The sequence below is a fragment of the Carassius auratus genome, unplaced genomic scaffold, assembly GCF_003368295.1.
Source record: "Carassius auratus strain Wakin unplaced genomic scaffold, ASM336829v1 scaf_tig00026425, whole genome shotgun sequence".
NCBI lineage: Eukaryota > Metazoa > Chordata > Actinopteri > Cypriniformes > Cyprinidae > Carassius > Carassius auratus.
In genome coordinates this window covers 1-59,620 of record NW_020525514.1, presented here as the reverse complement: position 1 = coordinate 59,620, position 59,620 = coordinate 1, and the positions used below count along the sequence as shown (strand labels likewise).

The 59,620-nt window shown below is 34.5% G+C and overlaps 8 protein-coding genes across 8 annotated transcripts; 3 read left to right on the top strand and 5 right to left on the bottom strand.

The window, feature by feature from the left end:
• The first annotated feature begins 62 nt into the window (after positions 1-62).
• Positions 63-2,281, top strand: LOC113078689 (ras-related protein Rab-8A-like). Its single transcript, XM_026251023.1, has 5 exons — positions 63-161; positions 728-817; positions 931-996; positions 1,107-1,158; positions 2,228-2,281. The coding sequence occupies exons 1-5, from the start codon at positions 90-92 to the stop codon at positions 2,275-2,277; spliced, it is 330 nt and encodes a 109-aa protein (XP_026106808.1). The 5' UTR covers positions 63-89; the 3' UTR covers positions 2,278-2,281.
• Positions 2,282-6,076: 3,795 nt separating this feature from the next.
• On the bottom strand, positions 6,077-9,980 carry LOC113078692 (bone morphogenetic protein 2-like). The gene is made up of 4 exons (XM_026251026.1): positions 9,367-9,980; positions 8,145-8,281; positions 7,643-8,057; positions 6,077-6,630 (listed from the first exon to the last, which is right to left on the bottom strand). Exons 1-4 carry the CDS (start codon positions 9,644-9,646, stop codon positions 6,203-6,205), a joined length of 1,260 nt encoding a protein of 419 aa, XP_026106811.1. The 5' UTR covers positions 9,647-9,980; the 3' UTR covers positions 6,077-6,202.
• A 1,782-nt stretch (positions 9,981-11,762) lies between these two features.
• On the bottom strand, positions 11,763-18,104 carry LOC113078696 (uncharacterized). The gene is made up of 8 exons (XM_026251031.1): positions 18,086-18,104; positions 17,864-18,000; positions 16,640-16,735; positions 16,328-16,473; positions 15,040-15,301; positions 14,733-14,914; positions 13,494-13,552; positions 11,763-12,116 (listed from the first exon to the last, which is right to left on the bottom strand). The coding sequence occupies exons 2-8, from the start codon at positions 17,916-17,918 to the stop codon at positions 11,966-11,968; spliced, it is 951 nt and encodes a 316-aa protein (XP_026106816.1). The 5' UTR covers positions 17,919-18,000; positions 18,086-18,104; the 3' UTR covers positions 11,763-11,965.
• A 3,928-nt stretch (positions 18,105-22,032) lies between these two features.
• LOC113078695 (serine/threonine-protein kinase NIM1-like) lies at positions 22,033-26,839 on the top strand. Its single transcript, XM_026251030.1, has 4 exons — positions 22,033-22,211; positions 23,329-23,640; positions 24,731-24,999; positions 25,657-26,839. Exons 1-4 carry the CDS (start codon positions 22,142-22,144, stop codon positions 26,398-26,400), a joined length of 1,395 nt encoding a protein of 464 aa, XP_026106815.1. The 5' UTR covers positions 22,033-22,141; the 3' UTR covers positions 26,401-26,839.
• Positions 26,840-27,572: 733 nt separating this feature from the next.
• LOC113078694 (C-C motif chemokine 21-like) lies at positions 27,573-29,851 on the bottom strand. The gene is made up of 4 exons (XM_026251029.1): positions 29,669-29,851; positions 29,523-29,596; positions 29,300-29,411; positions 27,573-28,143 (listed from the first exon to the last, which is right to left on the bottom strand). Exons 1-4 carry the CDS (start codon positions 29,716-29,718, stop codon positions 27,777-27,779), a joined length of 603 nt encoding a protein of 200 aa, XP_026106814.1. The 5' UTR covers positions 29,719-29,851; the 3' UTR covers positions 27,573-27,776.
• A 3,297-nt stretch (positions 29,852-33,148) lies between these two features.
• LOC113078690 (uncharacterized) lies at positions 33,149-40,408 on the top strand. The gene is made up of 15 exons (XM_026251024.1): positions 33,149-33,199; positions 33,615-33,808; positions 33,899-34,109; positions 34,619-34,694; positions 35,029-35,303; positions 35,969-36,121; positions 36,418-36,497; positions 36,615-36,692; positions 36,769-36,974; positions 37,811-37,913; positions 38,017-38,179; positions 38,317-38,414; positions 38,842-38,995; positions 39,168-39,294; positions 39,506-40,408. The coding sequence occupies exons 1-15, from the start codon at positions 33,167-33,169 to the stop codon at positions 39,796-39,798; spliced, it is 2,244 nt and encodes a 747-aa protein (XP_026106809.1). The 5' UTR covers positions 33,149-33,166; the 3' UTR covers positions 39,799-40,408.
• LOC113078691 (uncharacterized) lies at positions 40,097-44,141 on the bottom strand. The gene is made up of 7 exons (XM_026251025.1): positions 43,715-44,141; positions 42,056-42,756; positions 41,833-41,878; positions 41,451-41,542; positions 40,906-41,016; positions 40,485-40,761; positions 40,097-40,377 (listed from the first exon to the last, which is right to left on the bottom strand). Exons 1-7 carry the CDS (start codon positions 43,745-43,747, stop codon positions 40,171-40,173), a joined length of 1,467 nt encoding a protein of 488 aa, XP_026106810.1. The 5' UTR covers positions 43,748-44,141; the 3' UTR covers positions 40,097-40,170.
• A 3,327-nt stretch (positions 44,142-47,468) lies between these two features.
• On the bottom strand, positions 47,469-51,228 carry LOC113078693 (C-C motif chemokine 25-like). Its single transcript, XM_026251027.1, has 5 exons — positions 51,125-51,228; positions 50,494-50,575; positions 49,649-49,766; positions 49,223-49,334; positions 47,469-48,667 (listed from the first exon to the last, which is right to left on the bottom strand). The coding sequence occupies exons 2-5, from the start codon at positions 50,555-50,557 to the stop codon at positions 48,653-48,655; spliced, it is 309 nt and encodes a 102-aa protein (XP_026106812.1). The 5' UTR covers positions 50,558-50,575; positions 51,125-51,228; the 3' UTR covers positions 47,469-48,652.
• Positions 51,229-59,620: the final 8,392 nt, after the last annotated feature.

Genomic DNA, 59,620 nt, shown 5'->3' with positions numbered 1-59,620 from the left:
TACGCAGTCATAACACTTCTGCTGTTGTCTTCATTACTGCCGTGTTGTGCACAGTTGTGATTTGTCTTGTGTTCTGATCTCAGGGTATCATGCTGGTTTATGATATTACCAATGAGAAATCATTTGACAACATCAAAAACTGGATTCGAAACATAGAGGAGGTGAGTGTTTCAGTGCCCAATTTATCTAACTTAACGGTAACACTTTAGATTTCAAGGCTTCTGCTGTGTTCAGTGCTTGCATAATTTCATAAAGGTTTGCATAAATGGCTATAAATAAATAATTACACTTCACATAACAGAGAAGCATGGGCTTGTTTCTCATTAATGCATGAACTGGTTAAATGTATAGTTCAAATGCATTGCATTTTGCTTTGCAAAAGTGTCTGAAAAATACATTAATGTAAATGTAAATATTTGCCTATTTCTTTTTTAATTCTAAAATAAACATTGAAATGGACGTCTTTGGCCATTGCATCTCACTGCTTTTTGTCTTCTAGCATTTTTCTGGCATAAGTGTTGTGCTTTTATAACGACATATCCAGTAAATAATAGTTTGAATATGAAAGCATGTAATGTGAACTCTTATTAGCAACTACCAGTAACCTAATTACAATTCATTCAGACCATTCAGTTTTGAAAATATGAAGCATTACCAGTGTAAAAATAATGTTTGCATATTTAACAGCAAATTATTACTGTTCATGTTCTTTTGTTTTTCAACCCAGCATGCATCAGCGGACGTAGAAAAAATGATTTTGGGCAACAAATGTGACATTAATGAGAAGAGGCAGGTGTCAAAAGACAGAGGCGAGAATGTGAGCAACCTTGTTCCTTGAGCTTGATGCTAGTGTAATATTATTTAACTTTCAGTGTATAAGACTCTGCAGTACTTGTATTTTTATACTAAAACCTGCCTGTTCTCATTTAGCTGGCGTTAGAGTACAGCATCAAGTTCATGGAGACGAGTGCGAAGGCAAATATCAACGTTGAGAACGTAAGTCTAAATGGCTTTGATAATGAATCTTCATTTCCTTATCATATTTGCGGCTGACTGTTTTAAGGTCTGATTGAAGCATAAATGACGTTTTCTGCTCCTACCCACAGGCGTTCTTAACACTCGCCAGAGACATAAAAGCAAAGATGGACACGAAAATTGGTAAGACTTTCCCTTTCTGTGCTTTAGGTTTGTGTAAAAATGAAATTTAGATTGATAATTGGGTGAACTTTACAGGAAGGTTTCATTTGTTAACATTAGTTGTCTACAGAAGTCAACATGAACAATGAGCAATACTTCTACAGCATTTATTAATCTTCTATCTGTTAACATAGTTTGTTGCTCTGTGTATAAAACAAACATATTAACTGACACTAACAAAGGTTAAGAAATGCTGTTTGTTCATTATAGTTAATGCATCAGTGTTAACCAGTGAGACAGCTAGCATGTGAAACAGTATGAAGCAAACATTACGTTTAATCTATTGCTATGCAGTTATCTTGGAAATAAGTTGATTTTGCATTAAGTCAACTTTTGGATGTCTTATTAAATAAATAGTAAATAATGACAATTTTGGTAATACTTTGCTTAAAATCTTTGGAAAGCTTTTTTTTTTATAGCCTTTAATGCAGTATAACAGTTTTCTTAATGTACAATGTAATGCATTATAAATTTACATTTATGCATTTAGCAGGCGCATTTATCCAAAGCAACTTACAATTGCATTGAGGTTAACAATTTCTCCTAACATGTTCCCAGGGATTCGAACCCCCAACTTTGCACTTGCTAACACAATGCTCTACCACTTGAGCTACAGGAACACAATTAAAATGCATTATAATATTTGCAGATTCCTTGTTGCATCCAAAATTGGTTGTTTTATCATAGTTTAATGCAGTATGTATTTTCATAAATTATAAATGCCTAACATTTGATAAGATACATATTTAAATCTGAAATTTGTTGTTTTTCTTGTTTTTTTTATATGCATTATAATTTTTTACGGTGCAACAATGACTAGATAAGTCTAATCAGAGGCCTAGATTATAAATGTTGTTAATGAGATCATTATAAGGTGCATTGTGAGGCATAACAAATGCATTAGAAATACTTTTAGAATTAATTATATATAAAGGTTTCAAGAAATTGTTACCACAATTTTCCTTTTAGAAGAACAAATCTGATATCTCTTGCTCAGTCTGATGAGGTTTGTTTCTCTTTGCTAACGCAGGAGGGGAACAATCCTCAGGGCAGCAACCATGGAGTGAAAATAACCACTGAACAGCAGAAAAGAGCAGCTTCTTCCGCTGTGTGCTACTGTGAAGACCAAGGCCTTACTGTCAGCCACGACTGGACTATGTTCTCCTTGTTAGCACTTCGTCCTCCTTCCTCTTTATCCCATCTCTTCTCTTCTTCCAGCCCAAGGGCAGTCGGAGTTCCATGCTCCTCTTAGCTTCTTCCATTGACAGATTAGCGATGCTGCTTCCTCTCGCTACGACACTTCTTCCTCTCGCTACGACACTTCTCTGATGAAACCGTGTAGGGAATGCATTGGTTCTGCAAGTCAAGGTGAAGAGCTGGGTGCTGCAACATCATCACAGTAGCTCCATGCACCTAAAGGAGATCCCGTATCTTTGTTTCAGTCGCTCGTTTTGAGCACACAACTGCCAAATCGATCCATTCCTTCACCACAGAGCGTGCTCTGATATTGAGCCAGCTTGAGAGATACATGGGACTTTATTTCTCTATCATTCCATTTCATGCATTCTTCGACAATCACATGACCTTATTAGTAGAGGAATATTATAACTCGCCTCTTAGATGCTTTCTTTCATTTTTTAAAAAGTAAACATTTAGCTTTTTTGTCCCCAGTTTTATTTTCCACAAAAGTGTTGCATTCACAAACTTAGTGCAGTCAAGGTTTCATATTAAACGAATTAAGATCCTGCTTTTTATACATTGAGACATGTTTACTACCACCTTGTTAAAACTAACCTCCCTTTTTTTTTTACATGCACATGAAGCTATTTCCAAATGCAGTGACGCGAGCTTTCCATTTTACATTCCTTCGAATAAATGCAAACCTCCGGTCTTGCTTTATTACGACCTGAAAATGCCACAACATGAAAGCGTTCTTTAATTAAAATGAAATGTAGTCCTAGATAGGATGTGTAAATGCTGAGTTTGTAGTGTTTTGACAAGTATGCGTAACCAAAAGCAATGAGTAAGGGTGACTATGTAACCAGAAAAGCAGAGCTATACTTAAGAAAGCACCTCGCGTATACAGAAGCCCATGCACTTTATCAGTATCTTTTGTGTTGTGTGTAGTTTGCGCCAAGTGATAGTTGTGCATCATAAAGACATGGATTATGACCTGCCGAGTTTTGAGGTTAAGGCGTTTTCATTCCCCCAAGGAACATTTCTACAAGTCTTGAATGATCAGTTCTCCTGATAGAGGCTAAAGCTAGTTCTGTGCATTGGCTGCTGTTGGAACTGTTTGAATAAATTAGTTTGTGTATCATCTGAATCACAGTCCTACAGCATGTCAGTCTTATTAGTTTGGGTTGCACAGATTTGGTTCATATAACTAGGCTTAACTACCAAGAACACAGTAATCAACCATTCTTGAGTTCTGAATAAAATCATAAGCACATGCTTCTAATTAACACAAAAAATGCAATGCTTGGGAGTTGTTGGAGTTGGATATGTTTTCTCTCCAGCTGATCAGAGGAGTCAAAGCCGCTTGTCACAAAAGACTCTTATTTTGAAAAGTTGTGTAGCATTGCAGTAATACACAAATGTACGTTTTGTATTCATATTGTAAAATGAAACGTGTCAGTTGGTGCATTTGTGTTCTCCAGCAAACTGAATCACAATCTTTTCCAACCCGTTCGCTTTGAGTAAAAACAAATTCTCCATTTATAAGAATACAAAAAACCGGTCAAGGACATCTCCAGGTCAAATTTCACCCTCAGACCTTAGTTATCTTCACGACAAGCATGGCATACTTTTTATATACATGTATAAACACAATATAACAACTATTTGCATATCAGGGCAGTATGTATTGTAGTAGCCTTTTTTTTTTACACAATTTGGGAAGTTATTTGTCATATTCCATATGTTTTTGGAGTGAAACGTGACTTGGATGCGTGTTTAAGAGAAGCACAGTGTTTGACTATTTTGTTCCTGGGAAGCGAGAAGAGAATTTCATGCACTTCTGCCGCAGTATGGCGCATCCTAAAAATGTCCACTTTCCTTTTCTTTTTCCAAGCTTAAATGTTGAGCTGCTTGAAACGACTTCCTGTTTGCACCTTGTTCTCTTTCCACCTCCAGGAGACGCTGTTTTGGGTTCATATTTTCATTAGAAGTCGGCCCGTCTTCATCTGTACCCATGACATCTCTCTTCTCTCGCTCTCCAATAATGCCGTTTGTCTTAATAACTAATACTTGAGCTTTCGTTTTGAATCTATGCATCATGAAGGTGATACTGTTGACCTCTTGTGTGTTTATTATTTTCTGTTCATTGAAGCGTCGGTCTAGATGTCTGTTCTGAGCTGTAGAGGAGATGTTAAACACAATTTAATCAACAGACCGCTGGCAAACCATTTTTATTTGATTTGCAAACATACCAAGTGGAAAAGAACATTAGCAAACAGGTACCGCTTTCTGTCTGTCATGTGGTGTTTGAGCAGTGATGCGTACGTCTGTTTAGTTTAGTTTGTCGTCTTGTATTTCTAGATTTGACTGTCATCCATATCATTTACAGATTCTTTTATATGACCGTGTTTTCATTCGTCCATTCTGAGGTAACTGGGGAGATCTGTAAATTACATTTTGGTATAAAAACAAAAAAAGAAGAAGAAACGATTGTAAATAACTCTAAAAAGAGATCTACTTAAATTGTACTGTACTTTCTAAAAACGTTGAAAAACTGATCTACAGTTTTTGTAGATATCTGTACTTTTGATTTATTAAAATAAGATTCTTTTAAGAGATGGATTTGTATGCGTGTTTAATATTGACGGATTATTGATTTTCAGGTTATTAAAATAATAAAGCTTTGTATTCCATGCACAGTATTTGCTTACGTTTAAGAAAAGAATCCTTCTGTTTTATAAAACATTGCATTCTTCTTATATTAAACTAAATGTGAACCTTTCAAGCAGATTTAGTTTTTCAGCTTCTAGTAAAAATATGAATAAATTGAAACAAAATTAGTTTTATTTGTAACTCTGATATAATTCTACTGATGAAACCATGCACCCATCAATAGTCTATAAGTATTTGACATAAAATAATGACAGTGATGTTATAATTATTTGGGGACAAGTCAATATATTAAAGAGATAGTTCATCCAAAAATGGTAATTCTGTCATTAATTAGTTGTTAGTTATGCATTGATAAAAAAAATAAAAACAAATCTGTGACATCAGTGGTTCAACCCTAATGTTATGAAGCTACGAGAATACTGTTTGTGTGCAAAGAAAACAAAAATAACAATTTTATATATTTCTTATCTCAACCACCAATCACGAGAGGACCACTGATGACAAAATAATCGTTTTTGGATGAACCATCCCTTTAATGTCATAGATGCCTTAACTTGAGCTTAAGGGGTTTTAAACCATGTTTTTTATGTATTTTGTGTGGTTTCGCCAGTATATACAGTATTAACATATATGTATTAATACTGTATATACTGGCAAAACCACTTAACATACAAAAATTAAACTAAACTTTAAATGAAAGTTTAAAATATGACTATACAAACTAATTCATAACAACTACAGTAGTATATAAATAATAGAATATATTATTATTTAATTAAATCCAATGCATAATTGTATTACATTCTTTAAAAAAAAAATCACTTAATAATTAAATTAAATGTTCTGAACTTGAGGTTTGGGTTTTAATACACATTTTGAATGGTTAAATATCCGTGTTAATAGATTCAGAGTTCAATTGAATTGAATATATAAATTATAGCAACAACAACAGAAATAAAAATCAACCCTTTCTATTATTTTTTGTGTAAGAATTTATTTAGACTTTTTAATAGTACACAACAAGCAATATACAAATCTACATCTTTCACAAGCGACCAACCCAAGCTCCTCCATATATTAAAATCTGATCTCTATGTACATTATTTACAGCGTGATCCAGTCCAGATTTCAGGTCAGAGATGAATGAGGTTGGTCAGTGACAGCCGCAGCTGCCGGCCACCATGTCATCATACTGCTTCAGAACCACGTTCTCATCGTCGTCAAAGTACAGCAGGTTAATGCTGAAGAGCTTGTCCGGCACGCAGCAGGGCGTCTGGATGCCTTTGGTCAGTTTGAGGGCGTTGATGATGGACTGGACCGTGGCGTGGTTGGTGGGCCTCATGTTCTGACCCAGAGGAAACGGACAGGAGCCTTTGCAGTGGTAAGCGTTGTATCCGCGAGGAGACACGATCCAGCCGGACCAGCCGATCTCCTCGAAGTCCACATAGAGCGGCAGACGCTGACACGGCATCTTCTCCCCGCTCTCATCATAGTCTAAGGAGCGAGCGCTGCGACGAGCCGTAGCTGAGAGAGGGAGGCTGGGAAATGGGAGACTGGGGCCAACCGGAGAATCATCTGAACCTGAAAACAAAGAGGAATCGGGGTTTTTCTTTTTGCCTCTAAATATGAACATCCTCGTGCAAGGCATCCTCAATTTAAAATCTGAAAGTCACTTTTTAGCAAAGGCCCATTTTATACTGTGAAAAATGATTATTTAATGGAAAAATATAATAGAATTATATATTTATAATTTTGAAAATATTATATCAGATTAATAGTATTTTTTATATTTTGGATTAGTTCGAATTTTAGTTTTGTTTCAACTACATTTGAATTTTATTTAAAGTTTTAGCAAATTTGTCAGTTTATTTGATTTTATTATTTTTTATTACAAAATATAATACAAATATTTTCATATAGTTTTTATAGTCATTCTTTGTTATATTGTTAATAATTTTAAATACTTTTTTGTGGTTTAAGTAAACTATTCTATAAATTTTTTCCCTTTTGTATATTGTTAAATGCTTTATATAATTTTTTTTTATTTAAGCACTTTTTATTAACTAATTTATCTTATTATTTAATACATCACTTTAGTTTTTTTTTATTTACTTATTTTTATTTCTTTATTTGTAAATACTTTTTACACATAACATTTTTTACTTTAAGTTTTTTAATATTTTATTTGCTAAATCATTTCAACTAACAAATTTATTTATGTTTAAGTTAAATATATTAACCCTGTTTCTATTACGATAGTAAAAAAAATTCTACTTCTTGTAGATGCATTATATGAAGTATTATTTTTAAACAGTTTTTAAAATAGTTTTTATTATAAATTATATTTTATTTATTTATACTATAGTTTTTTTTACCATTTACAATAATGCTTTATTTTTACGTACATTTTAGATTTTTTTTATTGCTACATTTTTTGCACTGTTTTTTTCAAACTTTTCCAAAGATCTCCAAACCTCCTGGTTTAGGACAAGATGTATTTATATGAATCCCTACACCTAAACTATCGCTCGTGAAGCTCTCATTTGAGATTATTGTTTAGAAACGTCTGAGAACATCTCTTAATATGTCAAACCTTTAGGCGTGATCTCCAGAGAAGCGGCCCGTCTGCCGTCGTCGGTGAAGAGGACCAGCATGGGCTGTTTACTCTGATGGTGGTTTCGACCCGATGCGAAACGCACGGTTTTCAGGTCCATCTGAAGACCTGCTAAAGTCCTGACTGAGACCAGGAGCCCCAGATGACTGCCCTCATCTGACATCCAGGAGTGCGCCTTTGAGATATAAAACACATTTTTTATTATTGAGGAGAATTTGCACAAGGAAGGCACAGAAAAGCTTTCAGAAAGTGTGATTTTAGTGATGCTCACAGCTTGAGTGATGGTGAACACCTCCCATCCGCTGGAGTGGATGGGTACCAATCTGGACGAGAGCAGCTTATTCCCTCGTGAGACGTTCTTCTTGCTGCTATCGAGAACCTGATAGACACTGACCTGCACAGAAACACCTCTGCAATGATTAACCTGAACATCCTTCTTTTAGAAGCGCATCGTTTTCTTTCCAGACTGTGAATACTGTACCTGACAGAAGTGATGTCTGTTGAAGGTGAGCGACGCTTGTGGTCTGAGCTTGAACAGATGAAGCTCGGCCGTGAGGATCTTCTCACTCTTGGCCACCGTGGACAGGTTGAAGAGGAACTCGATTTGGTCACTATGCACTACAGAGAGAAGTCGTGATGAGAAATAGCACACAATCACATATACTTTATCGCCATCTCCCACCTCGATATATTCAGATCAGCGGCTGGTTAATATTAATGAGCCATTCTCAAAACCTTAGTCTTGCAATCTTGAATATTTGAGTATATGCTTGACTCAAGTTAAACTTAAAACTAAAACATACACTTGAATTTTTACTTATACATTCTTAGGGTCAAGCTAATTCATATTTCATACAATAAAATAAAAAATAAACATATTATCAAATCATTGAGAATTTAATTACTTGATTTTTAGTTGACTGACTGTCTATCATATATATGAATATACTTAAATATATAAAATTAGGATTATTAATAATAGTAATTACATTTTATTTTATCTATCTATCTATCTATCTATCTATCTATTTATCTATATATATATATATATAAAGAGAGAGAGAGAGAGAGAAAATACAATGTAATTACTATTATTAATAATCCTAATCTTATATATTTAAGTAAATGCTTGCCTAAAGTTAAACACTAAACTTTTAGGCACATACTCTTATTCAATTCCATATTTGAAAGATAAAATAAATTATCAAAACATTGAGTAGTTACTTGATTTTTTTGTGGATCGGTCGTTTTTATGTCATGATTTAAAAAATAAAATAACCAAAAGACTTCTGGTTAAATTACTATTTAATTAAATGGTTTAATCTTTATAAAACTGCAAAAAACTAAAAAAAAATTTCAACAGATGAGATGGAGTTAAGATTAATAAGAAACAATTATTATAGCTAAATTAAAATTAAAAGCCATTAAAAAGTTAGGCCTACTTGAATTAAAATAAAAATATTTGTGTAGTTGTCATTCCCCATTTTCATTAAGTTATACTTAAATACGAAGAAAAATATATATACTACAGGCATTTTTTTTTTTTTTTAAAAGGAAAGGAAAAAGAAAAACCTTAAAAAACACAAGCCTCCAAAATTACTAAAACTTAATATATATATATATATTGCCAACATTTTGCATGCTAAATATGCGCTTTATGATCTCTGCCCCGCTTCAAATCAATAGAGAAATCAGAAGCTTACGTTTATTGAAGAAACTCCGGACGGTGTTTCCCTCCAGGAGCGTCGGGTCTTTGGTGACTCCGTCCACATCCGCGATGGTGTTGTACAGGTCCAGCATGTACTGAGGAGGCTGTTTGTGTCCCCGAGCCAGAGCAGCAGGAGGATCCTCCATCCCAAACACCTCCAGGAGCCTCCTGATGGCCTCCGAGCGCACTTGTGCACCCTCAGTGTCCAGCTGATTCACAGACGGTCTACAGATGCAGAGCCCCATCACACAGATCCAGATCACTGCGCGCAACATAGTACCTGCTCCTCGAGAGATGATGCTCTGTCTGTGGCTGCTGGAGCTAGACTGAATGAAGTTTGGCAGGGCTTTATATGATGTTGGCAGAGTCTTCGGTCAACAGTCGTGAAGAGTTCCTATTTAGTCGCAAATGTAAATCCGCAATCAGCGAATGTAAAGCAAATCTAATGGCGGTGTTAACAAGGTGCGAACTGGACTGGTGGTCTGATTGAGAGACCCTGAGAGGAAATTAGTGTTTATCCACAATGCTATGCTGTAAACAATACTTATATGTGTCGATTAAAGAAATAAAATTGTTAAATTGTAGCTTAGATGTTTAATTATGCCTATATCACGTTTAGTGGATTTGGCGCGTGCACCGCAGGCGGTCGACTTCCTTCGAAATGGATCCATTAATTGAGACAAAGGAGGATAATGTGATACAGGAACAATAATTACTTCTGCAAACACCGTGAGAAGGTTTCAGCATGTGCCCTGTGTTTTCATGGTAATGGCAAACACACCTGCTCAAACTGTTGGGTTTACAGTCTCGCGCGGCTCGTATGTTAATGAGAACATTAATTTGCATAAATGGGCTCGAGTGTGAATCAATATAGTTAATGCAAGTGTGAGTTACTTTCCTGGATGTTTTAGATTGGTTTAATTTCTCATCTGTAATTGTTTGTTTTCATTGGGGGCTCAATAGTGTGTTGATCCGGAGATTTCTTAATATAATGAGCTCCTGTTATATTAATGCAGAAGGAGACTGGTGTTGCAATGGCATCTTTGACTGATTTGCTTGATATCTTTCAAGATATCTGATATCTATCTTGATATCTATCTATCTATCTATCTATAAAAACATATAAATAAAAAAATGCAACGTTCACCACAAGTTTATAAATGTATAATCTTAGAATTATTTATTTTGGTTTACAAGTTTTGTGCACGTTTTATAATTTGTAAACAAAATGCATTGTATTTACAATGTAAATTGTATGCAATATTTTCCAAAAATGTAAGAAATTAGCTCTTATTATCTTATATTATATCTTTAAATATGCAAATATTATTTTACAAGTTTAGATATTTCTAATGTTATAATTTTTTATTTGAGATTACAAGTTTTTGTATATGGGTCAAAGGCGTTAAGATGTCCGCATCAAAATAAATGTAAAAAAAGTGATTTTGTGTCCATAGAAAGCACATTAAATGTAAGTAAAATGTCTACTTTTAAGGTTTCAAATAAGTTGTTGGAGAATTAAATGTCAAAATTTGGTTGAAATAATGTTACAATGTCATTCAGTGTAACACAACATTTATGCAAAAATTCAAACAACATGCTTATTCCGACATGTACATATTAAAATATCTAAATGAATAATGGAGCATACTGAATTTTATTGTTTTAAATTAGTAAAAATTTCTTACCGACAACTGGGCAAAACCTAGGATAGCGGCAAATGTTAAAAATGTAAAATTACAACTCATTAGTGTTTGGGGTGAAAGTAATTAGTCTTTGAATATGTCATAAATTGATTTTTGTTGTAAATATGCCTCACAAGATTGTTACACTGAATGACATTTTACTGGGTGTCTTCTGTAAATCAGGGGAAAATGTGTGATATTTATTTTTTGCTCAGAAAAACAAAAATAAAATTGCAATTAAATAAAACAGAAAACTTTTTGCATTTTTTTTGGGGGGGGGGGGGGTGTGCTACAACAGTTTAAAGCAGTATTACACTTTTTTCTGCTTAAACACTTTTTCGTCTTTGACCCATATAGGCTGTTTCTTTTATACTTGTTTGAAATTTTGTGTATAAATTGTGAATTTTATGTTTCATAGTCCATGTTGATGTTTCAGTTGTCGTACCCACAATTGCAAAATTGGATTGCTTTTTTTTTTAATAGTTTGCAATATATTTTAATTGTCTCTCTGTAATGATCTATTTGGGATTACAGCAGGCTATTTTGCAACACTTCTTTCACATTTGCATTTTCTGCCAAAGCTTTAATTATTGATTGATTTGTAACGTGATTTAAACCAGAGACATGATTTGTATGTGTAGCTTTCTTTAGTTGCTCTGTGCAGATTGTCATGTAATCAAAGATGGTGGACTCCGACTAAAAAACGTTCTGACATAGATTTTATTTACAAAATACTTTTTACATCATTTACATATATTACAGAATTATCTGAATGGCATCATGCCTTTAAATTGCCATCCATTAATGCACATCCCCAAACCTGACATTACAGCTGTGCAAATGATCTGTAGGGAAACTTCTTCAAGTGTCACTGTAGTGGCTGCAGTCGTCCAGTAGAGGACGCTGTGTTTAAGACTGGCATAGACAGGAAGTGATGGCCAGAACAGTGCGGATCTGGCCTTGTTGAGTGAGGAAAGTGTGGCTCTCGTAGTCTTGAGGAACACAAGCGTTGCCCTGTCCTTCAGCCCACAGCAGACATTCACCAGGATCAGACGCGCTCCTGCAGAAAACACACGAGTGTGTTAGCCAACATGCAATCAAATGCACACAGATCGTCAATGGCAAAGGTTTAAAGGTGCACTAAAATAACTTGTCAACTGTAAAAAAAAAAAAAATGGTGTAGGTACCCTAAAAATGAGCAATACTTTTAGAAAATCTGTTTAAAATGATGTTAAATGATATATAGTTACAACATCAATTACTAGCCAAATATAAATATTTTAGCAGATTTGGATTTCTCACTATGAAACTCATTGTCTACATCTGTTACTGTTAAAATTTACCAGCATGTTTATCGTCCAAGTATCGCACATAATAATGAGCAATAGCATTATTTCTTACTAAGCCTGTAGAACATATTGTGTGTATATTTTTACATTTGTTCATCAACATTTACAAAAGCTGTTTAAAATAGTTAATGTTAATATAAAGCTTATTTAGTGAGTTTGAGTAAAACTTTTATTAAGGACAGAAACAACATGATTGTACAAATTACATATCTATAGGTCCTTTTATAAACTCCACAGATCAAACGTTTGGAATAATCTGGAATAAAAAGTTTGGATATTTTATTCTTTTTGAAAGAACGGTCTTCAAAAGTTTGGAAAAACAACTTTTTTTCAGGTTTTTGTCTCTTCTGTTCACCAAGGCTGCATGTATTTAATCAAAAACAGTAATACTGTGAAATATTATTACTGTAGTTTAAAATGAGTGTTTTTTATTTGAATATATTTAAAAATTTAATTTATTGTATATATTAGAATGACTTCTGAAGATCATGTGATGCTGAAAATTCAGCTGCACATCACAGAAACAAATTACATTTAACAATTTATTAAAATAGAAAACAATTCAATTGTAATAATATTTCACAAAATTACTGCTTTTACTATATTTTTTTACCTAAAATAAATTTTGACCAAAAATAAAGCTTTTGTCAACATAAGAGACAAAAACGTTTTCCAATAAAAATTAGTTCAACATTTTTTATTTTTTTTTACTTAATATATACTTTCTAATTTTCATTTTGTATTCATTGAGTGGTCGTATTTACAGTATAAAATATTTCTATAACTACTGTCTAACTAAATGTTGAAATATATATATATATATATATATATATATATATATTTTTTTTTTTTTTAACTGTATTTCATTGTTATAAGTCTGAAAATCTACAAAGTATACTGTGTGTGTGTGTGTGTGTGTGTGTGTGTGTGTATTTCTGCTTTGGACTAAAGACTGACAGAGGTCACAGCAAACAGAGTTGTGTTTTAGTGCACACTATAAAGGGTGTGTGTGTGTGTGTGTGTGTGTGTGTGTGTGTGTGATCATGTGTTTGCTCAGCTGTGTGTAAAGTCAGAAGTGTGGCGTGTACCTGAGAAGACAGCGGCTCCCTGAGGTGCAGCTTCCCAAACATCTGCCAACATCTATTTCCTGTAAGAACATTAGCAACACAAGAGAGAGAAGCCATCAGGTCACCACCAGCTGTGAAAGCAGGACGGTCTTTTAACATGATAAGTGCTTTGATTTGGCACCTGCGGGGACCATTTGTGGCCTCCTCGCACCTTTTAGGAGTGCGGCGTCAGACGGAGAACATCTGGCACAGATGTGTTCAATAAGCATTCAACTCTGCATTAAACTTCATAAGTGTGAGGATTTTACAAGATTAAATGGATTAGTATCTGTTTTAGAAAGTAAGTAACACTTCATATGAATTTAAAATTGATTTTCAGGTGTCATTTTTACCTTTTTTTGGGAAATTTAACCCTATAAGAACATGCATGTCAAATACTTTAAAGCCTCACTCAACTTCATAAGTTTAGAAAATAATATAATAAAACACATTAGATTAGATAAACTATAAATAATTGATTTTTGATTTTAATATGTTGGACATTTTGTCACTTATGCATGGCATTTTTCCTCAGAAATAATATAAAAATTATGTTTTTGCATTAAACCAATGCATCTATGGTTTATTGAAAGCGTCACTTCTTCTGAAATATTAGGAAATGCACACTTGTTTTGTGTAGAATCTGCTAATGGATTTCAAGCACTAGTCATTAAGTGTTTAACATTTCCATGCATATTCACACTTGAGTTCAACGCTGTCCAATCACAGAACTGGAAATGCTTGGAGGGGGAAATGGATCATTAGATCAAACAAATGAAGAAAGCAAACATGGATCACTTGAAAATGACTCGTTTCCTTTCTGATTATATCAGCATTTACTGATGTGAGATCCTTTAGCACTAGATTATTGACTTTTGTTTTAGTAAAGACTTGGTTTGTCTTGTCAGAGGCTCTTATTAGCCCTTTTTAACTCCCAGTCAAGAATGTTTACTTGCCCTGTGAGACCACTGTAATATAAAATGATATCTTAAATTAAATTTATACCTAATATCTAAAATGCTACTTTCATTAATAACATCAACAAATATTGCTAGTTTTTTTAGATTCAACTACTGAGATAGATTTACATTTGATGGCTAAAGCAACCAAGTCAGACATGGATTAAATATATAATTTAGCATAAACTATGAAACAAATTAACCACAATTAGAAACTGGTTGAAAACTCTGGGAATTGTGCTGAAAAAAAAAAAAAACTCACCCTCAGACTGTGTACTTTGACTCCGTCATCATTGTACGTGATCTCGTAGTGATGCTCTACATACGGGACTCGGTAACATCCCTCCCTTAGTTTGCATTGAGCCACAGTTTGGATCAGCTCCACTTTGTTTGGAGTTTCAATGAAGGTGGAATCAAACTTAGTTGGTACGCATGAAAATCCCTCTGTAGGTAAAACAGATTATTAAAGGATTATGCATTTAAGCTCCTAGTTTATTTCCTGTAACCAACAGGGTTGATATTCTAGCGCGCACTGATGATAAAGGGACTTTTATTTTGTTTTCTCTCACCTGGTGCCCCTTTTGATCCGGTACATTTGCCTGCGTCTATGACGGCCTCGTATGGAGTCTCAGAGTAGTATGTTTTGAGAGATGGGGCTCGGACACACCGGCTCATTTTGGCTTCACAGTGACAGTCCTCGATGATCTCGACCTCCTGCAGACCTTCACGCAGCATCACGCGGTCCACACGCACCCCGGCCGGCTCACAGGTGGAGCTCGGTCCACAGGACGGGACAGAACCAGGCCACGAGGACGGATCCAGATGCTTCATCTACAGGGGTTATGGAAACAATATTCAGTTTGGCTTCTAATGTGTATGAATAGCCATTTATTGTAGATAATCACATTAAAATTTAAAGTCTAACTTTTTTTGTATGAATATATAATTTATTTAAAATAGAAATCTTTTTTAACATTTTACACTACTGCTCAAAAGTTTGGGGTCGATACATTTATATTTTTTATCTTTTTTTTAAAGAAATTAAATCTTTTATTCAGCAATGATATTTACATTTTTTTAGAAGTGATAGCAAATATTTATATTGTTACAAAATATTTCTATTTTGAATAAATGCAGCTTTTTTAACTTTTTATTCATTAAAAATGATTTCTGAAAGATCATGTGATACTTCACACTCGAGTAATGGCTGATGGAAATTCAGCTTTGTATCATAGAAATATATTATATTTTAAAGGATATTAAAATAGAAACCTTTATTTTATACTGTAATAACAATGAGCAATATTACTGTTTTTTCCCTGTATTTATGATCTAATAAATGTAGCTTTGATGAGCATAAGAGTCTTCTTTAAAAACATTACATTATATGATATATATTTGATATTTGATATGTATACATATATAAGAACTAATAATAAGCTACTAAAATTGTGTGTATATATATATATGTATATATATATATATATATATATATATATATATATATATATATATATATATATATAATGCATATTGTATGTATTGACAATTACTTAATAAAATAATTTTTATATTATTTAATTTAATTATATATTATTAATATTAATGTAAAATCATTTCATACTTAAATACATAAATTCATACTTTCTTGCTCTCTACAATCAAAAAAAGCATTAACTAAATGAATTAATGTGAATGTGAATATTTATATATACCGGAGGAAAGTAAAAAAATAAATTAATTGTTGAATCTAATAAGCAATTTTATTTTATTATTATTATTATTATTTTGCATACTTATTTTTATTTCAAGAAATGTCGCCATCTTGTGGTAAGCAGTAGGCTAGAATTGTTTTACCTTTTTGTATCGCAGGAAATCAAGCGTTGAGGATTCGGAATATTTAGAGGACATTAACCCCGCCTCCAATGACGCAGAGCGTGCTGATTGGCCACAATGTGTTCTGCACACACCCACATCAACATTCACAGGACTGCCAGAAATATCTGTTACACGAAAGAAATTACGTGACTGATAGTCATAAAACAAATATTTGCTCCAAACTACTCGAAACAGCAAGAGTTGACAACATAGCCATAAAACTGCATATTTCTATTGTATTTTCATCCAGCATTTTTTCATTGGTATTTATATAAAAGAACTAAACCAAACCTTTGCCGATGTAGATCACGTGACTCTGGCGTCTGCAGCAGGCTCTCTCTGTGAACAAGTTCCTGGACTCTGTGTTTTTACCTAAAACAGCTGTGACTAAATGACACAAATACACAAATCAATTGATATTATTAATTTTTTTTACCAAGATTGGGGAAAAGCATAATTTACATCAATGAAATGCAATGAAATATCATAAATTATAATGTGTGTGTATATATATATATATATATATATATATATATATATATATATATATATAAACATTTCAGTTACTTGAAATCCAATAAATAATAAATTAAATATAAGGAAAACTAATTGTTTTATTTTATTTCAGCTGGTCAAGGTAAGATTTCTAGTTTTCTAGTCTTGTCTAGTTTAAGTACTAAAATAACTAAAATTAAAACTGAAACAAAAATGAAAACACGTAGGCTAATAATGAAAAAAAACTAATAAAAATGGCAAATACAATTTTTATTTAAAAAAATATTAAAATTAATTAAAAAAAATGTTTTAATAAAGTTTAAATACTAAAACTTAAAAGGTAATAATAAAAATAACAGAAAAGTTTTTTTAAAGTAATAAAAACAAACACACACAACAAAACTATTAAAACTTTAAGTCGAATTAAAATGAAAATGGAAAATATAAAATAAAAACTAATGCAAGATATAATTTTTGTTTAGTTTCATCTGAAATGATCAAAACAGAAATAAAATGACTGGAAACTATATAGACACAGTATATATATATATATATATATATATATATATATATATATATATATATATATATATATATATATACACACAAATGACAAAAACACAACAAAACATTGGTCAGGAAATATAAAAATAAATACAAATTCAAAAAAATATTAAAGCTATAATAGTATACAATTTTTTTAAATAAAACATGGTAACTTATCTGTCATAGATTACTGTGGCAGTACCATGATACATGAAACAGCATGATGGTGAATTATTACCATATTCATATCCCATATTTTATCAAAAAGGTACTACAAAAATGTCCAAAAACCTGGTCTTTCCATACCATGCATACAGTATCATATTAACATTTTAACTGTTTTAAAAGCATCATATTCTATCAATCACATAACAGATTACATTCACATACATTACATTCAAAAACAGATCATACTGTAGTCACACGCTTCATTAAACCTTGAATTATAACGAGATAAACATGACCAACACTCACAGGTCTGATGGACGGTGCACAGCAGAAGAAACACACGCAGAGGCAGTAAATCCATAGTAATGTTCCTCACACACACCGTCAGGTCTGTGCCTTCAGTCCTGCTCCTCGGGGATATTTATACCTGCATGGGTTCACTGCTGCGGAGAGAAATAATCAAATTTCCTCATGAGTCTAATGCCTGCTGTTAGGAGGCCAGCAGATCAAAGAGCATCTCCTCCACACCTCTTCAGCTTCGTCATGTGTGCTGTCAGACCCCTTCCTTTCACTAATGAAGTGCTTAAGGGACTTTGAGCCACTAAGCGGCCCTCCTTTAAAGGTATTAATCAACTTTTATCTCAGGGGGACGGTGTTTAGCACCTTCACTTAAAACAAAACGGGCCCCTGCCCCCCGTCGAGAGCAGCCTTTGTGTTTATTCTACACCGGGACAAATGGTGCGTCTGTTTCAAAGTATAAGGCTGACTTTTCTCTTGAATATTTTTATGTTTATTAAAGATTAAACGTTTATTAAAGCCACAAGTATTATTGTAAGTTATGGAGAACAATAGAACATGGTCTTTTTGGTGTCCATCGATCTAAAATTAAAATATTTGTTTTAATACATAATGTATAATTTATTAATAAATATATTATCGCAAAAACATAAACTTATACACATATATAATTCATTTCCAAATGTAATTATATAATTAAAACATATAATATCTATCTATTTTTTTCTATTTATTTTATATAAATATTTTATGTATAATTTATACATAAATATATAATTTATTTCTATAATATTAAATCATTTATTATTTTACAATTTTATAATTGTAAATATAAAAAATAAAAAATAATAAATAAATAAATATTTTGCATTTCCTGCATTGTATCAGCTCCGCTCTGATGTTTCCTCCTCTTGAGCCGTTTTCACCTCAGTCATTATAATCACTAAATAGGTTACACCTCGCACTACAAAGACCAATGCCAACTGATTACTGCAATACCGCCGCTGATTAACCCCCTAATCTAGTCAAAGAATCTCCTAAATCACAACCAATCAGTCCTGATTAGCTTTCCGCTAGCATACTGTTTGCTGTGCTGTTTTCATACGTAAGAGACGCTTTAACAGTATATGTTAATAAGGAATGAGCTGATGTTGGGTCTCAGAAGCAGCTGTTTTCCATGATAATGCATTCAAAGAGATCCAGGACCCTCCTCCACATGAAGCATATGAATTGAGTGAAAGTTTCAAAGAGAAAAGCAGAGATGAATGAAGCTCAGATGCTGGGCCCTAAACTAAAGTTTCAAAATGTTCTACACTTTTCAAACGGGTTTTTGTATTTTGAAATGTTACATGACATTATGTCACAAAACATGAAGGTAATGTTTTCACTATGACCCAGGTCTACAGTAATTTATTTCATTATTTCATTGACAAAATATTATATAAATTAAGGAGCTAATTCTTTATATATATCTAATACGTAATACTGTGCTTTTGCCTCTAAGGACTTGTAATTGGCACACACACACACACGCACACATATATATATTGAGACACTGTTTTCCAAATGAATGTTGTTCAGTGCTTTGACGCAATGTATTTTTTATAAAGCACTATATAAATAAAGGTGATTGATTGATTGATTGATATATATACACACACACACACACACATATACAGACAGACACACACACACTCACTGAGACAGACAGACACACACACAGAAAGACATACAGAAAGACACACACTCAGACAGACAGACAGACAAACACACACACACACACACACATACACACACTCACTGAGACAGACAGACACACACACACACACACACACACACACTGAGACAGACACACACACACACACGCACACACACACACACACACACACAGAAAGACATACAGAAAGACACACACTCAGACAGAGTACAGACACACACACACACACACACACACACACACGTATATATACATATATATATACACACATATACATATACAGACACACACACACACACACACACACTCACTCACTCAGACAGACATACACACACACACACACACACACACACACTCACTCATTCAATCAGACAGACAGACAGACATACATACACACACTCATTCACTGAGACAGACAGACACACACACACACACACACACACACACACACACACACACTCACTCACTGAGACAGACAGACACACACACACACACACAGAGAAAGACATACAGAAAGACACACACTCAGACAGACACACACACACACACTCAGACAGACACACACACACACACACACACACACACACACACACAAACACACACACACACACATATATATATATATATATATATATATATATATATATATATATATATATATATATATATACATATATATACACACACATATACATATACAGACAGACAGACAGACAGACATACACACACACACTCTCACTCACTCAGACAGACATACACACACACACACACACACACACACACTCACTCACTGAGACAGACAGACAGACAGACTCGTCCAGTTCCCTCTGATGCCAGACGTCTGTTCCTGGCAGGGATTGTGGCTCTCTGTTTATCCTTTGGTCTTGAGGCGCTCAAGGAGATGTCCTTTTACAACCACCTGACGAAATAGTCTTGTATAATTAGGTCACATGATGCCATCATATGCAAGTAACTTCTAGACTGCTCATTCATGTGCAAGAAGAGCACTGGACAAACCTATTACAGTATTTTTGGATTGCTAAACGACAGTGAGCACAACTGGAGTCACACGTGCAAAACTCTAACTACAGCAGCAGATCATGTGGACCAAACTCTAGTTCGTTTTTCATTGCTTGAACAGTTTTCAAAACTCCACACACTTATCCCACGACTTTAACCACAACCTGCACAACACTGTGGATTTACTTACAGCACTTTGTTCAAATGCTAACATACTACTGCTGTCAAAACTGTGAAGCACACATTCAAAAACAGAAGAGATTTCACACACTGCTGATTGCAATTTCAGGATTAGCCCTGAAAATTATTTGTTCGAATTACAGTATGTTCTTTTAAGTTTCTACCTTTTTTTTTCTCATTACTGTAATTCTGTAAACTACTACAGACTATTGAAGCAAACTGCTCATTTTCATTTACCTTAAAGAATTGTTATGTTCTAAAAATGTAAATAAATCACGTGAAGGAATGTCCATCTTTTCTTTGAAGAAAATATGACTTTGTATGAAGTCACTGAAATTGTTCAAACTGTAAAGATGAAAAGTGAGTATCTTGTGTACTGGTGTTTGTTGCGAGTGTTTTTCCTCTCAGTGTGTTCTGAGTGTGTGTGTGTGTTATGCACATCCTGATTTTGCCAAGTCCGATGTGTTCCTAGGTCAACATATTTTGTTGACCCTGGAACAACATTTTACTCCAAAAATATATTCTTAACCATATCCCTACACCTAAACCTAACCTTAACCATGAGTAATCCCTAAAATCAGAGGAAATGATAGATGAATGACACTGATGTACAAGCACCAAACACTGATTTTAAGCATAAACTTCACAAAATCTATAAACTGGTTCTTCAAATCTGATTGGTTAATCACAATGTTGTTCCAGGGTCAACAACAATGTTGTCCCAGGAACATGTCTCACTTGGTAAAATCAGGTTAGGCGTGTGTTATCTCACTGAGGGTTGTGTGTAGTGTTTGGCTGCACTGAGCCTGTTTTGAGCCGTGTGTTACTGTAAGAGTTGTGTTGCTTGGAATGAGTTTTGCAGATGATGTGAACTGTTTTGCTAGTGCACACTGTAGTTACAGTTTTAAAGTTGTGCCCACTGTCGTTAACCATGCAGAAATTCAAAGAAAACATCTACAGGTAACTTTGAACACACTATCAACTGAATAGAAACAGCCGAGCAATCATATAGCAATGCAAAACTGAAGCCAGACACACAAACCTAAAATCCTCTTGCACGTGGAGCGAGTGACAGACCGCTGGACGGTGTAATCCCGTGGCAGGAGGGGTCAGTGATGAGTCACCTGTCTGTAGGTGAGTGTGTGAGACAGGATTACACACACATGAACCAGCGGCACACAGAGAGACAGCGGAGCAAGCAGACCGCGTGTGGCTCGATGGAGGACTGAGATGCACCTTAATAAATGATACTCGCCTGATTCAATAAGACTGGATCTTAAGGACTTTAGGCATCCTGGATCTGTAAATGGACAGATCTGGGTACATTGGACATATCTGAGACTGTGAGGAGACACCAGAAGACCTAGAGGATGTTTTCATGTATGACGAGCGCCGCTTTACCACTAAAGACTGAGAAAAAGGCGAAAGGACAGGTTCTGTGTGAGTTTGAAAACACAGTTTAATATCCTGGAATGCAATATCCTTTTAGATGATTGCTCATATGATGCTCCTTCATCGCTCAGGAAACTTTAAGAAGATCTCAGGTGTCCTCTTTCGTAAGAATAACATTGCATGAAGACATGTATATAATATCTCATGTCCTTTGGACTAGAAAACATTTTTGAGTTCATGAGATTGAGTCCATCTCTGGACAAAGAGGACAATGAATGCTCAGAAGTTGCTTTTTCATAACTCAAGAAACTTCTAAGATGTTCTCCTGAGATTTCTTAGTAGAAATAACTTAAGACTTGTAAAAGACTTTTAAATGTATTGTGTATAGCATCATAGGGATATTTGGACTAGGAAGCGTCTGATGAGAAATGTTTGAGTTCATACTGAAATAGGCTTCACATAGATTATGAGCAATTATGAGATTAAATGGACACTTTTTCTGAAGTGCCTCTAGTTCTCTTGAGAAATAAACCCCTGTAATCTACTTACAAGACTCAGAAGATATCTAAAAAATATCTCAATATGAACTCAAACTCAAAAGACATGAAAGAGACAATTTAGATGCTTTGTAAATGTGAAATAGCATAACTCTGATTATTATTGGGACAAGGAAGCATTAAATGAGAAATATTCTATTTCACATTAGATCTCTTTAATATCTGGATTTTTTTCCACCTAGACGATGATTATGAGATCAAATGGGGACTTTTGCTTCATCTCAGGTGTTTCTTGTGAGGAAAAAGACCAGAGTAATCTCAGGAGAGATCTCAAATATATCATAAACTGTGCTCAGATCTTAATATGAACTCAAACGTTTCTTATATAGCTCTCCTAAGATCTGTATGACAGCTGTTGACTCACTTCTGTCTGTTTTTATTCCACACAAGGAATTTAATGAGAAGCATTAGAAGCAAAGTTTAGGTAAATGGAGCATAATTCAGAACTGGGAAATCGATGAAAAAAATGAAACACAAAGGGTCTGTGCACAGTGTGAGACACTGAGATCTTTTCCGAAACTCTAAAGAGAAGAAACCTTCATTTAACCTCTTTCATTTCTATGAGAAAAAAAAACTGAGATTTGAATGAGATCTGTTTTTTTCTACAGGGCAGGTGGCCCAACAAACAATGCCGTCTCACCACAAAGAGCTCGTGCCTCAGCCGGCCTGGATGGAGGTCGATAAAACCACGGAGGAGAAGACGAGGAGTCAAGCACTGGACAGAAAACCTGCAGCTGTGAGTCCAGAGGTCAGCGTGAAGCAGACGCCCTTCGCAAGAGCCGTCTATGACCTCGGCCACAAGGAGAAGCTGGTCAATGATCTCACCTTCGGCAAACGGATCGGCTTTTACGAGCTTCGAGGGGAAATCGGCAGCGGAAACTTCTCTCAGGTCAAACTAGGCATTCACGACCTGACCAATGGTGAGAGACACAGAGTGTTGCTGTATTCAATGCAGAACACCTCAACCTCCCTTCAGAGTTTCTGTTGTTGTGAATGGTAATTGAACATGTGTTCATCACGTCATAGACAAATCTGGGTTAATCCAGAAGATTATAGTTAATCTTCATCAGGATGTGTTCATTTCTATAACCCCCCTTGGAGACCCACCTTAATGTCCTGAGAACCCGCCCTGTCACCATGTGAATGTTACTTTTTCAGAAACAAAACAGAGTAGAAGGTAAAAGGGTGGTCAAATCATTTCATTTTTTATTATATATATTTTTATGCATTTATGCATGCATTTAGCAGACACTTTTTTTTTCCCAAAGCGACTTACATTGCATTCAGGCTAATCATTTTCTCCTAAACTTGTGTTTTCTGGGATTCAAACCCCCAACCTTGCACTTGCTAATGCAATGCTCTACCACTTGAGCTACAGGAACACTATTTAACAATAACAAAAAAATAAATAAACCTTCAGAAGTGCATTTTCAATTTATTCATTAAAAGAGAAATGAGTTAAAATTTTCCTAATTATATTATATATTTTAGTGGAGCTATTTTTAAATGATATCAAAATATTTTTTGATGAACATCACATGATAAATAAATACAATATTTTTTTATTATAATTAAATTTGGTATCGTTTCATTTTTATAAAAAATTAATTATTTTTTAACAATGATTGCAAGTTCTTATATTTTGTTTTCATTTTCCATTTGAGTTCAAATTTTATTGTGTGTCTTTGTCATTGTTTATATATAATTTTTGCTCATTTTAATTAAAAATATTAGTACACCACATTAAACTAAAATGAAATAAGAAATGCCTAAAACAAAAATAATTGTTACATTTTATTTCAAGTAACAATTTTATGTATTATTATTATTATTTTTTTTTAAATTAGTTATTGATAATAACCTTGGTTTGCTCACGATAGTCATAAAATCAAGAATGTATGAACCAGGCTTGACCACACACATGCAAACCAATCTGCCTCACCATAACTGACCCACGTGGCATTGGCAGTGCATTTACTCCCCCTGTTCTCTTTCACTCATCTCTCTCAGAAAGAGTAGCTGTAAAGATCCTGGATAAGCTGCGTCTGGACAAGCGCTCGCAGAAGCTGTTCTCTTCTGAGATACGCTGCATGGAGAGACTGTCCCACCCCAACATCGTGCGTCTGTATGAGGTGGTGGAGACGTTTCGCAGGCTTCACCTGGTGATGGAGTACGCGCCTGGAGGAGAGCTGTTCTCCAGGATCGCCACCAGAGGGCGCCTGTCTGATCTGGAGAGTAAACTGGTCTTCTCTCAGATACTGTCTGCTGTCAAACACATGGTGAGCACAGTGTAACACAATCTGTCTCGGAGTTTAACCTTCACTTTTTGTTTTCAAAAATAATTAAACATAATTTTCTTAACTACAGTAAATACAGACGCAGTGTGTTCTGGGGCTGCATGATTAATTGCAGTCAAACATAAATCACGATATGTCTAAGTGCAATTATTTATAACAAAATGTGACTATAGTTAAAATGTAAAAAACTAATATATTTAAGATTTTTTTACTCTAAAATATATAATCTGGTTTAATATTTTATATAATAAACATGTTCATACTTGTATATATATTTCTCTTTTTTTATATTTAATATTATATTTTTACAAATAATAATAATCATACTGCTAAAATACTAAAAGCAATAATATTTTGTTTCATTAATAGTTTTTAACATTTTAAATCAGATTTTACACCACTTAACATTTTTATGATCATTTAATTGCTACTAATTAATCTTCACCTTTAGCAGTCTGATAAAATAATGAGTCAAACGTGTTAAATATAACAGCTGATATGATTTGCTGTTCCTTCTACTGGAAATGGAAACTCAAATGTAGTGCATCATTCAAGTAATGCATGCATAGAAAATCCACATACTGCATGCATGCCAAAATGTTATGCAAATATCTATAAAGGTGTATGTTTTACCTTTAGCATGACAACAACATTATCCACCGGGACCTGAAGGCTGAAAATGTCTTCTACACCACCACATACTGCATCAAAGTGGGTGACTTTGGCTTCAGTGCTGAATGCAAACCCACCGACATCCTCACCACCTTCTGCGGCTCTCCGCCTTACGCCGCCCCTGAACTCTTTCGGGACGAGGGTTACATCGGACCTCTGGTGGACATCTGGGCTCTGGGCGTCCTGCTGTACTTCATGGTGACAGCGACGTTCCCCTTTAACGGCTCGAGCCTGAGACGACTGCGCTTCTGCATCCTCAGAGGTTCTTACGCGTTCCCTGCGTTCGTGCCGGACGCGTGTCAGCACGTGATTAAGGGCGCGCTGAGGCTGGTCCCTGCTGACCGTATATCCCTGGCACAGATCATGTCCAGCGCGTGGTTGAGGGGGATCGAGTATCCGCAGCCGTACACACCTGCTCCTCCATCACCTGCGCACCTGACCGACGCCTCACAGACGCTCTCCGCCGACGAGCGCGCGGTCAAACTCGCGCTCGAGGAGCTGGGGATCACCGAGATTCACCTCAGGAACAACAAGGTGTTGGATTGCCGGAGCCCTCTGACAGGGATCTACCGGATTCTTCTGCACCGGATCCAGAGGAGCAGATCCGTGGAGTCTGCGGGACACACGGCGCTCTGTCCCGGGAGGAGATGGTCTCACCCTACGACCGTCCACAGAAAACAAGCACAGTCCGCCGTCTGTGCCATCCTATAGACAACATACAGACATACAGAAAGACTGATGCATCTCTGTGCAATTCTTGGAAGGGTTTTTGAGCTATTGTTAAATTGCATGGCAAGCTTAATTAATTACATTTTAATAAGAGCAGACACACGGTTGATTTCGAATTTGACAAGCCTTATGCTTCAAATGTTAACTTTTTCAAGTGCTGTAAACCTTTTTTACTTGATAAAAAAATATATTGATAAATATTCCATAAATCGTATTACCTAGCATTTACGGAATATTTCAGCTGAAATTTTATTAACGATATGTAATCACTTGAAAAAGGGAACACAATATTTTTTTATTAATACAGTGCATATTACTATGTCAGCTAATGAGATTTTTTTATATATACATTTCTATTCATAAAAATAGTTGTTAAAATGTATAAAAATAGTTATTCAGGTTATGCATTAATTCTCCAGTTTGTTTTTATTAAAAGGTGCACATTAGAGCTCAGAAAATCGAAACAGCTTGATAATCGTTTAGGTTTTTTTTGGGATAAAAAAAAACAACAACATTCATTGGTTGCGTCAACACACTGCTAAAACACATTTATATATTTATATGCAAAACATTTATGCATCCGATGTCCAATCAATGTTGTTATTAACTAAAACGAGTACAAATATTTCCAGTAAAAAAAAGGAATAAATCTCATATATATATATATATATATATATATATATATATATATATATATATATATATATATATATATATATATATATATATATATATATATATATATACACACACACACACACACACACACACACTTTGGTAACTGACTGAAATAAAATTACATAAATAGAATTAATAAAACTAATTATTAAACGAAAATGATAATATAAAAATAAAACCTCATTCAAAACAAAACAATGACGTTTTTAGCCAAATGTCTCCCATTTCGTGTGACTCATGTCCATCTTTTAAAAGCTATTTTAATATGAGATATTACGCTGAAAATTATAATAACAATTCATTATGCATAATTGTGTAAATCCCTATAGTAAGTAGGCTACATGGTTAATTAATATTTCTCTGTAACAAGGACACCTTAAAATAAAGTGTAACTGGGAAATGTTTTGTGTTATTGTGTTATCCTTGACCAATGAGATCCTGAAACTCAATGCATGTGTAAAATACGCTATAATTTATACAAACCGAAAATTGTTTGTTGCAGCATCAGTTTAAAATTAAAATGAATGAAAATGGAACAGAAGTTTTATTTATTTATTTCCTTCGTTTATGACTTATTTTTGAGTAACATTTAGAATTTAACTGACAGAAGTAAAAAAACAAAAGGACTCACACAATTAACAATGTTTATCTTTTTTTCTAGCTAAATTTGAACATACAAATTAAGTGCAAGCAATAGATAATAAAAATAGAAATACAATTAAAAATACATTCAGTTGTATATCTATTTGTTTATTAGGAGCAAACTTAGGGATTTGCTGACTCTTGTAAGGCTGCTGCTGATTGAAAAAATATCGATTGTCTATTTTATTCTTCTGAGACTTCTTTGGCTGCTGGGCCCTCGGACGCTGAACACTTTTTTGTGATGCACCAGACCCATGCAAAGATGGCCTACGTCTGGATCTGTCACTGCGCACTTTCCTTATCAAAGACGACCCTCCTGACAGTCGGTCCACCCTCCACAGAAGGACTTGGACCCATTTTTCTCTGGGATCAGTGCAAAAATCACTTCCGTCTTCCAATGTGAAGCTGCAGAGATAGAACTGCATTAAAAACGTTCTACATGAAATGTGTAGGAAATGAGTTAGCTGATGAATGCATATACACAGGGGTGCACATAATACATTAAATATAACTATAAAAAAATAATTAATAATATTTATAATATTATTGCACTTTATTTATTTAGTTTAAAAAAAAAATGAAATAATAGTAAATAACCTAAATAATAGTGTGTGATAATATTATTAAAAATAAAAGGCAGTCCTAGTATTAAATACAAATACATTTGTTTTATATTAAACTTAAAAATAAAATGCTCATATTTACCAATACTTTCTCTCTTTTTTGCCTCTTTAAGAAGGATCGCTTTATGTATTCCCCAATTTTAAGTCGATTTGGATAAAAGTGTCTAAAAATAAATAAATAGAAGCGTTTTCATCATATTCAAACTTAAAATCAGCAGACTTTTATTTTGGCGGATTGCCGGCCAGTAAGTTTACGCACTTCCGGATTTAGCGCTGCCGGATGATTAAAGAGCGTAAGTGGATGAATGTCAGTTTTGCATTGTGCTTAAAAAACGACATGGCATAGCCCAGAATTATGCTTTCAGGTTGAAAATAAAACTTATATAGTACAGTTTGTGATCTAAAATGGCAATTGTGCATTAACAGTTGTCAAACAGTTGTACGCAAATGCGCTGTAAGAACATATTTATATTACGCATTTTTTTATTTTGGTCGCGCATGCGGACCTGCGGACCACTTATGTGCACCCCTGCATACACAAAATTATATATACAAAGGAAGTTTTAAACAAAACAAAGATTATTGGCGTACGTTTTAAATGAAAATATTTGTAGTATTTCAAAATGTTACATTGTTTCAGTGTGTTACTCTTTTATTACTTTGGAATTATTTAACTTTAATAGCACTTTTAGTGCAAACTGTTTCTTGAACCTGTGTAGCAGATACTTTAAAGTCTTTATATACACATAACAAAAAAAAAAACAATTAATCAGATTATTTAGCGTGGACTTTTTGACCCCACTGTAACGAGTAACCATCCACATGTTTCTGTAAACATTTAAGCAATAAATAATGACATAATTTATGATAGAGATATAGTTAGATACAGTTATATGCATGAAAACCTACACCTCTACACACAGACAGATGTTGCTTACACAACAGCGGGGATGTTGCAGCGTCCATCCAGCTCTTGTTTCCTGTAGCTGGTCACTCTGTTCTTCATGGACATTTGAACTTTCTTAATGTATTGCAGACAGCAGGTCTCATCTAAGAGACACACGACAAAAACAACAAAGATATTAGTGTTGACATGCGACAGAACTGCTTGTATGGTTCATATGGATTACATTTCTGCAAACTGTCACATGTGGGTTTTACCTTGTGCCAGTGTGAGGTACAGGACGCTCAGGAGGAGGATGGAGAAGATGCTGAACCGCATGATTTCCCAGTGTCTGCACAGCAAAATAAGAGAACATCAAAAACGGTTTTACCATATACGCTTATAATGTAGTGCTTCTATAAACCTTATCATATGACAGTCTTGTCTCTTAAGGAATAAAGCACAACTTTGCATGTATTTATAATGAGCCCAAGCAACATCCTTCTAGGAAGTGATGTGACTTTATGACAAACATGTGTCATTGTTTGTTTATTGTTCATTGTTTAAGCATTTATTGCTTTGGCTTACCATCATAAGACTAACTATCTGATTTTACCCCTCGTGATCCAAGAGAGTTTTCTAGCCATTTATCTATGCAAAACAATATATTTAAAATAAAATGTCTAAAAAGCAATTATAAAGTTGTTGTTTAAAATAATAATAAAAAACAGCTCATTAACAGCATTTTCATTCTGCTTTATGTGAAGACAAGGCAAGTAACAGTGCAACTGTCAATGTTTTCATTTTTTGTCAGTCCCCAAAAAGACAGATATATAGAATATAGAATATAAATATACTTCAGTTAATAAATTCTGTAAAGTTAAAAGTTACTAAAGACAATATTTGAATCTTTGATCTTATAAGCAACTACTGACCCAGTTTTAAAACAATGAAACTGGATCAGATTGGAAGTATATTGAACTTTCAAAACCCCAAATGACTGGAAACGATGCCATAAATATAAAAAAGTAAGTTTGAGTGTATAATGATTACCAGGAAGTTTTTAAAGTTCATTGCAGAGACTTGTAAACAGTCAACATATAAGGTTGTACTTCCTTCTGTAATTAATTTCTAAATTTCTGGCAATGTCTTTCAAATATTATGTATATATATATATATATATATATATATATATATATATATATATATATATATATATATATATATATATATATATATATATATATATGCATATTTTATTTATATACTATAAATAATGCACAAATCCATATATAAATCTTGTGTTCCATATTTTACCAAATTATTATTATTATTTTTAATATTATCTTCTTTAGTCTTATTTTAAGTGTTTTTTTTTCTTGTTTTGTGTTCAGTGTACAGAATGATTCGAACACCGAATCATTATTCGAAGCCGGTACAATAGAATCGGATCTTCTAAAAGCATCGTTTCTCTCATCGCTTAACCGAAGCCCAGGTAAACACTCACAAAAGCCGAGCATTTTCGTGCAAACAGCAATACTTTAATAATTTCTGACTGATGTTTTTCCACTGATGAGCAGCAGAGGGCGCCACAGACTGTTATATGTCAATGCAGTGAAGTAGAGCTAATATAACGTGTATTGCATCTGCAACAATTTCTGTATGTTTTAAACATTGGGCAGGGCATTTTAATGATAACTTTTTAATCTCATGGTCTGATTTGATCCATTAAAGTACTTTTTCTAAAAAAATATTAACACATAACATTTATTGTATAGTTTAATGACATCAAAGGCCTTGTATTCAATACCAAGACACTTGAGGTGTTTATTAAAATTGAATGCGGATATATTCAGTGATCAGTTTGGTACTATTTATATAAAACTATGAAAGGGTGATGTTTTAAGATATGTATAAACATAAATCATAAGACAAAGAGCAGAGACAAAATGTTCATTTAATGTTAATTCAGTTAGTTCTCATCAAAATGTATACATAGGTCAAAAAGCATCCTTTTGTTGAAAGAATGCAAAACGCAACCTAGAAAGTGATTTCTATAGTAGCATAGTTAGCAAAAACTGACATCAGTTACTCATTCTTTAACTCATTTTACAAGAATTGCACCTGAATGACCCGTCAGACACAATTTATGGGTTTTAATAGTTCATTTGTTGACAAAACAGCTGCAGTGTGATTGCTGTCATCAACACGAAACACCGTGGTAAAGCAGTTCATGTCATCCTATCAAGACTTTCACACCCGCATTTGATTAAACATAATACAGCTGAACTCTGTGCCAAAATCTTTTCATTTTGATTCACTGTGATTTGATGAAAAATACAAGGCACTGAGAAGTATGCAAACATGTGAGTCACGCTCGTCCCTGTACTGTTTGATCAGCGGAGCCCTGCAGTGATACCGTACCCAAACACATTCAGATCTGATCTGCAGCTTGATATTTATACAACTTATTGAGCAACTAAAGATCCAGACGTGCAGATCTTTCACAGAACCAGCATATGCTTTGTCTTGTGTTTAAACATGACAAAAGCTCTGTGTAATGTCAGTATCAGCAAGTTTGAAAAATAAAATATTTGTATTCAGCAAGGATGCATCAAATTTATTGAAAGGGATAATAAAGGCTTTTATAATGTTACAAAAGATTTAAACACTGTTCAATATGTGACACCGAAGACTTTGAAAATTCAGCTTTGATCACAGCAATAAATTATTATACAGTATATTCACATCGAAATGAGAACAAAGTAAGGTGATTGCATGCTATATGGTGCATGCTGCAACCTGCTTCATGAACCTGGTGATGCTGTCAAATGTGTTAAAAAATGTAATATTGTGCATGGAGTCAATTATAATATATCTGCTTCAAAATTGGTTATTAAATTATGACATGCAAACCGGCATAAAATTAAAAGATTTTCCTATCAGAGGATTATACATCTTGTCTTAATCTTAACCAACAATTCCCCCCCAAAAACTGCTTTTATCATGTTTTAGCACAGCACATTTTTGGCAGTGAGATTGTAACCATGTCTTGGAGTTTCCCGGGTACTTTGTTTTCTAACAGCAAATATTTTTAACGTGTTAAAATGCTACATTTATATGTGTTAAAATGTCTAGATGATTCATTTCGATTAATCAAAAGTCTGTGCATCTTACTTTTTTATTAATTTTTTTGTAATAATTTTATTCTTTCTGTTTGCTGATGGAATTCTCATTTCATGTAAAACGAAAGTCCAGTGCTACTTCCCGATAACAAAGCACAATCATATCAGAAAATACATCAACTGAAGCAATATATTTCAAAAATGTATTAATGACTCTACAGTAAGTGGCCAAGTTCATGCATCATAAGCAACGGTATCATCAACTATCAATGGCAAGGTCAGAGGTATGGAGTCAAATTAATATCACATATATGTGCACAATTATAAAGTTTTGCAAAAGAAAAAAAAGTTTTGCAAAAGAAAAAAAGTCTTGAGCAAAAAAAAAAAAAAAAGTCTCGCAAACAAAAATAAAGATCGCAAGATAAAAATAAAGTCTTGAGCAAAAAAAAAAAATTTTGCAAACAGAAATAAAGAATTGCAAAAAATAAATGACAGTTGTAAAAGAAGCTAATGAACTGTGATTCTATTTTATCTCTGCAACACATATTTTTCATGCTCACTCCTACTAATTCATTTGCAAAGCTCCATTTATTTTGCGTTTCAGTCAAGCGTGAGCTCGCGATACCGTTTTCCCTTTGCGCTTCACTTTTCTGTGCGTTTCACTTCATGGCACTGTTTTGACGTGGGGGTGGAGTCAAGAAACTGGGGCGTGTTCAGCGGGCCTGGACACGCCCCCACCCCCGCGAAGCTACGTCATTATCTGGAGACGTAGATTCGCAACAGGTTCGAAAGTCAACATGGCAGAGCGCAGGCCCGCGGGTGGATTCCAGGTATGTAAAGTTGATTGTTTCCTTTTATTTCACTGTCATTAAAATGTGTGCTGTTTTGTAAACTACATGTGATTATTATTAACATCGTTTGCCAAAGTTTAAGAAGTTAGAGATCATTTACTCGCGCACGTGAATGTGTTGTAAAAAGTTAGCATCTGCTAGTTAGTACGGTTTTATACTGTTAATGGATTGTCATTTACTTTAATTGATTACGATATTCTTATACTACAATGTACGTAAAATGTTATATTGTATCTCTTCAAGCAGACTGTAAATGGATAAAAAAAAGTAAACTGATTTCAAATGCATACCTTTTTTCATAATTAGCGTTTAGACAGCTGTCAAGTTTATGCCCACTGTTAATGTACGATGATTTTGGTAATCTAATATAATTATTTTGCCATTAAACGTTTAGCAGAGAGAGAACCAAGATGTTACTGCAGCAGCACAAAATTTAATTAACATTCTGACCCAAAGCCTGGGTCAGATACAGCCAGGTCAGGGTCAGCAGCAGCCTTCTCCTGCTTTTAATCAACCAGCTCAGGGTCAGCAGCAGCAACAGCCTTCACCTGCTGTTTGTTCATCAAGAATAGATCAAGATATGACCAGGTTATCAGCACCCTCACCTAATGATTAAACTGTTCTATCTGTCTTTCTTTTGCACTCTTAACATTAATTAACACTCTTATTGTATTATAGAGCATTTCCTGGAATGTTTAAGAAGAAGAAGAAAACTGCAAACACACCAATACAATCTAAAGCAACAGCATGGAAGCCATTTACAATTAATATTTGTCTTTTAAACAAAATCACTGAAACCTCACCCTCTCCTTCCGATGAACTGGAGTTACTCCAGGCAGGACTGGGAAAACGTACCATCACAGTTTCGTCGAACATGAACCATTCTGAAGTAAGTACAGTCTTTAGTACTATTGCAAATCATTTGTACAACTTTGTGGCCATGTCGATGTAAGGTCACCCAACCCCAACAAGTTGTTAAACAGTCGAGTAAAGCTCAGTGCCTGCTTTCTTAATTGCTTACGGAAAGTCGAGCATATCTGGGGAAAAGTGAAAAGAAAAGTAAAATGCAGCATTTCCATAGATGAGCTGTTCCATTGATATGCAGTTACTAACCTCTTTTTGTGATCACAACAAGCTGTATTTTTTTAATTACAGTCATTGACAAGCTAGCAGTAGTATTAATAGATGTTCTGTGAATATACAGTGCAAACCCTGATTTCCATTGTTTATGAGTGGCCCAGGGTTAAGAATTTGGGGTATGGAATGACTAATTGTCTGAAATAATCACAATTAATATTTCATAATCATATTTCATATGTATTTACATTACCATTACTGTGTGCTTTAAAATTTGTGCTCTTGTTTGCAAACCCTTGTTCTGTTTCATGTTTTCTGTAGTTATGCAAGCTACTTGAAGCTGAATTTCCCAAAATGAGATCACTCGCTGGAGGGTGGCTGCTATATAAGGCACCAGGTGGACTATATTAAATACCAGAGCAGACACAAGCATGTGAAGAGCTAAAACACAACTGTTTTAGTGCAAATTGTACAAGTCATATTTGAGTGGTCTTACACAGGGTTACAACTGCACATTCTCTTGGCATCCCAAAGCCTTCACATGTATACATACCCTCTTAGAAGTTATTCTTTTATAGTATTGCACAAGGAAGTGATAATACAATATGGGTTAAACTCGGGCACTGGTCATTACTGATAATTTTTTTTTTAGCTTCAACAGAAAAAAGCCTAATTATACTGTAGAGGCCCAATATGGTTTGATGTGTTGTAATCTATATTTGAATTGGCAGGTGGCAGTGGAAGGAGAAGACTTACTGTTGTCCCTCCAGACTCAGAGGGCTACACTGGCAGCCTTATCAAAATGGCAACAACCAGTGGAAAAACAGCACTCTACATGGTCCCTCTTCAAGATGAGTTGTGTCTTGATCCACTTCCATTCTCAGCAGAGGAGTTTGTCAAGATGCCAAAGGTGGAGTGTCGGACATGTCAAACAACCATGCCATTACCAGTTTTATACATGCATGTCAAGTCCTGTGGTGGCACACAATCAGCTGATGATAATGAGGTATGTTGTTTATTCCAGTGCTTCCCAAACCTGTCCTGGAGGCCCCCCTGCCCTGCACATTTTGTATGTCTCCCTAATCAAACACCCAATTTAGTTCTTGCAGTCTCTACTAAAAAGCTGATGAGTTGAATCAGGTGTGTTAGATAAGGGAGACATACAGAAGGTGCAGGGCAGCAGGGGGCCTCCAGGACAGGTTTGGGAACCACAGATTTAAACCAGGGGTCACCTAACTTGATCCTGGAGGGCCGTTGTCCTGCAGCGTTTAGCTCCAACTTGCCTCAACACACCTGCCTAGAAGTTTCAAGTATACCTTGTATGAGCTTGATTAGCTTGTTCAGGTTTGTTTATTCAAGGTTGGAGTTAAACTCTGCAGGACACCAACCCTCCTGGGGGCTGTTTCATAAAACAGGTTTATCAAATAGTCCAGTTTATTTGAGTTAGTCTGACTTATTTTGAACCAAATCAAGTGACAATGAGTCAGACTAACTGAAATAAACTGTCACAAATGATTAAATGTAAATGTAAACATGTCTTATTTGATAAACTTGTTTTATGAAACAGATTCCAAGTCCATGTCTGGTAAACAATAGCACACAAGTGTAACTGTCTACATTTCAATGAATTTTGATATTAGGCTGCACATATACCCAGTTTTGGTATTTCAGATTACTGGTGCTGATAATGATGATGATGATGAAGTAAAAATTGTTGCTGTGACAGCCAGTACTGAGACCACTGCCACCCCAAACCCTACTTTTAGCCCTACGCCCACCACTCCTCTGCAAACCTGTTCTCCTGCACCCACCACAAGTTATGAGGTGATATGAATATGAATTGTGAAATGTTGTGCTGTAAATTGAGATGTGCTTAAGTACCAGTGTAGTTGGTGTAATTATTTTTAAAATGGTTTGCTGATTTTCTGTGAAGGTGTAATATCCAGATGAAAATTAAGCTAAATTTTGCTTATACAATTGTAGAGTCCAAGTAACTTGCATTGATCTTGGGATGTGGATTACAGACATACTCATGCTCATATAAACATGTTTTTTCCCTTATGAATCTGTTCACTTGCCATGTCATATTTTATATAATTTGTCTTTTCTTGATGTTGTAGGAAGAAGGACAGTGTCCCATATGTTTAGAAATATTTACTCAAAGACAGTTGCTCATCCATGCAAGTATATGTGGCGATAGGTAATATTTTATGATTTTTAAAAATATTTCTTTGCCAACCATTTGATCTGAGGTTACTGAGTAAAAACAAGTTTAGTGTAGTGAGAACTAGAATATAACCTTTGGTGAAATTCTTAGTGTATTACAGTCATTTGATGGGAGTAGTCCAACATCTGGCTCACCTGAACACCACAACCAAAGCCCAGACATCCAGTGGTAGAGTATTTTTAATCAGTACAGGTAAACACACTTAAGAATTTACTATTTGACTAATCTGTTTTTCTTTTCACAGTCCAGATGATGTACTGAAGTTGTTGGCAAGTAGGGTGGATAACAGCAAAGATTTCAAGATCTGTGTGTCTCGCACAGACTTCTTTCAAAGAGCAATGGTACAGTGGCAGCGGCAAAAGAAGGGGACCCCTGGCAACACTTTGCGTGTAACATTTTTGGGGGAAGCAGGTGTTGATTCAGGTGCCATTAGAAAGGAATTTCTTACAGGCAAGTCAGTTTCTCTATTATTAATTTAGTATTCATGAAATGGTTTTAAAAATTAGAAATTGCATAATTTTTTTGGGACTAGATATGGACTTGTAAGGATTTTCACTGTTCTTGCTGTAACCCTAATCCGTTTATTTTACATTATTCTTGTCATATAACTTAACTAAAAAACACAAGCTGTTAATAGCTTGTATTTATTTTTACTTCATTTATAGGTTCCCAAAAAATGATTGTGCGTATTAAAGCTATACAATACACAATCATCAAAAACATTAAACCCACCTGCCTGTGTTGGTCCATCTGTTTTACCAAAACATCAGCAACCCACATCCCAGAATTGCTTTCTTCTCACCATTGGCTACACTCAATTGTAAGGGTAAGATGTGGGCATGGAGGTGGCCTTTAGGGATAGAGTATAAGAAAACTGGGAATCTATAAAAATTGTGTGATGAGGAAGATAGTGTGACTGGGCTGTGAGGTTGCACCACTGTAACACTTCACATTATGGAAGTGAGAACTGGAGGAGGAGAACAAGGAAACCACCTGAAAATAAACAAACTTTAACAAATGTCAAAATTAAACAACAACAACAAAGTGTTTTTCCTCAGTGGTTGTACAAATTCAAGATTGTAACAAACTAAGCAATGACCATTCAAGAATCAGCATCGCACTGTTTTCCGTTTGTGGTTACTTAGTGTCTGTTTGTGCTCCATTATAAATCCATTATGGGAACATTGCTCACTTAGAAATTAGATTGGATCTAAATTGTATTGAAATGAATAAAATGCTTTTTTCTTAACATGTAGTTCCTACAAAATGTGTACATGCATTTATAGATTTGATTGGTGAGATTGAGAAACGCCTCTTTGAGCATCAAGGACACCAGAGTGGAAAGAGCCCCATCTACTCCTTAAGTGATCTGGAAAAGGGATATTTCAGGTTAGCAATTTATTTTATTTTAGTTATACTACCTGTTGTGTTTACATGTTATTTATGTTTTAACAGGCTTGATCTTTCTGTATGTTTGTGCTTTCTCTTTCAGGACTGCAGGAGAAGTTTTTACAGTTAGCCTTGCTCAGGGTGGACCAGCCCCCCGTTTCTTGAGACAGTGGTGCTTTGATTATCTCTCAGCAGGAGATCTGGATGAAGCGAATCTCACTAAAGATGATGTGGATGATGCTGAACTTTTTGAATTGATTCAAAAGGTAGTAAAAAAAAATACTTATAAATTTATTACTTAGCCTGCACAACACCCATTTGTATTTAAATATATTTGTATGTATATGTATAAATATAAAAATATAAATATAAATGAATGAATGAATGAATTTCATCATATCAGGTGGAAGAAGAGACTGATCTTTCTGCTTGGACCAATGATATCATTAGTTGTGGTTATACTGGTCTGATTAAACCAGACAACAAAGAGGCTATAATAAGGTAAGAAAAAAAAATGTATCAGACCACACATGGGCTTATGTCAGCAAACAGGGCACAACAACCTTACATTAACACTTGCAGGCTCTTTTAATTGTGGGTACATATATTGCAACACACTTAAAATACATTGTTTCTACAGATATAACAACAAATGTGATTGAATAGTTACATTTTTTCCTTAGGTTTTAATTCAGTAATATAATCTGCAATGCTTGATGGGTTTGTAGTTTACTCTAAAACTGTTAAGTACACAGTACTGTGTAATGTCATGATTGTTGGTGCCTGATGTGGTGTTTTCAGTATTTCTAGAATGCTGATCTCAATGGATTTATGATGATAGATAACAGTGGAGCCGAAAAAAACTACATTTTGTGGGTGATGAGTGTATATCATAACAGGCTTTCTTAAAAATGTATGTGTATTTCAGATCTATTGTACTGCATGCAACCCTGCGTTTGATCCCTTTGCTGAAGCAACTCAGAAAAGGTCTTCAAGTGTACAATTTTGTGGACATCCTGCAAGACCATTGTGGATTGTGTCAACATTTCTTCGTCCCCACTGCAGTTGACGATGACAATGAGGTATCATTCATAGTAATTTTATCCATTTTTCGAGATTTATTCTTATTGAATATGGACACTTTTTTTTTTCTTTTTTTGAACATAAAAATTGAGATATAAAATACAAGTCATAAGAATTTTTAGCAATTGTTTTCTCAGTGCCTGAAAATGCATATTTGTTGTTATCCTGCAGGCTGATGCTGATTTTATAATGCAGAAGATTCTGCCTAAGCTATCAGAGAAGGGAACAATGCGAGAAGCACGTGAAATGGCTATTGTCAATTTCCTTCAGGATTTCCTTCAGGAAATTGAAAGTGCTGGTATGACATTAACTTCAAGTTTCTAATGTAGTGTAGATGCTTTAAGAAAAGACAAATGTTGTCTAAAAATTAATATTGCATTACAGTGAGCATCTGTCATACAAACTTTTTACGCTGCCGCTTGGTTTTTTGTGATTTAACGGAAAATGTTTATGGTGAGCTATATTGTAGAATCACTTTTGGTTAAGATGACATTCTCTTTTGCTTGCAGATGATATCCCTGACGGAGACACCCTGCCCTTAACTGTCCCCCGTGTAATGCAATGGCTTACTGGCCAGGGACACAAGCCACTTCTCATGTCAGAGCGTCAAGAATTCAAAATTGCTTTGCATTTTGATCATGATTGTCATCAGAGGATGCCTGCACACCGAATCTGCTACCCAGTTGTAAGTGCCTGTGCCAGAAAAATTACTTTTCCTGTAGCACACATGGACAACTACAGTTCATTCAAGGAAGTCATGCTTCAGGCTATCAACTCTGATTTTGGATTTAACAGAGTGTAAATTTGAGAGTAGCATAAAATGCTGTATTAAATGTAGTTGCATTGCTCCATGTTCAGGGCATAGAATACTGCTATATGGTATTACATGTTCTTATTGTAATTCTAACACCAGAAAATAACAGGCAAAGTGTTTTTTGTTAATCAAATTTCATTTGTTTACTTTTTATTCTGATTCCATAGAAAATACATGCTCTGTATATACAGTGATTTTAGAATCTTGCAATTAATAGTTAAATATTACTGTTAATACTTTTGTTTACTGTAGGAAGAAAACCTTCAAAACAATATTTTTAGTTTATCAAAAGTTTCATTTTGTACTATATCTAGTTTTGTTCTGAATATGTTGGGAATACATTGTAAACATTTCACTCATTTAAGAATGAAGGATCACAAAATGTAATGCTGCTAAATATTTGTCCCTGCCAAAGTTTTGAGATTGTGAGGCTGGGTCAACAACAGCTTGCAGCTGGGCATTCAGTTCCTCAGTTAATGTGTAATCTACTGGAGGAACTACAATTCCTATAGATGGCTGGTCAGGGATTCTGGTCATGTCCCAGTCAGAGTCTTCATCTTGAGAATTCTGTGAAAAATAAAAAGTTACAGTTTATGGACAATGTATTTTTATTGCTGTAATACATTAGGTTAAAAAGTAAATGCATGTTCTGGCAGTCAAATTATAGTCAATACCTCAGATTCTGGAGGATCTGGGACTGGGTTTTGAATCAGCCCGATTTCCCACATTTGGTTGGGGCTTCGATTGCCCTCTGTGCGGAGAGGATGGTTATTCCATCCACAAGTAAAGGAATCAAGGCTGGCCTGGAGGCGCGGCAGAAACACATAATGGCAACAAAACATGTGGAGGCTGTTGGATGGATCTAGTAACCCTTCCTCCTCGAGAGTGTGTAAAACATCATAGAAGATGTTGGTTACAGCCATCCATATGTCGCGCCAAAGGCGTTCAATACTGAGAAATACAGACAAAACAGTGTGTAATCATTTGATTAACAGCACCTCATTGCATAAAAGTTGAGTACACAGTTATCCTTACAAATAGATTGTTCATATGTTTAGCTCGGGGTATGAATATTTAATTAATCTTGATGCTTACCGCTGGTTATGCACACTTTTTCCTGACATGAAACTTCCCCTTCCGCAGCCTCGCACAGAAAACATGCATCTAGCGATCTCCACATTTTCTACTCCTTGGTCTCCTCGAACTCTAAATGCAGAAGTAATTAAAAAGAGCAAAGCTGTTTTAGAAAAGAACAGTCTAAAAGTAAAATCAATGCCCCTTTAATGTATGGCATGTTTATATGCTTTTAAACTTTTTTTCAGAAATATATCGAAATATGGTGAAAATTCACCCTCATAAATGTTCTATTTGTCTGTCTGGATTTTTTTTCCCCTTTTTACTATTTTTACACAAGATGGACAAAAAAATTATATCTTTGTAATAAAGTGTTTCACAAACCTCCTCTCCCACCAGACACACCTGATTCAACTCATTAATAGAGACTGCAATACCTGAATTGGGTGTGTCTGATGGGGGAATCATCCCAGATTGTGCAGTGGGAGGAGGGAGGTCCGTAGGACAGGTTTGAAAAGCACTGATCTATTCAAACAAAAAATGCTGGAAAGTACAAACTGTTTTACCTTAACGGAAATCCATTTCTCTCCACTGACTGATGGAAAAATCCAAAGGCAGTTGATGCTTTGTTATCTGTAGCAGCTCCAAGGTACATGATCTGAGGTAAATGATCAAATGTTATATTTATGTCAGGGCTGCAGAAATCAGTTCCTGGTGGGTCACAGCCCTGCAGAGTTTATTTCCAACCCTGCTCCAACACAGTTTAAAATAAGCTAAAATTACTTGATTACAGTTTAAGCTAAATTCTGCAGGGCTGTGGCCTTCCAGGAACTGAGTTCTGCACCCTTGATTTATGTATTACATCAATTTATGTATTACATCAATTTAATTATATATATTAATTATATATATATATATATATATATATATATATATATACACACACACCTTCCTGGAGTACCCATCAATGGCACCAAATATCACAAGCCCATATCTGGAAAAATATTATATGTTTATATATATATATATATATATATATATATATATATATATATATATATATATATATATATATACACACATACATACATATTTATATACATGTTTATATACACACATATATGTGTGTGTGTGTATTAATGGATAAATGTAGGACAGAATATGATTTGACCTTATGAGCTTGTGATTGGTGTCTATGTGAACAAGATGGAGTGGGCCCTGGACGGAATAAGTTCTTCTGATGACACATCTCAGCTGCGTCATTCTTGAAAGTATTCCAGCAGAGTCCACTCTATGCATGGAATCCCACACCCTTGTCCATGGCAAACGGTGACCCAGAGCTTGCAACCGTCCTTTCATCATTCTGTGGCCAAGATGTGGACTTTCAGCCTTTACTGAGCTGACAAGGTTGTCAAGTTCCTCATCTGTTATCGTTGTGTATGTATCTCTTATAGAAATACCATACTCATTGAGACGGCGATTAATAGTACTGGTTGACACACCAAGAAGCTGAGCAATGCAGGGAATAGACAGCTGCATGCTCACAAGATTCTGGAGATATTCTCTAGAAATAAGAAACTTTGGAGGTCCCTTCATTCCATATTGCACTTCTAGGGCAGTTATGGGTGCACAGTTGTTTTCAATTTGCCTCTCCACTGTATTTTTTAAGTTGGATAGTTCATTAAGTACTTCATGTGGGAAAGTAATTTGATTAAGAATGGATGTGATGAAAATAAGTTCATGACTGCAAATAAATTGCCAGTAATCCAAGTCAAGTGGCTGCCGACTCAATGCATACTGCAGTTTGGAGAGGAGTCTCTCCATCACCATACGCCCCAATTCAACCCTGGTGTCATCATTTTGCCCACTGACCTACAAAACAACAACTCAATTAGTTATTTAGTGTTTTGTATACATTTCATAAGACTTTGCATGATATTTTTTGAGTACACATAGAATATGAAAAAGACTAGCTAAAGTCAGCGGTACTCAAATTCAGAGGCCAAGCAGGCCACATTTAAACTAAAATGCGAAGGGCCACAGATTACAATTTGCATCATCAGACTTCAAAACAATATTTGTAGATTCACTGATTTAGAAATAGTTACTTATCTAAGTATCAAACAGTATATTGAATAAACTCAAAATGCTAAAACTAAAAACGTTCTTGAGCAAATGTAGTTCACAAATTTCTTCAGAATTAAGTATTATTTTTCAGATTTATATTAACTATATTGTATCAATATTTTATTTTTAAAATAGATATCACTATTCTTCCACCATAATTCTGAAAAAAGACAACTAAACAAAACATGTAATTTACTGAAGTTTTTTTTTTTTTTTTTTTTTAAATGCTGCAGTCCATTTATAGAATACAATATTCAACGAATTGGTTAAAAAAATTAAACAAATGATTGATAACCTCATGACTTGCTCATAAAGACTTTACTTTTTTTTTTTCATTCCTGAATCAATCAATGTTTTTTGATCGAATCTCCGTTTAAGTCACTTGTCTCCACCTGTTGGCATAATTTATTGGGCGATCTGGCTATTTATTTAAATATCCAACAATATAAGGTTTAGCTGTTTTCTTTAAGATATCTCTGGTATTTTCTAAACAATAAAGTATATATATAATCCAGTGCTAATGGACATAGCCTTTATTACCGTATAGAATATATTATCTGCCTCGTTATGGGACAAAAACCGCACATCAGATCACAAAATTAAGTTATTTCAAACACTCGACTGATAGTAATCGCATGTAGTTTACAAAACAGCACACATTGTAATGACAGTGAAATAAAAGGAAACAATCAACTTTACATACCTGGAATCCACCCGCGGGCCTGCACTCTGCCATGTTGACTTTCGAACCTGTTGCGAATCTACGTCTCCAGATAATGACGTAGCTTCGCGGGGGGTGGGGGCGTGTCCAGGCCCGCTGAACACGCCCCAGTTTCTTGACTCCACCCCCACGTCAAAACAGTGCCATGAAGTGAAACGCACAGAAAAGTGAAGCGCAAAGGGAAAACGGTATCGCGAGCTCACGCTTGACTGAAACGCAAAATAAATGGAGCTTTGCAAATGAATTAGTAGGAGTGAGCATGAAAAATATGTGTTGCAGAGATAAAATAGAATCACAGTTCATTAGCTTCTTTTACAACTGTCATTTATTTTTTGCAATTCTTTATTTCTGTTTGCAAAATTTTTTTTTTTTTGCTCAAGACTTTATTTTTATCTTGCGATCTTTATTTTTGTTTGCGAGACTTTTTTTTTTTTTTTTGCTCAAGACTTTTTTTCTTTTGCAAAACTTTTTTTTCCTTTGCAAAACTTTTTTTTCTTTTGCAAAACTTTATAATTGTGCACATATATGTGATATTAATTTGACTCCATACAGAGGTTTGATTCCCATTGGAAGTGCATGAACTGATTAAATTTATGCCTTAAATGCAATGACATTTATGCATTTCCACAGCAGCTTACATGCATTTTATCAGTTCGTGCATACCTTGGGAATCGAACCTATGACCTTGCACCTGATTGAGCTACAAAAATGCATGTTAAAGCTTCAATAAGATGTTTAGAAAGTACCGTACTTGGATTTTTTCCTCCAAAATGTTTACTCAGCTTCAGAGACTACTTCTACTCCTCATAGCTGACATGAGGTAAAGTGTGCTTGTGAATTCCTGCATGTTAAAGCTGAGCTCCAACATGTTTGGGATTCAGTCGCCTTAAATAAAACTTCTTTGAAGAGGAATCTAATTCCTCTAAGCTATGCAAGCGTTCTCGAAGAGCAACAATAACAGTCTTGGATTAAATACACAATGGGAAAGTATGGATATGCATGGTTCCTTATAGGCAAAATGAGCCATGCATGTTGTTTTTACATTTGTGGCCTCAATATATAACCTGACCCACATATTTGGATGCTGTTTGCTTTCCTAATATTTTTGCACTAGTAGCTCTGAAAGGATGAGCTCATTGTGCACCTGAATTTGTTTTTATGCATTAATCCCTGGAGATAATATTCACCTGAGGCCCGATCACCTGTAGGGTTGGGCAGGATGGCCTACTTTAGAAGAACTACAGTAGTACAGTAGTACTACAAATGCCACCCTCAAAGAAAGCCTTGCCACCCCTTCTGCCGACCCAGTCGGCAGCAACGAATTAAAGGTTATGGCCAATTTGAAGATTTACGAGCGCAAATCTTTTGTGATTCCTGAACCCGCTCCAAACTCCCGAACTGATTCAAATGATTTGCGATCCCCAAACTGACTCAAATGATTCGCGAACCCGCTTTGAACTCCCGAACTGACTCAAATGATTCGCGAACCCGCTTTGAACTCCCGAACTGATTCAAATGATCCGCGAAGCCGCTCCGAACTCTCGAACTGATTCAAATGATTCGCGAACCCGCTTTGAACTCCCGAACTGACTCAAATGATTCGCGAACCCGCTTTGAACTCCCGAACTGACTCAAATGATTCGCGAACCCGCTCCGAACTCTCGAACTGATTCAAATGATCCGCGAAGCCGCTCCGAACTCTCGAACTGACTCAAATGATTCGCGAACCCGCTCCGAACTTTCGAATTGATTCAAATGATCCGCGAAGCCGCTCCGAACTCTCGAACTGATTCAAATGATTCGCGAACCCGCTTTGAACTCCCGAACTGACTCAAATGATTCGCGAACCCGCTCCAAACTCTCGAACTGATTCAAATGATCCGCGAAGCCGCTCCGAACTCCCAAACTGACTCAAATGATTCGCGAACCCGCTCCGAACTCTCGAACTGATTCAAATGATCCGCGAAGCCGCTCCGAACTCTCGAACTGATTCAAATGATTCGCGAACCCGCTTTGAACTCCCGAACTGACTCAAATGATTCGCGAACCCGCTTTGAACTCCCGAACTGACTCAAATGATTCGCGAACCCGCTCCGAACTCTCGAACTGATTCAAATGATCCGCGAAGCCGCTCCGAACTCTCGAACTGACTCAAATGATTCGCGAACCCGCTCCGAACTTTCGAATTGATTCAAATGATCCGCGAAGCCGCTCCGAACTCTCGAACTGATTCAAATGATTCGCGAACCCGCTTTGAACTCCCGAACTGACTCAAATGATTCGCGAACCCGCTCCAAACTCTCGAACTGATTCAAATGATCCGCGAAGCCGCTCCGAACTCCCAAACTGACTCAAATGATTCGCGAACCGGCTCCAACCTCAATATTTTTCTAGATCCGCCCCTGCATGTAATCCTGACATTTATTACATTATTATTATTGCAGATTTCTTTCTAATTATACATATTTTTGGCTTGCAGCCTTTGGATAAGTGGCTGGTTTAATTCACTAAAAAGAATTATGCCTACCGATGTTAATTAACTAAAATAAACCAATTTATCATTTGTTTGTGAACTGAACTACAAAAAAGTACTAAAACAACTAAATGTTGAAGATTTACTCGTGTGTAATGCTTCAGTCCTCAAGCTTTATGCTCCTCAAACAGGAAAAGATAAAAAGTAAGATAAAGAGAAATATTTTCCTCAGTCACATCATTACCAGGGTATATGATGTTTTTATGGCCTCCACCTCTCATTTTTCGCATTTGAAGTAGAAACCCAACCTGGCTGCAGGATATTTTTGCCTCGAGGCCAGAATGAACTGTAGCAACTGGAAACAATTTATCACGAAGGAAGCCAATTTCTGAAGGCACATCTCGCTGAGATGCTATCTGAGCTGACATGCCTTTTCCTCCTTCACCACCAGCAGTGAAGAGAAGGAAAAATGCCGTAAAGGTGCAAAAGTGGGACTTCACACGTTACGCGTGAAATGAGAACTCCAGGATTACAGCAGCATGCTGGAACCCGCAGGACAGCCGGATATTCAGACAGCGTGTCTAAAGTGTTCCCCATTAGCCATGAAAAGATAGTGATGCTTGCATTGTAGAGTTTAACATGTCCTTCACTAAGAAAACAACAGCAATGCATTATGTTTTCGGAGATTTACCATGGTAGGACCTTTGGGTGCAATACTGTGCTACATTGTACTTTTACGTCTAAAAGACCATTTCTTTCAATGCAACTTAGGAAACATTATTTAAACAATCAGTTGAGGTAAATAACAAAGCACTATCTGATAACTCCACAGTACTTTCATGTAAACGCTGACCTTTAGAAAGTAAATTTAACAGCCTCGCTCTGTTTCACAAGAGCCATAGGCTATAAATCACTAGCTTTTTATTGATACAGTTTTCTTGCGCAACAACAAGTCTTTGTTTAATGGGAAAGTGAAAGCAGGTTACAAAGCAATGAAAACGATTTGATATTAAATAAAGTCTGGAATGGATTAGTCTACTACAGTCGTGTGTCTCAAAAAGTAAATGCAAGACAATGAAGTCATGAACTCAAATATTTCTCATCAAATTCTTCTAAAATCAACTGATCTACATTTTTTATATATCTCTATACTTCCAGTATGACAATTATTGATTTATTTGTGTCTTATTGTCTGATAGGGATTATAGGAATAGCATACTTCATAAATACATACATGCATCACGTAAAAAAGGATAAATCAAGTTATTTTCAAACCATTTTATTTATGATATATGAGAAAATATCTGCAGTGTAAAGAATATTTTACAACGTCTGGAACCCAAAGAGCTTATGACCCAGTTTCAAAACAGCCAAACCAAAAAACACATGGCGTCATAGCCTTTATAAAGATGCATTCTAACTGGATTAAGTGTGAACATTAACAGTAGTTCCACTTAAATAAAAAAGAAATAAAAAATACTCTACCAAATATATAAAATGAAATATGCAGAACTTGAGATTCACGAATATAAACGAGATCTACGAATATTCATTCTATCAATAACTATAAAGTAATCACTCCTAAAGCTTAATGCATTAACCAAAATAACAAATCATAATTTACAATGCATTATAATATCATACAAAACTCAAAAGTAATTTGTCGGTGTGTCAGTAGTATAATTAACTCATAAGGAAATAGAAGGATTATCTGCATTTCTTGCAAAACTTCCCACCCACAATTACAACTAATAACATTTTCGATCACACTGACTTTTTATTACACATACTGTTGGGCAAAAGCAGTAAATCAAAGTGTGCAAAGTGAAAGTTCATAATACAGTAGCTTAATATATGACCCTCAAGGTGATGCTGTACACATGAGCTCTATTCCAAAACCTAGTGAGCTGCCTATAAAGTCAGTATGTTCAAGCAGCATTTCAGGCATTGCTATATGAGCAGAAGGAATTTAAATATACATTTTATTAGATACAGAGAAGTACCAGCTAATGTAGTTTAAATGAAGGCTAATGTAGTATACTGGACAAGGATGAATCTTTGTAGTGCGCATGCGTCAAGGTTTCACGTTCGCGCACATTATTAAATAAATGCTGCGTGTTCGACAGTGCGCATGCGCTAAAACCAAGTACGCTTCTGGGCTTTCTATGCAGACGGCTCACAAGGTTTTATAACAGAAGGCAACGGCAGCACGTGGAAAATGAAAATAAATGGCCATCTCCCATTCTGAGCATTTAAGCAGCAGTCCGTCAGTGAAGCAACAAAAGTCTGGAAACAGGAAATGCCACCTGATATACCACATACACCGGAAAGTCACGATCCATAATGAAATGTGCGCTTGGAGAGCCAGATCTCAAAGAAAGAACGTGATTGGCCGAGACACCCGGGCTGGTTTCCCTCTGGTCCTCTCTCGGCTGCCACTGGTGTGTTTAACCCCTTAGATTCTGTACATCAAAGAAAAAATGAGGTGATTTAATAACAGATTTACATTTCCAATAATGTCTTTTGACTAAATTATTTTTTTTATAAATATCTCATATTTGTTTTAGTACATTTAAATACATTAAAATAAGATTTATTTGTCATACTGAAGGCGGTATCTGATCTACTAATATTCTGAATTAGATCTGTAATTATTAAAGTTAAGGTTTTTGTCATTTTGTTATTTTTATTTTTATTTTTTTTAATAAAATTATTCCTCTTTCAATATAAAAGTTTCACTCTCTTTCAATTTAAAAGTCTTTACTGCTGACTCCAAAAAAAAAAAAAACTCTAGAATATCACTAGAATATCGCACGGCTGGAAAAAGGCTCTCAGTCAATCAGATTTGAGGACCAGAAAGAACTGTTTTAGTTAATGCTTATTTTATTTTGAGTAAAGATTTTAATTAATGATAATAAACCAGACTACAGAAGTATTTAAGTCCATAGGTGATTACAAATGCTTAAACAAACAAAACAATTTTTTTGCATTTTAGATACATTTCAAAATGTTCGCACCTTCCTCTTCATAAATGAGCCGCCTGTCATTGTGTCCACCCTCCGCATGAGTTCATGCACCCATTTTTGCCTAGGGTCGGTGCAAATCATACGGCCACGTTTCAGGGTAAAGCTGCGGAGAGATGATTACATTAAACATCATTAACTATGAGCTTTAAAACAGACAGTCACATATAAAAGACAGATTTCTCTTCTGTGGTTCACTACAGTGCAGTGCATTTTATGGCTTCACTTTGTGCCACACATGTCTCTCCGAGTGCCACTCACGATTCAAAGAAGTCTTAATATTTTATTTAATCCCAACCAGATTATTATAATATATATACCTAAAACATACAGTCTTACATATACAGCTGTGCACAGAATTACTGGCACCCTTGGTGATGCAAAAAATCTGTACTTTTATTTAATAATAATGTTGCTTACACAATAGCTGGGATGTTGCAGCCTCCGTCCATCTGTTGTTTTCTGTAGCTGATCAGTCTGTTTTTCATGGACGGTTTAATATTCCTGACATACTGCAGACAGCAGTCCTCATACGAGCCTACAGATAGACAGACATACACATCAATCACATTAAAAACGCGTTTTTGCATCAATAAATCATAACGTCAGGGTTTTTTGCATGCTATGATTTAATGAATTTGTCTAATAAAAAAAGAGAACTGAAACTCAATAACTATTCAAAGTACATAAATACATTGCAGATAACATAAAATGTTTAGTAACCTCTAAAATTACTTTTACAGAACATTTACTATTAGAGGAACATGGTGAGGTGGACACACCGTCATCAGTACTTTTATTATATTTTTTTTTACAAAACAGATGAGGATAAATGGAAGTAATATAATCAGTCCATTACTGTTTCAGAAGGTCACACTCTGCTATATGCAATATGAATAAAATCACTCAAAAATCCCTTATGACACATGCTATAAAAAATACTTTAATAATAATATTATATAAATAGCATAATTAAATATAATTTAAAAATACATAACATGCAACAAACAAGGTATGGATATGACAAAAACTGTTAACTTGACATTGCATGTGTGATTTTAAAATGATGCAATTTAACATTGCTGCACAATTGAAAATATATCAATTAGTTTTTTCCCTTTAGGATTAATTTGAACAGGCAAAATACATCCTGACAATTTGATTTTGAAATTTAAAAATGTATTCAGTTGTTGTTGTTCTGAACTTCGAAGAAGTGTTTTCCCTGTAAAAGATGATTTGTATCAGTCATCACATGTGGTTTTTACCTTGTGCCAGTGTGAGGTAGATGAATCCCAGGAGGATGATGAAGAAGAGGATGCTGAACCGCATGATTTCCCAGTGTCTCTTCTGTAAAAAATGAGTCTGAAAATCATAAACTGCTTCACCAGATAGACTCACAATCACATGCCCACGCAATACATGCTCTTATGAGAGCCTCCATAAACCTTATCAACATCAAAGATGCGTTTTCCAGCATACTTATCCTCATTTCTCCAGCCTTGACCTTTGGACGTCATAAGAAAGTTCTTTGTGTTGTCAAAAAAACCCAGTTAAAATTATGACAGATATTGTAAAAACATAATTCCATCATTGCAGAAAAAAAAAACAAGCAAAAAAGCGAAAACCTACACATTTTATGAAAAGAAGACAAAACAGTAATCACAGTAATCTTGAGTAAATCATCAATGAATATTGACCTGTGTTACAGTTTTTTTTCCGGTCACTCCAATGCATGCAGTAAAACTGCAATAATTTCAGATTTACTCAGAAACCCAACAGGTGATGATCAGCATTTCAAAGAGAAAACAAAAATTTTATAGATTTCCATCATAAAAGAGTTTAGATCTTTAAAAGATTGCTGTTAAACATCAGAGTATTTTATATTAGTCTGCTCACCTTGCTTGTATAGAAAAGTGTAGTTTCTTCTCATTACCAGGATTCTGTGCACGTTCCCAGCTGCATTGATTTATAACGGGCCCAACCCTGATATCTGAGCCAGACCAAGCCACGTCCCTCACAAGGAAATGATGGGACACTATGAGATCAACTTTCATGGTTGGTTAAATAAAAAAACAAAAAAACTGATTTGTCTATCAGGATTTTAGATGTATTCCCTTTGATTCTGATGCGGCTAACCAACCTATTAGTTTAAATATTCATTCACAAATTGCTGAAAGGCCATCCAAGATGTATATGACTTTGTTTCTCATTGAAATTATTGCAATTAACAGCCAAGCTGCTTTGGATAATATCATCTGCTAAATGCATATATGTAACATGTAAATAAACCATGCACTGCATTGGATTTTGATTAAAAATGATCAAGTTATCATGCACAGAAAATTTCCACTGGAAAAATTGCTAGCAAATTTACAAATAGTAAATAACACATTGAAATAAACATGAAGTTTTAAAAGTGTAAAACATATTAAAATAAGTTTTATTTAATTTACAACATTGAAAAACCATTTTGTTTCCAAAAAGAATAAAAAGTACAGGAAAATGGAAAAGTGTAAATCATCAAGCCTTGTGTGAGGATCAGATAATCTGTCATTATTCGTGAAAATGTGCTGTAACAGTAACAATAGTTGCACACAGCATTAATCATTAGGAAGTGAATGCCAAAATATTCAGTAGCTGTTTTGGGTTTACGCGACAAACTTAAACCATGACATGATTATGATGTATAAGCACAGGCCAAAAACTACTATAATTCATAAAAAAAAAATATATTTTCCTATAAGCAACATATTAAAGATTTTTTTTGTTTGGCTTGCATATTGCAACAAGCTTCCTAATTCATGCATATTTGCTGAAGATCATTCAGTTCTTGCCAGGAAACACAATTATGGCACAAATTTGCGCCTTGCAGCGATCTAAGAAATGTAAGCCAAACACAGAGCTGTTTAAACTTGACTTGTGTTGAGTGAGACTTAATACCATTTTGCAAAAAAAAAAAAAAGAGTGACAGGAGAAAGTGCATCAAATATCAACACTTCAGCTTAAAAGCACAGATGTTATAGCATAGAGCTTGATGTATATCTATAGCAGATCATGAAGTTTCCTTAACCTTTTAGCACAGCATCTTAATAAGTGACAATTTACTTTCTGATTGTCAGGTTGCTGTTTAATTTGTACAGGAACATGAAAAAGTTGCATGCACTGAAATTCAAAGCATGTGCTAATTATACACCTTTATAAATCAGACTACTTGATCTGCTTTTACGATGAAATCGATTATCTGTATTACTTTTACAGGTAAAAGATTACCAGAAATATTATATATTATTACACTATATTAAGCACTTTTAGTGAAATAAAAAACACTTAATGATAACAAGGAATACTATTTATTCCCTTTCAGTTGACTTTTTGTTGTATAACTCTTATGATAAACCATCAAACTGATGATAACGAGGAGAACAAAGACATGACTGTGGAAATATGATTGCTTTTTTTGTAACAGTGCAAGTAAGAGAAGATAATCCTCATGGATATATTGCAGTATTGATACAAAGACACTGAACCTGCACTTGAGTCTTTTTATCTATATGAGTCATGTTGATTCATCCGCCGCTCTGATGGATTCAAGTACATTTTTTATAGGGGTAATATGACGCTCCTAAAGAGAACATTATTTTGTATTTATACGGTTAAAGGTTCAAAAAACACATTGTTTCCCACATACTGTACATTATTGTTTCTCCTCTATGCCCTGCCTTTCTGAAATGCATAGATTTTTACAAAGCTCACCGCTCTGAAAAGCAAGGTGTGCTCTGATTGGCCAGCTGTCGAGTGCATTGTGATTGGCCGAATGCCTAAAGCATGTGACAGAGATGTTAGTCCTCCATAAAATGTGCAGCACACATCTGAATATTTGGGTTGAACTGTTCTGCATTAGTCTTAGTCTCCAATTATGTGTCTCTTTTTGATTTCCAGCTTTCACAACGGAAAAGCGCCTCCAAAACATGGTGTGCAGTGTTTTAGGAGGGAACGGACCAGTCTAAACTTTTATTAAGATGATCTCTTTGGGTTTGAGACTTTAGTCTTTGCAACTTTAGGGATCTTATCTATTCACGAACAGCTTATAACACTCCAGAGAAAAGGGAAAACTTGAAATTGCATCATAAGATCCCTTTAAACGATTCGTCAGAAAGATTCATTAGAGTGATTTGACTCCTGAGCTTGTGAGTCTTTTGAACGATTCATCAAGAGAATCAAATCATAAGAGTCATTGTGAATCGAACTACACAGTACTATAATACGGTATTTTTCATGTTACACGTATAATATTATGTCAGTAAATGCCCTTTTACCTTTCTGTATGATGTTATCTTCCTCCGTAATGCTCCAGTACAGAATGACGCCATCGCAACTTCTTGCGTCACCGAGGTAGAATTCGAATTCTGATTTCATAGAACCGCGTTTTTTATTTTTAGTTATTTATTTATACATTATTATTTTACATGCAGCCTGCAAGGAGAAGTGATGAGGAGACAGTGCTGTGAATCTTTGCGCTTGAAAGTCGCGAGCTAAAGTTTGGAAACCTTCACCATTGTAAACGCTGGAATGGTAATAGTCTCATTTTATTTTAAAGGTTTTTAAAGCAATTTTTGAAGTAATTATTATTTTTTCTTCAGCTTTCTTCTTCTCCAGATGTTGACTGATGGACTGGAGTGTGTGGATTATTGTGATGATTTTATCAGTTCTTATTCTGACGGCACCCATTCACATATTACACATAAGTCACATATTAAAGTATGCTTCACAGTTTAAATACTGGAACATCAATGTTTCTAAATCACACATATTTTTTGATGATCAATTAAGTATTGTCAGCTATTATGTAAAGAAAAAAAATTTACGTACATATTAAAACAATAAATACATAAAGTATGTTGAAGGCCCGCATAGAACCAAAAATAACTAAAACTATTACAAACCTAAAAACATCAGGGACTCCATATGATTAGAAAAAGTCAAAAGGACGAACAGGGGCATTTATTTCCCAAGCTGTTCTCTATCTCAGGTTGTATCATGTTCTGACAGCGTTTTGCATCATATTTCAAACTCTTCTGTCACCAGAACATTAAACCATGTGTTAAATGTGTTGCTCCTTTGGCCCCTTGTTTCCATTTGAGAGTGGTGTTGAGATGCCAGAGCTTGATGTGGGAATGTGGGATGTGTAAGTGGCCATGTGATAGCGTGGGTCACTGTTTATGTCTCTTTTTCCTCAGGGAGTCCACTGAGCCGTAGCAAGAGCTGAATCAGTTTGCTTTGGACAGAGATTTCTTTTGTGTGTTTCTCACAGGATGCACCCGCTTCTGTTTCTTTCATTTTTAAGTGTTATTTATGGACTTTATGGAATTATGGTTTTAATGAAAAGACTGAAAACTAAATGCAGTTATTTTCTAAGAAATTAGGCATTAAACTGATAAAAAAAAATTGACTTTTGTGATGTTAAAAAAGATTGCTATTTCAGACAAATGCTGTTCGCTTGAACTTTCCGTCCATAAAAGAATCCTGAAAAAAAAAAAAAAAAAAGTGAAGCAGGATAACCATTGTCAACATTGTTTGATAATAATCAGAAATATTTCTTGAGCAGCAAATCATCATATTTTTATGATTTCTGAAGATCATGTGACACAAGACTGGAGGAATGATGCTGAAAATACAGCTGCGCATCACAGAAATAAATTACATTTTACAATATAGTCATATAGAAAATGGTTAATTTAAATTGTAATAATATTTATAAAAATTACTGTAGTTTTAAGCAAACAAATGCAGCCTTAACAGGTGAACATAAGTAAATCTTTGTTTTATTTGAGTTCATTTAGTGCATAAACAAGAGAAAATATGAAACATAAACTTTTTTTCTATTATATTATTCTAAATAAATTTTTTTATTATTAACTAAGTAGAAAAAAAGTGATCAGCTAATGTATTTATTCTTTGTTAATGGCTCATCACCTTATTATAACTAAGATAATTCCCATTTGTTTAAACACTGACGTTTCTCTGGCATAACAGCAGTGAACAAGAAAAAAAAAAAAAGAACAGTGTTGGCATCTGGATCTTTCTTTTCCTGTAACAGGTCAATATGAGCCATGATGGATTAATGGCACTGATATCTAACAATAGCAAAAATATATTTTGACAGAAAATGATGGTCCGCCACCAGCCGTGTTTGTTATGATGTTTCTTTTGTGCCTGAAAAACTAATACTGTATGCACATCTTTCCCATGTTATATATCTCTACAGGTCATTTTCGGTGAGTTTTTGGAGAAAATATAGATGTCATTAATCATGAGCGAATCAGATTGGCCCCGGGCCCCTGGAGACTTCAAAGGGCCTCCATCAGGACTCTTTAAAATCAGCCATGATCTTCAATCTGTCATAAACACTGAATTTATACAGCGTCTCCCGGAGACAGAGAGATGAAACAAAGATTTTCACAAGACAGAAGCATTGCAAATGAGATCTCAAAAAATGTACCTTGAGGGGAACAAACAGCTTGTCACTGGAGCAGAAACCTCAAAGTGACAAGTTTGTGCCTTATCTCAAGTCAAGTCATAATACAGGGTGCTTCAAAGCAGCTTCATGGTAATAAACTGGAAAAAATGAGTCAAAATTACATTCCAACTAACCATTCACTGATGACAAATACATACTAATTAAATTAGTGATGTCTAAAAGTACATTTAGTGGAGAGCCAATATAGACTTGTTTCTTCTTTGAAAAGGTCTTAAGTTTGCCCAGGATCATATAATCTGAGCTGCTCCACATTCATTTTATAGCTCTATACTTACTTTATGACAACTCATTTCTGTTTTTTTATCTCTCCTAAGGAATTATAAGAGCAATATCTGCTAAACGTCTACGCTCCTCATACAAATGCCAGGAAATAACCATTTTGTGACTCTGGAGCACAAAACCAGTCTTAAGTCTCTGGGTATATTTGTAGCAGTAGCCAAAAAATAACTTTTTTATGAGTCAAAATTATAGATTTTTTTTTTTATGTGAAAAATCATGTTATGTATTATGTAAATTTACTACTGTAAACATATCAAAATTTAATTTTAGATTTCTAAGGACTTCATTTAGACAACTTTAAAGGTTATTTTCTCAGCATTTAGGTTTGTTTTTTAACTTCTTACGTAATAAACCATACATCAATTGAAAGCTTATTTATTCCGCTTTCATATGATGTATACATCTAAATGAGAAAAATTGACCCTTATGACTGGTTTTGTGGTCCCGGGTCACATTTCTGGTTCCCAAAAGAACCTGTCAGTGAACAATTCTTTTAGGAAGCATTTTTAAACATCTAAAGAACCTTTTATGCAAAATGAAACAAAAAAGAATATTTATGTTTAAGTGTGTTTTCGTAAATATAGTTAATAAAAGAGGAACCACTGCAATAAAGCTATTAAAATAAAAGAAAGCACCTTCTTCAAATTTCAAATTGCCAAATAAATCATAATTAAATCCAAATGTTGCCATTTGAAATCAAATACATAGTGAAATCGAATGTTCTTTTTATCTGTGCATTAATTCTAAACTTGACTGGAGAAATTGAATCTAAATGTGTCTGCACCTGAGCTGATATATTTATTGCCTTCTGTCCACTGATGACTTAATTGCATTTCTGACTTAAATTGTACTTATTTGTTACATGAACAGAAGCCTGAAAGACACCCATGAGATAAAACAATTAGGCTTTCTGGCATGAAATGTGGTTGCAAAAGAGAATAAGGAATATACAATGGTACAGACATGGTATTCTTGGAAGAGCTTGGAAGTAAAAAAAAAAAAGGTAAAAATTCTTTGGACTTTTTGGTAAAAGTCTGGATTTCCCCTGCTTATTTCACAAGTGGTCTCTATATCTTTTGTGTTACTCAACTGACAAGGTGTTTATTAGCCATGAAACACCCCTTTATGCCAAAATCTAATCTTGAATTATCTGATCGTATTATTTATGACCTCAATAACAGGGCCAGATATACAACAAAGCGGGGATTCTGCACAGCCTGGATATCTACAATGTATCCGATATCGTTCTTAAAGTCCTTCATGCTCAAAATAAATGTTGAAATGTGTCAACAAGATCCTTTTGACTGTGAGAAGCGCAGATGAACGCTTGAATCATGCAACTCTTGTTTCACTTTAGGCATGAACGAGTCTGTGAGAAATGGATATTATTCAGTTCATGTATACATCAAAACGGTGCCACTGACTCCTGTAATTACACAGAATGGGATTGAATTGTCAAATAAACAGAAACAAATCACTCCTTTTACTGTCTGTCTACTATATAGTAAAAAAACACCTGTTTTATACATGTGATGCTCTTTAATGCACCAGTTTTCTCGTTCTGAGAGGAATCTTGATCTTTCAATCAAGCGATTCACTGGGTTTTTTCTCTCTCTATATAATCACTCACATTTATCTTTCTGTCTGTCAGGAGGTCTCTGTATGTCGCCTTGTTGCATGTGGTTACATGGGTTTTGACCTAGGGCTGTGTAATATTGTGAAAGAATATCCCACCCGAGAATATTCTCTTCTCATTTATTATTTATTAAGCACATGGGTCAGGGTTCATGTGCAACACGGGGGAGAAACGTGTTAGTGGAGAGCACGAGTTGATTGAGCACAATTGTTGTGTATCTGAACTTTCTGTTTCTCCTCATTCAGGACTCAACCTGCAGCATACAGTAGTCTGCAGTTTATTACATATGAATGCAAACACATTAAAGATTTAAAAAACAATTAATAATCAAATTACTAACAATCAAATCAAATATCACATTTTAAAATCAAAATGAAAAATGTAGAGCTGATTTAAAAAAAGGAAAATGATTAAAATGAAGTTTAGGCATCTATTGGTTCATAAGCGTTGGCAAACTTGGCCATCTAGTGGTTATATTTAATTACTACAAAAGACATGAGAATAAAAATAACACAGAAATGAACAGAATATGCAGAAATAATAATGTCAGTATAATATATATATACCACTACTGTATATATATTAATATATATATATATATATATAATTTATATATATATATATATATATAATATATTATTATATATATATATATATATATATATATATACATTAATATAATAAAAATAAAAATAATAAAAAAGGAATAAAAATGACTTATGTAACAAATAATTCTGTAATAGAATAAAACTGAAATAATAGCATAAATATTATTATTACTAATATAATTAGTATTGATTAAGCTTACAGTAGACAATAGTTTTTTATTATCGTATTTAATTAATATTGTCAGTAGATGCAACAAAACAGGAAAATGATTTGCAAATAATAAAAATATATAATATTGTGATTAATACCTATTAAAATTAATTAGGCATTGCAATATGTTACCATAACATAATCTTTTTTTGTAGCAATAATTAAAATGTTAGTGGATGCACCATGACATAAGATTTGGGGTTATAAAAACAAATTTTTACAGGAGATTCTTTTGCTCATCAATGCTGCATTATTTTTTTGATCAAAAATACAGGAACAATGTATATTTGTGAATTTATTATGATGTAAAATAACGTTTTTTTATTTAATGTACATGAAAATCTAATTATTCCTGGGATTTGCAGCTGTATTTTCAGCATCATTCCTCCAGTCTTCAGGTGTCACATGATCTTCCAGAAATTATTCTAATATGATGATTTTTTTTTTTTTTATCAGCGCTGGAAACCGTTTTTGCTGCTTAATATATTTTTTTTTTACCTGTGTTACTTTTTTCCATGATTCTTTGATGATTAAATAGTTAAAAAGAAGAGCATTTCTATTTAAAATAGAATATTTTCTATACACACTACTGTTCAAACGTTTAGGGTCAGTACGTTTTCTTTCTTTTTTTTTTTTAAGAAATTAAACTTCTATTCAGCAAGATGTATTAAATTGAGATTATATTTTGTTAGAAAATATTAAACTTTTGAATAAAAGTTCTTCTTTTTAACGTTTTATTTCTTTTAAACTTATATATATATTATAATATAAATAATAATATATATATATATATATATTATATATATAAATATATATATATATATATTATATATATATATATATATTATTATTATATATATATATATAATATATATTATATATAATATATATATATATATATATTTGGCAGCACAACTGTTGCCAGTATTGACAATTCTAATAAATCAGCATATTAAATGATTTCTGAAGGATCATATCACACTTTACTGAAGTACTGGCTGATGGAAATTCAGCTTTGCATCACAAAAATAAATTATATTTTAAATTATATTAAAATAGAAACAATTAATTTATGTCGTAATAAGATTTAGTAAGATTACTGTTTCTTTTCTGGATTTTT

Bases quoted from the DNA above. Each gene is read 5' to 3' on its own strand.
- LOC113078689 (XM_026251023.1), top strand. From the start codon at position 90: ATGCTGGTTTATGATATTACCAATGAGAAATCATTTGACAACATCAAA. The intron at 162-727 runs GTGAGTGTTTCA...TTTTCAACCCAG, and splicing joins GGATTCGAAACATAGAGGAG to CATGCATCAGCGGACGTAGA. The intron at 818-930 runs GTGAGCAACCTT...GTTCTCATTTAG, and splicing joins CAAAAGACAGAGGCGAGAAT to CTGGCGTTAGAGTACAGCAT.
- LOC113078694 (XM_026251029.1), bottom strand. From the start codon at position 29,718: ATGCAAAGTTGTGCTTTATTCCTTAAGAGACAAGACTGTCATATGATA. The intron at 29,412-29,522 runs GTAAAACCCACA...TGTGTCTCTTAG, and splicing joins GTACCTCACACTGGCACAAG to ATGAGACCTGCTGTCTGCAA. The intron at 28,144-29,299 runs GTAAGCAACATC...CTATCTCTGCAG, and splicing joins TGCAACATCCCCGCTGTTGT to CTTCACATTGGAAGACGGAA.
- LOC113078696 (XM_026251031.1), bottom strand. From the start codon at position 17,918: ATGGATTTACTGCCTCTGCGTGTGTTTCTTCTGCTGTGCACCGTCCAT. The intron at 16,474-16,639 runs GTTTGGTTTAGT...TTCGTGTAACAG, and splicing joins CGTGATCTACATCGGCAAAG to ATATTTCTGGCAGTCCTGTG. The intron at 12,117-13,493 runs GTACACGCCACA...TGTTTTCTGCAG, and splicing joins GGGAGCCGCTGTCTTCTCAG to GAGCGCGTCTGATCCTGGTG.
- LOC113078692 (XM_026251026.1), bottom strand. From the start codon at position 9,646: ATGTTGCGCGCAGTGATCTGGATCTGTGTGATGGGGCTCTGCATCTGT. The intron at 8,058-8,144 runs GTACAGTATTCA...GTTTCTGTGCAG, and splicing joins ACAGACATCACTTCTGTCAG to GTCAGTGTCTATCAGGTTCT. The intron at 6,631-7,642 runs GTTTGACATATT...CTTTGTTTTCAG, and splicing joins TCTGGAGATCACGCCTAAAG to GTTCAGATGATTCTCCGGTT.
- LOC113078690 (XM_026251024.1), top strand. From the start codon at position 33,167: ATGGCAGAGCGCAGGCCCGCGGGTGGATTCCAG. The intron at 33,809-33,898 runs GTTATCAGCACC...ATTGTATTATAG, and splicing joins ATAGATCAAGATATGACCAG to AGCATTTCCTGGAATGTTTA. The intron at 36,122-36,417 runs GTGATATGAATA...TTGATGTTGTAG, and splicing joins CACCCACCACAAGTTATGAG to GAAGAAGGACAGTGTCCCAT.
- LOC113078695 (XM_026251030.1), top strand. From the start codon at position 22,142: ATGTTTTCATGTATGACGAGCGCCGCTTTACCACTAAAGACTGAGAAA. The intron at 22,212-23,328 runs GTGAGTTTGAAA...TTTTTTCTACAG, and splicing joins GGCGAAAGGACAGGTTCTGT to GGCAGGTGGCCCAACAAACA. The intron at 25,000-25,656 runs GTGAGCACAGTG...TTTTACCTTTAG, and splicing joins TGTCTGCTGTCAAACACATG to CATGACAACAACATTATCCA.
- LOC113078691 (XM_026251025.1), bottom strand. From the start codon at position 43,747: ATGGCAGAGTGCAGGCCCGCGGGTGGATTCCAG. The intron at 42,757-43,714 runs GTATGTAAAGTT...GTTGTTTTGTAG, and splicing joins GGCCCGCGGGTGGATTCCAG to GTCAGTGGGCAAAATGATGA. The intron at 40,378-40,484 runs GTATTGACTATA...TATTTTTCACAG, and splicing joins CAGATCCTCCAGAATCTGAG to AATTCTCAAGATGAAGACTC.
- LOC113078693 (XM_026251027.1), bottom strand. From the start codon at position 50,557: ATGCGGTTCAGCATCCTCTTCTTCATCATCCTCCTGGGATTCATCTAC. The intron at 49,767-50,493 runs GTAAAAACCACA...GTCTATCTGTAG, and splicing joins CTACCTCACACTGGCACAAG to GCTCGTATGAGGACTGCTGT. The intron at 49,335-49,648 runs GTAAGCAACATT...ATCTCTCCGCAG, and splicing joins TGCAACATCCCAGCTATTGT to CTTTACCCTGAAACGTGGCC.